The 69,110-nt window shown below is 53.1% G+C and overlaps 3 protein-coding genes across 4 annotated transcripts; 1 reads left to right on the top strand and 2 right to left on the bottom strand.

The window, feature by feature from the left end:
- The first annotated feature begins 5,979 nt into the window (after window positions 1–5,979).
- On the top strand, window positions 5,980–26,893 carry STRA6 (signaling receptor and transporter of retinol STRA6). Its single transcript, XM_059371844.1, has 19 exons — window positions 5,980–6,139; window positions 6,390–6,527; window positions 9,875–9,941; window positions 10,275–10,438; window positions 11,534–11,673; window positions 12,261–12,284; window positions 12,415–12,581; window positions 13,884–14,006; window positions 16,753–16,820; window positions 16,982–17,058; window positions 17,333–17,394; window positions 18,178–18,340; window positions 21,333–21,408; window positions 22,494–22,627; window positions 23,770–23,887; window positions 23,971–24,072; window positions 24,813–24,976; window positions 25,243–25,392; window positions 26,001–26,893. Exons 1-19 carry the CDS (start codon window positions 6,024–6,026, stop codon window positions 26,147–26,149), a joined length of 2,202 nt encoding a protein of 733 aa, XP_059227827.1. The 5' UTR covers window positions 5,980–6,023; the 3' UTR covers window positions 26,150–26,893.
- A 2,474-nt stretch (window positions 26,894–29,367) lies between these two features.
- On the bottom strand, window positions 29,368–32,288 carry ISLR (immunoglobulin superfamily containing leucine rich repeat). Of its 2 annotated transcripts, none has more exons than XM_059371846.1 (2): window positions 32,200–32,288; window positions 29,368–31,392 (listed from the first exon to the last, which is right to left on the bottom strand). In XM_059371846.1, exon 2 carries the CDS (start codon window positions 31,382–31,384, stop codon window positions 30,098–30,100), a length of 1,287 nt encoding a protein of 428 aa, XP_059227829.1. In that variant the 5' UTR covers window positions 31,385–31,392; window positions 32,200–32,288; the 3' UTR covers window positions 29,368–30,097. The 2 variants fall into 2 exon arrangements, with proteins under 2 accessions (XP_059227829.1, XP_059227828.1); XM_059371845.1 differs by lacking the exon at window positions 32,200–32,288 and adding an exon at window positions 31,592–31,696.
- A 31,070-nt stretch (window positions 32,289–63,358) lies between these two features.
- Window positions 63,359–68,388, bottom strand: ISLR2 (immunoglobulin superfamily containing leucine rich repeat 2). The gene is made up of 2 exons (XM_059418502.1): window positions 68,240–68,388; window positions 63,359–66,859 (listed from the first exon to the last, which is right to left on the bottom strand). Exon 2 carries the CDS (start codon window positions 66,836–66,838, stop codon window positions 64,592–64,594), a length of 2,247 nt encoding a protein of 748 aa, XP_059274485.1. The 5' UTR covers window positions 66,839–66,859; window positions 68,240–68,388; the 3' UTR covers window positions 63,359–64,591.
- Between the last annotated feature and the right edge of the window lie 722 nt (window positions 68,389–69,110).

Consider the following 69,110-nt stretch of genomic DNA (forward strand, 5'->3'; position numbering starts at 1 on the left):
CTTGGGGGCCTTCTGCTGAGACTGAGCAAGCAGCCAGCCCTCCGGGATCCTAGCCAGAGCTGGGGCTGGCACTCAGAGGAGGAGGCCTCAGTTGTTGGGGAGTACTCTGTGGCTGGAGCCAAGCCTCGTGGGCCAGGTAGGACCAGAAGAGGTGGGGGAAGAGAGACAAGGCACTTCAGTGGGCACAGAGCCCCAACAAGGGCCTTGGAGGCAGGAAGGTGGCTGGATTGGTAGGGGGAAGCAATTCTGAGGGATGAAATTGGAGACCTGGAGATGGCTGTGCTGGGGGGGTTCTGGGGGCCAATGTCGACTCCAAAGACAGGGAGATGTCAGAAGTATTGTGTCTGAGTATGGTTTTCTGGGAGAGGTGGTTGGAGACCCCTAGCCTGCAGCCAGCAGGGAACAAGAAGAGAGAACTCAGAGAGAGAGAGAATCCAGGGGATCTGCCTAACAGTCAGTTCCTCAGTGAGGAGGGAGGGCAGCACGAAGTCTACATCTCAAGGCCAGACCATGGTGATAAAATGCCAGGAAGGCCGTGCCAGGAAGGAGAATCAGGGGGTCCTATAGCTGGGGGAATCTTCATGGCCTTCTGGCCAGTCCTTCTTTGAAGGCCGGAAACCCTCTGAAGCATCTTGATGCTACCACCCTCTTCTTGATTACCTCCCCTGATTGGGGGCTCATTCCTCTGCATGAGCAAGAAAGCTACTTTTGTCCTGGGCTGAAATTGGCCTCCCTAACTTCCCTCCTCTGAGTCAGTTCTCCGGGAGGGGAGGAACACGCTGCTCCTGGGTCCAGACAGCTACCTTCCTCCTACTCCTCACTAGTGTCTACACTCACACCAGAGCAATCTGGCTGAGATCCCTCATGGTTGATGGTGTTGGTGGTGAGGGGGACAAGAGAATTCCAGGAAGGGTGTGTTGGGTGATGCTGCTGCTGCTTCTTCTTCTTCTTTTTTGTTTTAAGATTTTATTTATTTATTTGACAGACAGAGATCACAAGCAGGCAGAGAGGCAGGGAGAGAGAGAGAGAGAGACGGGGAAGCAGACTCCCTGCCGAGCAGCGAGCCTGATGTGGGGCTCAATCCCAGGACTCTGGGATTATAACCTGAGCCGAAGGCAGAACCTTTAACCCACTGAGCCACCCAGGCTCCCCTCGGGTGATGCTTCTGATCTACCCTCATGGCAAGGGAGGCAAGAGGTAGAGAGTGAAGGGGTAAAGAGCCATCCACTTCTGTCATGAGCTTAGTGGCCAGCGACATGCCTTCCAGCCACTGAGCGGGGCCAATCTGTGTCTGGGGACAGGTTAGGCATGGGTGTCAGTTTGATACTTGGATGCTGTGTCAATAAAGGCAGACCCGGAGCTCATTGGCCTGCATGAGGTTGAACCTGACTTGGCTGCCTCTCCACATGGGACCTCATGGGCAGGACCAAATTGCACAGGAGGCCATACCCCTTCTCCTGGACCAAACATCCCTTGGGCATTTCCTGCTGCAAAACCGGGGATCAGGGATGGTACTGAGGCTCCCTGAGGGGTCACTGAAGTTCAGGTGCTGTGCAACTTTTGCGGGGATCCAGCTCAAAGCAGAGAGCCTGGGGCTGGGATGGGAGGGTGGTGGGCAATGGGGTCTCTGGACCTTCTCCAACTTCTCACCGTAGTTCTGACCATCAGGCCCCAACTTGTGCTTGATTTGTCTGTGTCTGATGGTCCTTGGAATGTGACCAAAGTTTGATCAAGGTCCTGGTACAATACTGACGTTCTGGGGGCGACACCGAGGTTCCAGGAGTTTTCGCGGTGTTACTGTAATTCTGGGGATAGTGCTGGGATTCTGGAGGTGCTCTGGAGGATCGGGGAACCCCTGGGGATGTTTCTGAGATTTGGGGGATGCTGCTGGTCTTCCCCATTGCCTCTGGCCCACTGTTAGCTCCTTTTAAGCCTAGCACTTGGCTCTTTGAGGATTTTGATAACCACAGGCTGCTGAAGGCACACACGTGGGCCTCTGTTCCTGGACGCAGACATTCCTCAGATTTAATCAACTTGAACAAAAACATGGGGAGGAAGGAAGCCCTGTCCCAAGGACTTTATGGACCAGCTCCCAGCCCTAGGGTCAGAGCAGAGCAGCTTGGTGCCAAGCCCAGGTAGCAGATGGCCTTTGTCTTCTCGGAACCCAGAAGCTTTTTGTGACCCCTGTCTTATAGTGAGCAGGGCTTAGGCACCCCCCAATCTGTATCCCTTGTGTCCTGGCCTGCCCCTCAGGTATTGGCACCAGCCTCTTCTTCTGAATGTACCCATGTGGGCTTACGCAGGCTACAGCTAGGTGGCCCGGACCCCTGCCCAAACTTCTTGCCTTCCAGACTCCTCTTCTTAGCTCTCCTAAGGCACCTCATTCTTGCTACCATTGCTGACCCTGTCTGACTTTGGGGCTCTGCTCCAAGACACCTCCTCCAGGAAGCCTCCAAGACTGTCCAAGACATCTCCTTATTCCCCCTGCCACCTCTCTGCTGGGAGCTTCTGGAGTCTGTTTCTGAAGTCCCTCCACTCTCCAGCCCCTCCTTCCCTGATGGCAGGTACCAGTCTCTGACTCTTCTGGGCATGAGTCAACCTTTAAAGCCAACTCCCATGGATTGGTTGTGAACTCTGCTGCCAGGCAGAGGAATTCTTCAGGAGCAACTCATTACCATTCTTCTCTTGCCAGTACGTTTCCCGGCCTACCTATCATCTGGCCAGATGACACCTTTCCTGACACTTTGGCACCAGCTCTCCCATTTCACAGATGCAAGCACAGAGCCATTCCAGCTCCAAGCTGAGGAGGTGTTTTGGGGTCAAGAAGTGGGGTCCCTCTCCCAGCCTGAGCCATACAGCCACCCAATATCCATGGATCATGGATCTCTGACCAGGCTTCCCTCCCTCCCTGCCCCTACCAGGGTGGATTGGGGAGTGGGGGTGGGTAGAAGACAAAAGGGGACACCTGGGTAGTCACAGCCTCTGTGGCTTTGACCTTCTTACTAAAGCTAGTGCCTGGTGTGCTGGCTCCGCATTCTTGGGCCATTAAGTCATTGAGGGCAGGGAGCAGAGCCCACAGCCAAAGAATCTCCAGGCTGGAAGTCCCACCCCTGCTGGGACAGAGGAGGGGTTGAGACCCCAAGAGGCCTAGGGAATCCCTCACAGTCACACAGCCAGCGCCAGAATTCAAACCTAGGTAAGGCTGCATCTGCGACAGGGCCTTTCCCATTGCCTTATAGGAACAGTGTTCCTTCCTCCTGGGCCAGCTCCTGCCCATTGCCAGAAGGGGCCCCATCAAGGTGCTGCCTTCTGTCCACTGTGCCCACCCCCCAGCAGAGGAACAAAGCTCACAGTTTCCTCACATCTGGCTAGGGCCTCTCTGAAGGCAGCCCCTGCATCTCCCCAGTGAGGGGGGAGGTGATATCTTGGGCACTGGGGTATCCCTCGGGGGAAGCCGCTGGAAGGTAACCACTGGAAGTCCCTTTCGGCGAGGAGTGGGGTTTGGTTGGGGAGAGGTGTGTGGGGAAGGGACTGGGTCTGGGACTGGGTTTGAGCTCAGCTGCACCCCTCCCTGCCAAGCTGGCTGCAGCCTCTGAGGAGGAGGGAGGCTCCTTCAGGCAGCTGAATGTCTTTCCTCAGTGCCCAGCTGGGTACCCCTCTCTTCCTCCAGGTCTCTGCTCAAATGTCACCTCTTCTGAGGGGCCTTCCCTGACCATCCAGCCTAAAGCAGCCACCTCCTTTCTGTCTGTCTCTATTTTCCCTCTTGTCGCTCTGACACCTTTGTCTTCCCACTATGCCCCAGTGCCTGTTAAGAGTCGCTCTCTTGCTCATTGCAACATTCTCCACTTGTAGAACCTTCCCTGGGGTGCCATCGGGATGTGATGAACCTTTGTTGCATGAATGGATGCATGAAGGAATGAATGAACAACTCACATGGGGGAGGCTTCCTCCAGGCAAGGAAGAAGCTTCTGACAGAGTTGCCCAGTGATGACCATCTCTGCCTTGTATAGAGGGAGAGAGCTCCCCTTCACAGACTGGATTCCAACTGCTGGAGTTACCACCAGGCAGATCTAAGCAGATAGAAGTTAGTTGCCCTCTAGGCTGAGGGTCCAAAACTCCTGAGCAGAGAAGGGAATGCAGGCTCTGAATTGGAGCAGAGGCTACATACTGGCCTGCCTAGTGCAGGTCCATGGAGGAGTGACAGTCACTAGAATGAACAATGGCTGGGCAAAACCCAACTTGTAAAGTCCTCGTTGCCTGAGAGCCTGTACTGTACGTGCACTGGCAGAATAAGGGAGGAGGAAGAGAAGAGGCAGCGTTCTGCCCCCAGGTCCTCAGAGCCAGGCTTCGGAGGCTGGATTCACCCCAAGTTCCCGGGAACAGATGGGCAGTGTGGGCTCCTGCATTGCATCACAGAAAGTTTAGGCTCAGTTCTGAGTCTGCCTCGGACAACTCTGTGGGGTGGGGGAGGGGTGTCTGAACCCACTTCCTGGAAGAGGGTCACTGGGAAAGGAGTGGAGAACAGCCAAGGCCAATAGAGCATTCAGGTCCTAGTCCTGGAAGGTTTCATGGGCCTGGCTGCTAGGTCTGAATGGGAAGATTTTAGGATTTCAAACTTTGCCTCTGCTGAGCCCACACCCCCTCAGGGGGCTGTTCCCTCTTCCAGGAACACGCTTCCCTTTCCCCACACCCTCTACACATCTGACTTTTCCTTGTTCTCAGATCTCCGTGAATCAGGTTTCTTTTTTCGGGAATCCCCCATTTTTTTCGGACCAAATTCAGCTTCCTGTGGTATACCTCAGGCATTCTGTGCCTTCCCTTTGTAGACAGGAAGGCTCAGACTGGTGGTTATTTACCTACTTTTCTGTGTCCCCCCGGAAATGTCAACTTTCACATCCCAGGGTCCAGAATAATGCCTGCACTTAGTAGTTGTTCAATGAATTTATGCTAGAAGAATAAATGGATGAATGCCTTTAGAAAAAAAAAAAAACCCAAAACTTGTGGAATGAGTGCCTTAGCTGGGGAGGGCCAGGGCAACCTCCTGTTTAGGGGGCCCGACCCCTGCCTGGGGACAGGGCCTGAGAACAGTTCACTGTCTTTATCTGCATCTTGTCTCCCTTCTGGGGCCAGTTGGGGCAGGGGAGCCAGTCAGAGGTACAGCTTCTTGGGCCGGGGTTGGGGGGTGGTGGATGGAGAGGAAGGAGGAAGCCCCAGCTTCTGCCTGGGCCCAGCCTTCCTCACCCTCACCCTCACCCCGCAGCGTGGGAGGAGCCCAAGGCAGGAGGGGTTCTTCTTGCTTACTCCGCGGGTCTGGTTTGTGTTTAAAGGCCTAATCTCTGCCTCAAAAGGGTGAGTTATCTCCTTTTGAAATCAAGTGGAGAAACTAGAAGGTTTTACCAATGAGACACATGTTGCCTCCTTCATGGAACCCAGGGGAAGGAGTGGAAAGGCTCTCCCTCCCTGCCTCTCTCCCTGCCTCCAGCCCCAGCTGTCTCCTTGGGTTGCTGCATGCTGGACTGTGTGTGCGTAGGACCCTGCAGATGCAGAGGCCGGTGGACTAGGTGCTTTGGGTAGGCGCAGGAGGCAGGTATGTGAGCTGGGCCAGCTGCCTGGGACCCTCCTGGACACATCTGGGGCTCCAGCTACGGGTGGAGCTGAGGCCTCCTACCTGGGAGGGACACTTTGTCAGGACCATGATATGATTCCATCACTGAGGGCCAAAGGAGCCAGACAGGGGCAGGCTAAGGCTGGGGGGTGGGGGTGGGGAGGTGGTCTGAGCGGGGGAGCCAAACAAAGAGGGGGATGGGGCTGACCCCTGAGGGCAGGAGGGACCTGGAGCCCAGCTGGGAGGGTCCAGCTGGGCTGGGCCCGCCTGCTGCCCGCCCACCCTTTCATCTCTGTAGCTCCTTCCTCCCTGCCCTTCCTTGAGTGTGTGTCTGTGGGTCGTTTGGGTGGCTTTGGGGAGGGGGAAGGAAGGGGGGTGTCTATGCGGGCAGCTTGGATTGGACAAACTTTCTTTGAAAATGGTCCTTTGCACAGAGGCTGGTGGTCAGACGAACAGTCAGGCGTTCCAGCAAGAGCCCAAGGACCCCGAGGGGCACACTCGTCCCAAGGGGATAACTATCTCCTGCAGGAGCAGGCAAGACGGGGCGGGAAGGGACGGGAAGGGACTGGAGAAGCCCTTCCCCTTTTCCCGTGCTAGCCGGCCCAAGCCCTCTCTCCCAGACAGGCTTTTCCCAGAGAGCTAAAAGCAAGAAAGTAACCTTCAGGATTAAAGAGAAACGCTTCTTTGTTTGGTTTCTTTCTTTCTTTCTTTCTGTTTTTTTTTTTTTTTTTTCCCTCCCTAAGCCTCTTTTCACATCTGTAGTGGTTTTCCCCCACTTGTCCAGGGGAGGAGGGGCAGAGAAGAAAGGCCAGAGAATGTCGTCCCAGGCCGTGGGGAACCAGACCTCCTCCGGGGTCACAGAGGACTACTCCAGCTGGTACATCGACGAGCCCCAGGGGGACCAGGAGCTCCAGCCAGAGGGGTGAGTCTGTCTGCCTGCAGAGTGGGGTGTGGCAGATGATGGGGGGACGGGGAAGCCCCTTGGGCAAGGTCCTGGGCCAGGCTGTCACTTAAAAAGCACCTGTGTGGTTTGTTAAAATACAACCTCCTGGGCCTTCTCCTTGCAAATTCAGATCTAGCCCGTTTGGGGCGGCTTTGGCCAGTGGCTGGGAGGCAGAGTGCTGGCTGAGTGGATGAGAGAAGCTCCTCTTGCCTTCAAGGGGTTGCTTGTCCCTAGGGTGACCATTATCATTAGGGGTGCCTTGTTTTCCAGCTGTCAGGCTCTCTGCCCAGCCCAGGGCAGGGGGACACCTGAGGAAGAAAGCCTGTGGGGAGGGTCCTTAAGGAAAGATGGCGCCCCCATGCCTTTGGCGGGCTCTGAGTCTCCATGAAAATCAGGAGAGCCTTTCTCTTTAGCAGGAGTACTCAGGCGAGCCCAGGGGAGGGAGGCAGCCTCAGCCCAGTCCTGTGTGGCCAGAGGACACGCGGCTCCCTTTGCCAGGCCCTATCTTTGTTTAGTCTGGGCAGCCCCCTGGCAGAGGGGCTGGGCCTCCCTGGGCCCCACAGGCTGCCAAGGATGCCTGGTCTGTGTGGGCCCCAGAGCCCAGTTCTCCCCTTATTGTTCCCGGCCCTCGCCCCATCCCCCACCTCCCTGCTCTGTCTGAGGGTTTGGGGGAACTGGAAAGGTGAGGCTGGGGAGGGAGGGGGGTTGGCTGAGCCAGATGTGCACACACCTGCTTTCCATCAACGACCGAAACTAGAGAAGGAGAAAGGCTGGCGTGCTTCCCAGGGGGCTGGGGCTGCGGACTGGCCCGTCTTGAGTCACCCGGCAGGGTTCAGAGGCCTCATCTAGGCCTCAGGCTGGGAAGACTCAGGGTACTGGCCACCTGGTCAGTAGCTCTGTGTCAACAGGGGTGTTTCCTTCGCCCGTCCCTGGCTGATCTGGACAGCCTGCGGGCTCCTCTTGTCCCTGCTGCACATTTTTGGAGTGGGAGAAGCAGCAGAATGGGGAGGGGCCCCGGAAGCCAAGAGGATATGGCTCCTGATCTGGGGTAAGACTGAAGCTGCTGCTGTGTCCTTGCGAGCCTCAGGGCCTGGGCATTGGCTGGGGCCAGGCTCTTCAGCTCTGGCCTCAGAATGAAGTGGGGTACCTAGCAGGGCCTGGGTGATGGGGAGCACTAGCTCTGATGTGTGAAGCATCTGGGACCTGTAGCCACCTTCTCCCACCTCAGGGAAGGATGAGGTTTGTTTTTGACTCTACTTACTATAATCCCAGTGGTGCTGCTTGTCCCCCAAGCTCCACTTCCAAAAGTGGAAGCTCAAGGGGAATCCCAAGGAGATGAACTTGGGCCCACTTCTCCCTGAGTGAGTCAGACACCCAGGGAGATGATGCACCAAGGCTTCGAGGAGCTCCTAATGGTGGGCCCCTCTGTACCTCAGGGTGCCCTCGCAGGCTGGGGTTCGGGCTGGTAGGCGCTGGTGACAGTGGCTGGCCGGACTCAGTCTCCTGGTCACACTTGTCCAGGTGCCCTCCTGGTGGAAAGTCCTGGTTGAAAAGATTGGGAGGGGAGTGAGTTTGACGGGGTGGGATGTGTCCTCCGGGGTCTTCTGTGGGCACGGGACTGATTCGTGGCAGCCCAGCCGGCCCTTTCCTACCCCTGGAGCCCCCTGGAGCTTCCCCACCCCCGACCGGGTCATGTACCCAGCCTGACATCTGCCCACATGTTATCCACTTACCACTAATACTAAGTTTCTCAGCCAGAGCCTGGGGACATGAATGCCTGTGGCAGCTGTCCAGGATGACACTTACCTCCCCACCACTTCAAAGGGCTGCCTAGGGAATTGGAGGCTTCTCTCCTGGCCTGCCCTCCTGGCAGGAGGCCAACACCAGGGCGATCTGCAGGCCCTTCTGCTGTGGGGCATGGGTATCAGGGCTCTGCCTTCCCCTCTGAGGGCCCGTTGTAGGCTCCCTTTCAGAGACCGACTTCTGGAAACAGCTGTCTTGCTCCTTACCTCAGTGTCCTCACTACTCTGCAGTCCGGCCTCTGTCTCTGAGTGTCTGAGACCAAGCCTCACTTCCTGGGCTGCCTGTGATTCTGGTCCTCACTTCTCCTCTTGGAATAAGGCCTAGAAGTCTGCGATCATTCTGGAAAGCCCCCTTCCCCCTGCTCTTCCATCTCAGGCATGTACCTTCTTCCTCCTACACATCTCTGAGGGGCAGCCTGTTGTCTCCCTTCCCTAGTTGCTGCTGATGCTCAACTCCTTGACGATGTGGATTTTCAACTGTTTTTGCCATGTAGAAATGAGGCTTTCATATGGTTCAACTTAAAACTTCCTTCCATACTTCTTACCTCTCCCCTCCCGGTCAGATGGGGGTGCTGCAGCCAGAGGACCTCAGTTTGAATCCTTACTCTGATATTTTCCTACCTGTGTGACTTAGGCAAGATACTTAGCCTCTCTGAGCTTTGGTCTCCTTGTCTACGCAAGGGGGATAATAGTAACACTGACCTGGCCAGTAATACCCGAGTTAACACATGGAACAAAGAGCACATAGTCAATTCTTAGTGAATGCTAGTTACTGCTGTTGTTATTATTGAAAGTGGGGCACAGAAATCTCCCCAAATTCAGAGCACCAGCCTGCTCCAACATCCTCCATGGCTCCCTAGTGCCTCCCATGCCGGCTGTGACCTGCTCCCGGCCTGCCACAGCCCTAGAGCCTGCCTAAACGGAAAGCCTTGCCTGACCTCCCCGCACCATCTGCTCCCTGTCGCTTCCTGTCCTCATGTTCCTCCCTCTTCACGGAGCTCCCTTTCTGCTTCTTTGCCTCAAAAGATGCCAACCATCTTTTAAACTTAAATCAAATGCCACAAGGCAAAGCCTAGGACCAAACACTTGATTGCTCCACCTAGATGAGAGGCTCAGCCACAATTCTGAGAAGGAGAGGTCTGGGAGGCCTGAAGCAGTCAGAGGTTTCCCAGAGGAGGGGGGTTGAAGTGGCCTTGAAAGCCAGGAAGAATGGGTGAGAAAGAAGAGGGCCCCAGGTTGGGGTTGAGCTGGCTTGCTCTGTTTCTCCCATGCCTTCCCCTGGGAGGCCCTGTCTCCTTCAACCCTGTAACCTCAGAGCTTGGCCTGGGGCTGGGGCAACATGAGGGGCCTGCAACCCTGGAATGAGCCTGAGAAGGCTGAGCTGGGCCAGCTTGCAGAGGAGAGATCAGAGGCTGAGGGAGGTGGTGGGCGGAGCCCCAGGGTCAACAGCCTGGAAGCCCAAAAGGGCTGCACACCCAGGGGTGTCCCAATACAAGCCTGATCCAGCCTTGCCTTGCTCTGCAGAGTGGTGCCTGTTTGCCACCCCAGTGTGCTGTTGGGGCTCCTCCACGCCTGCCTGGCTGTGCTGTCGGTGAGTCTACCCCGAGGCTGACCTGTTCACCACCCATTGCCAGACTGGGTGGGGCGGTGGGGCAGGGGTTGGAAGGGGCTTGTGTTCCCTGCTGCGGTGGCCAAGGGGGACCCCAGGAGCCCCAGCTCTGGGAGTTTTCCCAGGGTGGGGACCCAAACCAGGATGCGGCCCAAAGTCCAACCTCTCTGTCACCGTTCTCTTGGCCAGTCCCCAATATGCCCTGTGATTGTGCCCTGGGGGGTAGGGGTGTCTGGGCGTGGAGGCCAAGCCCTCAGTCTCAGCCCCTTAGGGAAGGCCTGGACACCCATGGCCTGCTCTGTGCTCTCCTTTCAGATCCTTGTGCTGCTGCTGCTGGCTGTGCTCACGAGGGTGCGCCGGCCCTGGCCCTGCTGCGGGCTCGGCAGATCTGGAATGTTCCAGTTGGTGCCAAGGCCCGGGCACCCCCACTTGGGTGGCCCAGCTGATAGGGCCACTCTGGGCCAGTGGGGGTTTGTTAGGTACCTAGAAGTCTGCTCTGGCCTCAGTGCTGCTTTCAGCCCTGAGGGGCTCTTACTACCCTGACCTGGACCTCCAGGTTTAGGCAGGAGCCCCAGAGGGAAGGGGAGGGCCCCACTTAGGCCCACCTGCTCCGGTTCCAGACCCAAGGAGACACCAGCCCAACAGGGCCTGACTCCTAGATGCATTTCCTGCGGTGGCCCATGGTCTGGACAGGCGATGGTCATCCCATGCCATCTTGACCTTTGTTTCCCTTGAGGGCCTCACCCAGACCCTGATGTTAATGGTAGATTAAGAGGGACAGATCCCAGCCCAGTCCCATGGCTGGGACTTTCTTTCCCTGTCTCCTTCAGTCCTACAACCCCAGAGCCTGGGACAGGGATGACCTTGAGGTGGAACTGGGCAGGCTCATATGGGAGAGACCAAAGGGTTGGGGGAGGTGGCAGTTGGAGCCCCAGTATAGACAGCCTTGACCCTCGGGCCCAGGCCTCACACCAAAGTGAGTCCTGCCATGATGGTCTCGTGGAGAACTCACCTTGGCATCTGTCACGGGTGGGCCCAGGTAAGAGTTTGCCTTGCCTAGGGTGGAGAAGGAGGCGGTTGGCCTCGGGGCATGAGGTCAAGCTGGATGGCTTGCCCTGAGCCCAGAGGGCTGATGCCTGGGACAGCTGTGCCCGCTGTGTGCCCTCTGCCCCAGACCACACCCAGGCCAGGGTGGGGGCTGTTGCCTAAGGATGTTGTGACTCTCCGAGCTCTCTGAAGGTTTGCCAGCCCAGACAGACTGATTTGTGTGGAGGCAGCTGTTTCCTGGAGCTTCCAGGGTGGGCGGAGGGAGCCGCTCGGGCTTGTTCCCGCTGTGTGCCTGTGTATGGGGGTGGGGGACAGGGTAGTTCTTGAGTCACTTGACCACAGGGCCCAGAGCTTGGTGCACAGGAGGCCCCCCACTGATACATGAGGAGTAAATGGATGATGGGACCTCCAGTTTCCATCTGGAAAGTTTCCATCTCTACTCCCCTGACATATGAAACATGGCATGGGGGAATGGGGGTGCAGGGCCCAAGCGGCTTCCTCCTGTCCTGTCCCTGTCTCTGCACAAGCCCTGTGGATTTCCTGGCGGGGGACACGACCTGGACAGTGCCTGCGGCTGTCTTCATGGTCCTCTTCAGCTCCTTGTGTTTGCTGTTCCCTGCAGAGGACCCGCTGCCCTTCCTGACCTTGGCTTCAACCCCCAGCCAAGGTACCCAGCACAGCTGAGGCCCTGGGGCTGGGTTGGTGGGATGGGCTGACTGGGGATCAGGAGCATGGGGCGGGCTCTTCTGTAGTGAGTCAGGGAGCTCCCATCCCCAACTTGAGCCACTGCCGAGAAGATGCTATCGTGTGGACCTCCCAGCCGCAGTGCACGAAACCAGCCCTTCGTTGGTCCCAGCTGCTGGGTCGCTACTGCCCTCTCTACCTTCTGTTCTTGTGCCAACCCCTGCCCAGAACAGCGCAGGCCTCCGAGAATGAAGGAGGGTGGGAAGGAAGTAGGAGGGGTTAGGGACAATTGGGCTGGACTTGAGGAAGTGACTGCACAAGGACAGCTGCCACCAAGAGGGGCCACTGTCCTCAACATGACCTCTTGTGATCAGCCCGTGCTCACAGTGACTCTGCTCAGTGAGGATGGCAGCTCGTTTCACGCGGGAGGCTGCTGGGGGTCAGGGGAAGGAACAATAAGGAAGTCGTAGCTTAGTCTGTTGACAACTGACTAAGCGCTGTGCTAAGCACTGTGCATCTACTTTCTTGTTTTGTCTTGGGTAATATGCCGCTATTATTTCCATTTTACAGATGGAAAAATGGAGACTCCAAGAGGTAACTTGCTGGAGATCACCAATGCTGGTGACTGTCAGAACTTGAATTTGAATGCAGGGCTCAGAAGGGGGAGGAGGGAAGGGACCTGCCTCTCCACCACGCGTCTCCCTCGGCCCATCTTGCCTTCCAGGGCCTTGGAAGACTCTCGCCCTGCTCTATTACCCTGCCCTCTACTACCCTCTGGCCGCCTGTGCCACAGTCAGGCACAGAACCGCACACCTGCTCGGCAGCATGCTGTCCTGGGCTCACTTCGGGGTCCAGATCTGGCAGAGGGCAGAGTGTCCTCAGACACCCAAGGTAACCGCTGACTCACGACAGCCTGAGGCAGAGGGGCATGAAGGACCTGCATAAACCAGTGTGGCTCCTGTCCTCTTATTTACATGCTAGACTTCTCTGCTGCCTTCTGTGCACCGAATTCCACTCCTGTGAACACAGGCCCTCTGTGGAAGAGCAGGGGACAAGGGCACTGGGACTGCTTGCAGGAGCTTCCAGCCTGGGAGGGTGCGGGGAAGGGGGAAGGGCTGAGGGGGAGGAAGAGGGAGCCTGCAATCCCTCCATTGTTGATTCAACAGCCTTCCTTGGCCAGGCTGGCGCGTGAGAGAAGAGATGGAGGAAGCCGAGCCCTGAGTTGGGGGATGGTCTTGGAGGGCTGAAAAGAGAATTCTAGAACCTCACTGGCTGCTGGCTGGGAGCACCTGAAGGGTGGAGGCACAGGCCTCAGGCCAGACAACCTGAGTTTGAACCATCTTCTCCCTCCCTCCCTTCCTTCCACAAACATATTGGAAGCGCGTATTCCGTACCAGGGACACATCCCAGCAGTGGAATATAGCTGTGAACAGGACAGATGAAGTCCCTAGCGTCCCAAGAGTGGCCATTCTAGAAGGGCAGATACAAAAAATAAATAAATAAAACAATTGACGCCAGGTGATGCTAAGTGCTTTGAGGAAACCGTGTCACCATTCTGAGACTCAGTTTCCCTCCCTGTAAATGGAGTGGATAACACCATCCTCCAGGGTAGAGATGAGGATTGGTTGGTTTTCTTGAGAGGGGGGACTGGGTTGGTGTTTTTCGCCACCCAGAACTGGGCACATACTGAGCTCTCAGTAAAAACAGATTGAGTTAACAAATAACTGAGTGAAAACAGAAGGGGCCCAGCCCTAGGAAGGACTCAGTGCCCGGGGGGTAAGGCTTGAACTTCCCTGATGCCCAGGTTGCAACTCTACCCAGTCAAAATTAGGCCTTTGTCTAGTTTTCAGGGGCCTGTGCCCAAAGCCCAGGAACAAAGGAACATAGCAAATGGGTATCCCTGGTCTCAGGTCCCACAGCAGCCCCCTGGGACAGGGAGGAGGGAATTACATAAGTTCCTCTAAGGGCTGTAGGAGTCCAGGAGCCCGGGAGAGGGGGGAATACGTCCACAGGGCCTCAGAAGGGGAGTGGGAGTGTTTGTGCTGAGTAACTCGGGTGGGGGCGGGCATGAGAAGACCTCCGTCAGCCGTCAGCCGGGTGGGAGTGAAGTGGAAAGGGAAATGGATTCTGGTCTTCTGTTGAGGGAAGAAGGTAGAAGGTAGGCATGTCTGGGGGCTCTATCCGTCTGTCTAGATCTACAAGTACTACGCCCTGCTGGCTTCCTTGCCTCTGCTTCTGGGCCTCGGATTCCTGAGCCTTTGGTACCCGGTGCAGCTGGTGAGAAGTTTCCGGAACATGGCAGGAGCAGGCTCTGAGGTAAAGGGGGAGGGCTGGGCTAGGCTCCTATTAGCACTCAAGACACCCTGACCCCCTGCACCGCTGTTGGGTCCCTGTGAGTGGACCCAGGTGCTCAGAAAATATTTGCTGAGTCACCAAGTGATGGGTTAGTCCTTCCTCCTGGACCGAACTTTGGACCAGGCCCTTAGCTGGCACCTGGGATCCCTGGGGGCACCCAGCAGCAGACACAGTGGGGAGTCAACAGAGGAGGCATGGATCAGAGGACAGGGCATTCTGAGCTCTGCTTCCAAAACACAGAGGCTCTAGTTGGAGAAATGAGATAGGCCAGGAGACTTGTGCCTCCAAGGAGCTCTGCAGATGCCCACGAGCTCCAGGAAGCTCCCGGGGTACAGTCGCATTATGAATCAGTTCTAGGCTGGGTATGGTTGGATAAAGTCAGATAAAGGGGTGGGCAGGGAGAACTGAGGCAGGCTGGGGGGCTTCCTGGAGGAGGTAGACTTCAGTAGGTGTCCTGAGGGACAGGGAGGATATGGAGCAGGAAGAGAATAAGGAGAAGGCCTTGCAGGCGTAGGGAGGGGGGGTAAAGGGGCAGAGACAGATTGTGTCTGTTTTGTGCACGTGTAATTTGTAGCACTGGGCATGTCTTGGTGCATGGTAGATACTCAGCAGCTATTTCAGAAGTTTTAGATGGATCAGTGGGTAAATCATAGTGAGAGAGAATACTTTTTTTTTTTTTTTTTAGATTTTATTTATTTATTTGCCAGAGAGTGAGATCACAAGTAGGCAGAGAGGCAGGCAGACAGAGAGGAAGGGAAGCGGGCTCCCCACTGAGCAGAAATCCCGATGCGATGCCGCTCCATCCCAAGACCCCGGGATCATGACCTGAGCCGAAGGCAGAGGCATTAACCCACTGAGCCACTCAGGAGCCCCATGAGAGAGAATTCTTACAAGACAAGGCGATCTTACTAAGAAGCCTTCTAAGTGCCCACCAAGTGTCAGGCCCTGAGGGAGGGACTGCGAACTCAGAGCTGCAGACCTGTGTTTGACCCCCAGAGGCTCCCAGGGGCTGGGGAGATATGGGCACCAACAGATGGTCGGGTCACTGGTCACCGTGCCACGTGACAAGTGCACCAGGGCTCCGCCCAAGGCCACGGGTGTAGGCAGAGACAGGGTCAAGTGCTCTTCTCAGTAGGAGAGAAAGAAGAAAACCACCCCACAGAGACCCTCAAAGGGAGGGGGACAGCCTCAGAAGAGGCTGAGGACACAGATGCCAAGGGGCTCAGTCACTCTTCAGTCGGGAAAGGTGAAGGCAAGCTTGCAGGGTGGCAGAGAGGACAGAGCAGCGAGCCGCCGGGGGTCCAGCTGCTGAGGGATGAGCGCTGGGTGTGGGTAGGTGCATGGGGACTGACGCACGGGCATGGGGTTGGGGTGGGCAGCTAGACCGCAGGTCTGGAGCTTGGGAGAGGGGCTGGCACGGAAGTCAAAGAGGACCCCGAGGAGGGAAGGAGATGGGGGGAGAGAGGCCTGCCAGCTCAGGTCCTCCAGTGGCCACCCTGGGTCCTCCATGGGCCCACCAACTCTGGGGTGGGGAGCAGCATGGACCTCAAGGACAGTTGCAGCTGCCCTCCTGACGGTCACACTCTTCCGGGGGAGCCTGATGTCCCCTCACTTTTATAGCTGGCTCAGAAGAGGGGCGGCTCCCTTAGGGTACCCAGGGTGCCTGTCACATCTCTCCCCCCTGGGACCCTCTCCCTCTCCTCCAGGGATCTTTGATGCCTCACCTCTCCCTCCAGGCATGCCTGTCCTCCTGAGAAGTCCTAGGAGATAAAATCCTCTTCCGCCCTGCAGCAGAGAGGTTTAAGCCTCAGAGGTCCCAGTCAAGCTTTGAGCTGACCCACACCTACCCTGGTGGGGTGTGTGTGTGTGTGTGTGTGTGTGTGTGTTGAGTTACCATGAAAACAAGTGATAGGCTTGTGTTCTCCAACCGAGGGGGGCAGGGGCTCACCCCATCTTACCATGGGCCTCTGCACTTGACAGGGGATTAATGGCCTGGAATGTGTGTTTGGGTTTTTTTGTTTGTTTTTTAGATTTTATTTATTTATTTGACAGAGAGACAGTGAGAGAGGGAACACGAGCAGGGGGAGTGGGAGAGGGAGAAGCAGACTCCCTGCTGAGCAAGCAGCCAGATGCGGGGCTCCATCCTCGGACGCTGGGATCATGACCTAAGCTGAAGACAGATGCTCAATGACTGAGCCACCCAGATGCCCCATGGAAGGTGGTTTAGACAAATCCCATCACCCTTGTGATGTGATTTAGACAAAACCTGTTGCGCTTGTGATTTCCCCGGAGTAGCAGGAGAGGCCTGGGGTGTGTGACCTGGAACGACCCCGTCCTGTGTGGTCTGCTTGGGGATGTGTGCATGGAACCTAGGCTCCCTTTTGCCCCAGTCTCAGCCAGCAGAGGCCAGGGGGGAAGCAGTGAGCGGATGGGACTGAGTAAAGTAGGAGAGAGTTGGGAGATAGCCTTTAGGACGAACTGCTCGGTGCGGAGTGTTCTTAAGAGAATGGTTTGTCTCCTAGTTGTGGAGGAGAAAGGGCAGCTTTTGTGGGGCATGGACCTCATCCCCACAGGCTGGCCCTTCTCTGCACCCCGCCACAGCCAAGAGGTTTTTCTCAAGCCCCATGTGCCCACTGTGGCACCCTGAGCCAGGGTCCCCTGAATGGTTCCATGCAGGTCTCATCTGCTTGTCCGTCTGTCTCCACAGGGGCTGCCAAGCCGCTACTGTGAGGAATATCTGAGGGCCCTCCTTTGCCGGAAGAAGCTGCGAAGCAGGTGAGGTCCCAGGCACCCGCTTTGGGCCAGTGAGCAGGGCTGGCTGGCAGGCTAGTTTGGGGAGCAGGTGGGGCACAGTGAGGAAGAAACCAAACTCTGGGGCTCGGGCTCAGGGCTGGGGTTTCTCCTGAGGGCGCCTGGCTGCCTCTGTCTTTCTGCAGCTCCCACACCTCCAAGCAGGGCTTCCGATCCTGGGCCTGGATCTGTTACAGAAACTACATCTATACTCCACAGCGAGGTACGGAGTGGGGAGCTGAGGTTAAGAATGGCAGGTGACCTTGCCCATGCCTTGCATGGAACAGCTGCCGCAGATGTCCAGCTCCCATCCCCAGAACCTGGTCGGGAGGAACAGCCCCAGCTGGGGACAAAGGGAAGCCCCTGGACTGGCTTTGGTGGTCCAGGGTCCTGCAAGACCTAGCCCGTTACCTGGGCCCTTTGGGAGGGAAGAGGCCCCCAGGCCTGGGGGCAGGGGAGGCTGGGGCTTACCACATCCCTCCTTCTGGGGACTGCAGGATTCCGACTCCCTCTGAAGCTGGTGCTTTCAGCCACCTTGACAGGGACAGCCATCTACCAGGTAGGTCCTGGCCCTGTCATGCCATTTGTCTCTGGATCCCTGCCCCCAACTGCCAAGCCTGGGTCTAAACCCTTGCTCCGTTATTTACCTCCTGTGTGACCCTGGGCAAGTTACTCAACATCTCTGAACCCATTAGCTCAGCTGTGAAATAGAAGAAATAGAATTGCTTTCCTCTCTGAGCAGTTGGAGAAGATTTGGGCAGATTTGGGTAGTTTGTAAATAATACGTGTTTGAGAAATCCTCCCTTTCATTGCCGCCCCCAGAAAACCGGAAAGCCCAAATCCTGGGAGGTGGGTGTGATTTTCCTCCACTTTGCACATAGGGGAAACTGAGGCTCAGAGAGGTGACTTTGACTCAGGTAAGTTCCTCCAGCTAAGGTCTCAAGGTAGTCAAGATATGTCTGCCTAGCTTCAGCCCAGCTAGCTGTCTAGCTATAGAGATCATCTATAAAATACTTGGCTTTTGCCAATGTGGGAAATTGGAAATTTTATATTCTGCAGCTTCAATAAAGACAGGACTGATAGGTAGGCAGAGGTGTAGATAGAGATTTGTACCGTTTGGAAGCGCAGCTGTGGTCTGTTAGGACTGTTAGGCAACGTGCTGGTGAGACACAGCTTCGGGGCCAAGAACACTGATGGGTACAGGGCATGGGGGTACGGCCCATGTGGGGCTGGAGTTTCTGCCCTGAAGTCTCCCTGTGAGCTGAGGAAACACTTCATCTGGGATGTGGACCCTGCGTGAGCACAGCCAGGCCCTGGCACCTTCCTTGTGGGGCTCTTCCAGGTGGTCCTGCTGCTGCTGGTGGGCGTGGTACCCACCATCCAGAAGGTGAGGGCGGGGATCGACACAGACGTCTCCTACCTACTGGCCGGCTTTGGGCTCGTGCTCTCAGAGGACAGGCAGGAGGTGGTGGGGCTCGTGAAGCATCACCTGTGGGCTCTGGAAGGTGAGGCCTCCCAGGAGTCTTGGATGGTGCCCAGTGGGAACAAACCTTCAAGGGACATGCGTCCTGGATATGGGTAGATCCCTTCCTTTCTCTCTGGGTCTCAGCTGCCTCCCTTCCAAAGGGGGGTGGTTGTGGCTTCCGGTTCCGGGTCTCTGAGACCTGAAGGATTCCTCTGAGCAGCCCCGCAGCCCATGTGGTGTCTCCCCCCACCCCCCCAGCTCCAGTGTCTTTGCTCTGCTCTCCCAGCTGGGAGACTTCGAGAGCTGAGGGGACGGCCCCTTGAATCTCGCTGAGGGGAGAGAAGGAGGAAGGAGGTAGTGATGTGGGACACTGGGCCAGATTCTGAGCTAATTGCCATGGCCGGTGGGTGGGGTTGAGTGTGGTGATGCTTCCTCTTCCTCCAATGCCTGTCCATTCTCCTTCCCTCCCTTGACAATGAGCCCTCTGCCCCCTGGCCAGGGGACCATACCAGCCTTCCCTTCCGGGGTCTGATGTCTCTTTCAGCCCTTAGTCTGGCTAAGCCTACACCACCTCCCAGGCCTTCCCAATGGCCCCTGTAGAAGAGGCTGAGAAGTGTCCACACCTGACCCATGGGGAAAGGATTGGCTTGGGGTCATTGAGCAGGGCAGAGTGGAGCAAAGGGAGGAACGCGGCCTCCTGACCACCTTGCTGGGTCTCTCTCTACCACCTTCAGACAAAGCCAGGATTCCTGGGGCCGGCGGCCTCTGCTGACTTGGGAGCCCCTAGGAGATTTCTTGAAGTTGGCCACAAGACGGACCACAGGCAGGAGCCCACATGGCTCACCTTAGCCCGAATCCAGGGTGGGCTGGCTGCTCACAGCAGCCGGCCCTGTTAGGTCTGCCTCATCTCATCATCAGACCTCATCTTCCAGAACAGGAAATGGAGGCTTAGAGGCAGGAAACGACCTGTCTGGGATGCTGGGCTTTGCTTCTATCCCTTACCCCGACATTTAACACCGCAGGCTGGTTTCCAAGCCTCAAGGCCTCTGCTTCGGATCTTCTCGGTTTGGGGGGGGTGGTGGCAAACAGAGCAGTGTTTACTCTCCTAGTCCACAGATGAGGAAAACTGAGGCCCAGGAGGGTTAGAGCTATAAAGCTGCTCAGCAAACCACGGTTGGAACTGAGATTACATCTGGGCCCAGGGGCCCTTGGTGAGTCCTTGGCTTAAGGAGTAATGTCTTCTGAACTCCGAGAGCCTGTTTCAGGCTACCTGCAGGGCACCTGGACCACAAGCCTGGCATCACTCATAGAGGGCAGACTAGGTTAGAACTAGATGAAAACTCCTGCTCCATCACTTATAAGCTGTGTGACCTTGGGCAAGTCACTCACTTCTCTGGACTTCAGTCTCTCTACCGCAAAACAGGTGTTGAAGTTGCAAAGGCAGCCTTGTCCCTGAGGCCCATAAAATGTTTGGTTAGACCCAATTTTGGAATCAATTAGGGAGAGGAGCAGGAGGTAGATGGATGAAGATCAAAAGCCTGGCTGGCCTGAGGGGGCTTGCTCTCCCTCCACGCTGTGTTAACCCGTTCTCTCACCTGTGCAGGCTCAGCAGGCGGGCACCTCACCTGGCAGGAAATGACCAGAACACCCTCCTCCTGGCGCTGAGTGGGGGCTCCCAAAGGGCAGGCGGGGCTGAGCAGAGCTGCACACGTCCAGTGCTCTCTTCTGTAGCATTGTTCTCCACCCTGGCTGCACCTGAGAAGGCCCTGGTAACCTCTTTAAAATCCAGAGGCTCGAGCTGCACTGGACTCCAGAAATGCCGAGGGTGGGGCCCTGTCCCTATGATGGAACAAGCCAGCCTGGGGATCCTCATGCGAGCCTAGCTCTGAGAACTGCTGTAGCAGGCCCTCCAGACCTGCGGGTGGGTTGGTTGATTTCAGTCAATTGCTGATTGAAATGAATCATGAAGGCTCCGCCTTTGGAAAGCCGCCCCTCCCACCCCCCAACAATGGCCTTTAACCCTAAGGCTGCACACAAAACTACAAAAGCCAGGGACTGGGTTCTACACACAGAAAATCTGATTGAATTGGCCTAGGATGCTCCTGGGGTCTCTCCGGCACCCAGGCTACGTGGGACTCCATGGGGGTTTGCACCCACTCCTGAGTCTCTGCATGGGACACCGGCCCCGGCAGCACCCCCCTGGCATGACTGATGAGATCAGGAGGCAGGCACCCGGGGCTGAGTCTGGGTCGGTTTGGAAGTAGTCACAGGTCTCAGCCCTTCACGTGCCAGCAATGTGACTGGCGGGTTAGGCTCTCTCGCTGAGCCTCGGCTTCCTGGTGGGCCTAGTGCCTCTTCTTTAATGAGGTTGTTGTAAGTGAATGGACTGAGGCGGGATGTGGATGGAGGATGGAGGGCAGGCGAGCGGCAGCCTGAAATCCCCGCTGGGCCTTTCTGCCTTGGCTGCTCACCACTCCCTGTGCATTGTGAGCAAATTCTTAAGTGTGGGCATGGCTGGGGGGATGGGGGCAGGAAGGAGTTGGGCAGGAGGGGCCCAGCCAGAGGAGATGGGCAGCAGTGGTCACCTCCCTCCTTCTGATGGACACAGGGCACACTGATGTGCACTCACAACCCATGGGGTTTTATGGCCCATGTCATGCTGGGGGATGGGCAGCCCGCATGAGCAAGTTGAGACTGGAAAACCAAGGGGGCCCCTGAAAGGCCTTATGGCCAGGAAGGCGAGGAGACAGAGGCGGTTGCCAGGTTGGATTGCGTCTCTCTCTGGGGATCACACAGCCATGGGAGCAGCAGACAAGGGAGGAGACCAGGTCTGCAGATCTCAGTTGTCCTCTCCCTGTCCCCGGCCACCGTGTCACTGGGCAGGAGGGGAGGGTTGAGATGGTTGAGTTATAGGGCAGCTGAGAACAAGGCAGGCAGGGGGAGGTGGCAGGGGTAACTCCCAACCGGGCACCCGTCCTGGGGGCTAGTTCAGGGGCTCCCACCTCCCACTTTGCTCCCTCTCCCCCCTCCAGTTTGCTACATCTTGGCCTTGGTCCTGTCCTTCTCACTCACCTCTCTCATGCTGATCCGCTCGCTGGTGACGCACAGGTCAGTGGCAGGGTCTGATGCCCGGTGCAGGTGTGGGGGAGAGGTGTGGGGGCCCGGAGCCAGGAGGCCTGTGGAGGCCGGGCCTGGGGCTGGACTGAGGGAGAGTCACTGCGGACCAGATTGTCCCTATGCCCCCCTCCGGCCCCCCGCCCACAGTGGCCCTGTGGTGGGTGGAGAAGGTGGGACCTTCCTGTCTGGTGGGAGTATTACAGGGCTCGGCTGACCAGGGCGGGGGTGTGGACTTGGACCTCTGAGAAGGGACTACCTGGGTGGACTGATTTAATGGGGAAGGCAGCCTGGAAAGCCAGCCCTCCACCTGGGGTCGGAAGAAGAGGCAAGAAGAGCTGAGGGTGGGGGAGGGTGCTATGGATGGGAGGGAGGGACCGTGTAAGGAGCAGCAGCGAGGGGCGAGGCTGCCACAAGCCAGGGTGGCTGTGGAGGTGACCCAGCCGGGGCTGGGGCGTTGAAGGGGCTGTGATGGGCCAATGAAGGCCAGACAGCCCCGTTTGCCCTTTTGTGGGGAGTGAGACAGAGCTGAGTTGGAAGTGAAGAGGGAGAGAAGGTTCTAGTTGTGCTCAGGGTGCGTGGGAAGGGGAGCAATGTCAGGGTGGGCCTCAGGGTTTTTGCGCAGGGATCTCTTCCCACAGGGTTGGTCCTTCTTTGGCTGGCACTCAGGCCCCCAGGCCTCTGCCTGCCTGGAACCTTGCTTCTTGCTCTGGTGGCCAATCTGTGAGTCCTTTCCATTCCTACTGTTATTTCCTTGCTTTTCTGACTTGGCTCAGGTCAGAGCCTTCTGCCTGAACTTGTCTCCCTTGATCTCGGCCTTGCCCCTTGCTTTGCTCTGAAACTTCCTCTTATTCATCCCTTAAGATGCTACACAGATCCCACCTCCTCCAGGAAGCCCTACCTGACTTCCCAGTCTGGGTTAGTAACCTCTGCAGGGCCCCCACAGTCCTTGGCTTTCCTGTCCATGGCCACATGTTGTGAGCAGACAGGGGGTTCCAGCAGAGGAGGAACCTGCGGAGTATGTGTGGTCCCTGAGATCTCTGCCTTCTTCCCCACCCCACCCCCAAATCCCCAACCAGGGCCAACCTGCAAGCTCTGCACCGAGGGGCTGCCCTGGACCTGGGCCCCCTACCCCAGGGTCCCCACCTCTCCCGCCAGGCCATATTCTGTTGGATGAGCTTCAGCGCCTACCAGACTGCCTTTACCTGCCTTGGTGAGCCCCCCTTGTCACCCCACCTGGCTTCAGCTGGCCCCAGAAACTGGCCCCAGTCGGGGAGGAGAGAGCACTCAGCAGGTCGTGGCTGCCCCTGGGTGTCCGCTTGTGCTGGGGCAAACTCTGGGGTGGGAGTAAGAAGAGGGACCCACCTTGCCTTCTCTGCCTTCAGGAGGCTTGCTCAGGTTCAGGGAGGAGGGGTAGTGCAGAAGCCCCTGGGGAAAGGATACCCCTCCAATGAGGATAGCCCCTAAGGGCCACCAGCCATTTACACAGAGGGTGGACCCAGGGTTGCAAGGTGGAAAGTTTAAGGAGGCATATTCCTGCTTATATAAGAGAGCCTTATATTTAAAGCCAATGGACTGCCTTTAAATTAGTGAGATCTCTTTCACCAGGGGTACATCTGTGGTCATTGTTGGGGCTGCAAAGGGGGTCCTGCCCTGAGGGAGTTAGGTTAGATTAATTTCCACAACCCCTCCTACCTCCAAGTTTCTGAGCCTTCCCAGGGGTGGTACAGTGAATAAAGCCTTCTGAGATGTGAGGGGGCTGGGGTCAGGTTCCTCTTCCTCATGGTTCCTTCAGTCCTCACTCCCTGGGCGAGGAGGACAAGAATGATAACGGAGAAGAGGAATGACCAGCCCCAAAAGTTGTAATTCTTCACCTTGGTAGATTTTATACCTCCCAAGCTCTTTTGTACGCATTACACCATGTAAACAACTAGCCAGTTGTTTCAATAGATGGCTTTCTGGTGATAACTGTGTGCCAGGCTCTGGCCAGTAGGAAGGCAAACATTAATTTAAAATGCAATCTTGTCTCCAAGGATTCAGGGGCAACTGGGGGGAAATCACATGTACAGAGCACTTTGTTTTCAAAGAGTTGCTGCAGACAGAAACTGGTCCCAGAATTGGGGATCATCCCAGAAATCCTGTATTGGATTGTCCCAAAAAGCCTTCTGAGGTAGAGGAAGAATGGGAGTTCAGGGAGGTAGAGTAACTTGCTCCAGCTGGCACAGCTAGGCAGTGGCAGAGCAGGGATCTCTACCAGGTTTGCGTCATTCCTAAGCCCTTGGGTTCCTGAGTGCCAGGGGTGGCTGGGTCCCGTGGAGCCTGATGTCCATCCCTCTTTTCCTTCCCAACCTGCAGGACTCTTGGTGCAGCAGATCGTCTTCTTCCTGGGGACCACGACCCTTGCCTTCCTGGTGTTCATGCCTGTGCTCCACGGCAGGAACCTCTTGCTCCTCCGATCCCTGGAGTCCTCGTGGTGAGAGAGGCAAGGAGCTGAGGGCTCTGGGACCACTTCCCAGAGAGCTACTAAGAGTGACAACCTCCCCGCCCCACCTGCAGGCCCTTCTGGCTGACCTTGGCCCTGGCTGTGGTCCTACAGAAAATGGCAGCCCACTGGGTCTTCCTGGAGACTCACCATGGATATCCAGAGCTTACTAACCGGTGAGGATCATGGGTTTGTGGTCCCCTTAGGACTTCAGCCTCTTCCTTTGGTGTCTTTCTTGTGTCCTTCTCCCTCCACTGTCATCTGTCCCTTTTCTCTCTTGGGAAGCCCAGTGGGGAGTGGGAGAGTTTGCCTTACCCAAACGGAAAGGGAACAGTGGCCCAGCTTACTCCAGAATCTCTCTCTTCACCTGTCACAGTGCCAGAAATACTCTATGAGCCTTTCCTGCTTTGGGGGTCAGCCCTGCTCTCCTCTGGATCATCTGTGCCCCACAAAACCATGTGCCTCCCCCTTTGCAGGAAGGAGGTCAATAGAAACATTATTTCCATATTAGGTGGAAGGGTGGTGGGAGGACCCCAGTGCCAGGAGGGACTCAGAGTCAGTGGACAAGGGACCTAGAGGAGGGAGGTGGGAGACAGAAAGATCCAGACCATAAGCCCCAGCTCTGCCGTTGACTAGCTGGATGGCCTTAGCTAAGCCACCTGACCTCTCTGGGCCCTGGTTTCCCTACTATAGAGGGAGCACCACACCCATGTTCCAGGGTGGTTCGGGGAAGCTGGCTTGAGAGAGCAGGCCCAGCACAGGGCAGGGTGCTTAGAAGGTGCACTCGACAAATGGTAGGTAGTCGATAAGCATACAGCAGCTCTGCTCATCCAGGTCTGACCCTAACTTGAGGAAGTGGGTCTGCATGTGGCAGGGGGAGGGGGCCAGCCTCAGCCTTTCCTCTCCTCACCCCCAGGCGAGTGCTCTATGCAGCCACCTTCTTTCTCTTTCTCATCAACGTGCTGGTGGGCGCCATGGTGGCTGCCTGGCGTGTGCTTCTCTCTGCTGTCTACAATGCTGTCCACCTTGGTCAGATGGATCTCAGCCTGCTGCCACCTCGGGCAGCCACTCTCGACCCCGGTAAGGTTGCTGGGCAGGGGCCGGGAGCCACAACGGCTTGGGCTGTACAAAGAGTGAGGGAGGGTCTGGCCCTGACCTTGGCCAAGTGGGACTGTGCCCCGGAGCCTGTCTGACCACACAGGGCAGGCATGGGCAGCAGGCCCATGTGTCTTGCATGTGCCGCCTGCTCTGGTGCCAGGAGGCACCCCTGTGCATGTGTTAGCGGCTGGTGGGGCAGGCCCTCCTCTCCCCAGCTCTGCTGTCCTCCACCCTTCTTCCCCACCCAGGCTATCACACATACTGTGGCTTCCTGAAGATCGAGGCCAGCCAGTCGCACCCGGCTACCACGGCTTTCTGTGCCCTGCTTCTGCAGACCCAGCGGCCTCAGCTTCCCCGGGCCCCCCAGGATGGCCTCAGACAGGGGCAGGAAGAAGAAGGTGCACCTTCCCACGGGGGAGGGCAGGAACGTAGACCACCCTCTTCTCTGAGGGACGAGGCGCACCTCTTCCCAGCACATAGGACGCCTGTCCGACCTACTGTGGTGTGAGGGCCAGGAAAATGCTTACTTCCCCTCTCCCTCCACCTGTGGGAGAAAGGAACTGAGAAGTTTCCTGGTCCTTCTCAGGGTAATTTTTGTCCACGATACACATGTACATACTCTGTCTCCCTCTCCCCATTCCACAAGTGAGCACACAGCCCCCCTTCTCACACACAGAATGAGAAGTCTTACCCCTTCCTCACTGCCAGGAAAGTGTGCAGCAGGGAGGGGGGGTACTGAGCTAGCTGTCCCAGCCCTTCCTCCGGCCCTCTCCCCAGAGCTGTCCCCTCCTTCTGTCCCTACCTGCAGGATGACATCTTGCACCTTCACAGACACCCCTCTACAGCCCACATGTCTCTCCACCTCCTGCTCAGTGAGCAGGCCCCTGGGGCCCCAGGCTCCCCAGCCTCCCCAGCCTCCCCAGTCCTACCTCTGGGATTTTCAGACTGCTCATGGGGCGTGGCCTCGTGTTTGCTGAGTGACTTACAGAAAGTCTCTCTCTTTCAGGGATGCAGCTGCTGCAGACCAAGGACGCCATGGCCAGGGGAGCAGGGCCCAGGGCCCGCCAAGGCAGAGCCCGCTGGGGGCTGGCCTACACACTTCTGCACAATCCTGCCCTGCAGGCCTTCCGGAAGAGGGCCCTGTCAGGGGCCTAGGTCAATGGAGTCCAGCCCTGAGAGTGGGGAAGCCGCTGTGTCCTTGTCAGGGCTCAAGTTCTCCCCCTCCTCCCAGCCCACTCCCTCCCAGCTTCCCCAGCATCCTGCCAGCCTCCCTGGCCTCTCTCTGTCACTGTGGCTCCCCACGACGAGTCCCCGGGCTCATCATTGGCCACCAGCCCCAGACGCCGGGGGCGCTGTGGTTGAGTGCAGTTCTGTTCCCAGCCTGAGCTCTGACCTAACTCTCAGGAGGACTCTAGTAGGGCCCCTTGGTCTTGGGAAGCTGGTGAGGGCTCTGGGGGAAGTAATCTGAGGTTTAGGCCCTTGGTCTAGGGCGTCATTAGAACTGGAGCGGCCACCTCCTGTCCCCTCTCCGTGCTGGCTCTGCCACTGACCTTTGCTCATGGAACCGTCTCCTCACTGGGATGGGTGAGTCAGGCCAGTCCAGCCTCATGATCCGGCTCAGCCCCACCTAAGCCTTGGAGTCACCACCATGGAACTGGACACAGAGCCTCCTCTCTCCACCAGTTTCCCCCTCTCCTCTGGGGGTGGGGGGGCTTGTGCCTCCTGCCAGGCAGCCGAGGAGGAAGCCATGGGCTCCTGCCGGGCAGCAACGTCATAGCTCCAGCCAGACCCCACACAGAGCTGGCCACACTTGAGAGCCTGGTATTTTTGCTATTGCTATGCCTTTAGATATTATGAAAGAGGTTAGTGTACTCTCTGTAATAAACTTGTCCCTGAGAAGCAGTCCTCCTCGGGGGATGGGGTACGTGGGGGAAAACTGCCCCAACTACTGGTAAATCACTGCATTCATGGGGCTTGGTGGGGTGGGGTATTCTGGTCCCATGGGGGGCTGGCTACACAGTGCGGGGCAGAAGGGGACCAGTAGCCGAATCCCTTTGGGGCATAGAGGGACTGGGGACCCTATGACTTCACCCCTGAGCTATGTGGACTTTGGTTTTGGAGGTAGAACTTCTTCTGGGTTGACAAGAATGGGCAGGACTTGAGGAGGAGAACTTTTAGGAAAATGGGGAGCATTCTGAATAAAGGTGTGGAGGCAGTAGGGAGGCATAGGGCAGAGCTATCCTAAAGGGAATAGACCAGTCATGTCGTGGGGAAAGACAGCTGTGTGTGGGGGGGGGGTCCCTTCTCTTGCTGGGGACTCGCGGAGGTGGGGGACGCATGACTGAAGGTGTGGGCTCCACTGTGGGCCTGGGAGCAGGTGGGTAAAACGTGGCCACCTCACAGATCTGGGTCCATGGGGCCTTGATGTCTACACAATTAGTGGAGACCAGCCTTTCTCCTTGCTCCTCCTCCTGCATCACCACTCCAGCCTCAGACACACATAAAGTGAGGGGTGGGGCCGGGGAGCTCACACCCACCTTTGAGGCTGCCCACAACGATGGCAAAGAGGGCAGGCTCTGATTCTACTGCAGTCCATTGAAAAATATCTTCCTGGCCCCATGTTGGTGACTGGCAGGGTCACAGGGATGAGAAGGTAGACCAGGTCTCTGCCCTTAACAAGGAAGCAGACACAGTAGAGTATGATAAGGCTGTGACCCTGGACACACAGGGCTATGTGAGTCAGAGGAGGGGACCTCATCCACACTGGGAGGTAGAGGATACAGCATCCAGGAAGGCTTTCTGGAGGAGGTGGCGCTTGAGCTGACTTAGCCAAGTGAAAAAGAGGGGAAGGGTGTCCAGACCAAAGGAATAACATACATAAAGGTGTGGAGGGTAACACATCACAGATGATTGAAGGAAAATTAGTTAACAGGTCCAAGAGAGGCACGGAAGAATTATGCAGAGGGGTGATGCATGGCTCGCTGGGGAACTTGAGCTTCACCCTGAGGGCTGGGGGAGTCATGGATGACTTTCAAGCTGGGGAGTTGCTAGTTCATTCAGAACACAGCTGTTCCCCAGCTGCCTCTGACTCAGGTCCCACTTCCAGAAGATAAGCCTGCTCCGCTCTGAATGGAGCCAGAGAAGTCAGGGGTCCAAGCTGAGTTTGAATACCCAGCCTTAGATAATCAGAGTGGATGGGATCCTTAAGCATCCTACCCATCCCTTGTTTTCTGAGGAAACCCAAGTTCAGAGATGGACAGTGATTTGCCCAAGGCAGCTCAGCACAGGAGACTTGGCTCCATCCTGCTCTTTCCACCAGATGCACAGATACCCTTGATATGTGCTGCTGGTGACATCAGCTCAGCCAGAGTCTGGAGCTGCTGAGGGGGTTGGGGGAGGTGCTGCCTGGGGACAAGGAGGAGGGGGAAGGGGGAGCCGGCCAGCCTCCAAGGCTCACAGCTGCAACCCCAGTCTACTTGGCCTCCCTGCCTCCATTTTGGTGGGCTCAACACTCCTGAGCACAGAGCATGGGAGGCCACAGAACCTGTCCAGTGGATGGGAGTGTGCGGGGGCAGTTCTTGTCCCTGTGGGTGGCACCCTTCAGTCTGGAAAGGGGTAGGGATGGAGACACATCTCTGGCTGGGCACAGATACTGGGATCAGTCTCCAGGTTCTGACTCCATGTACTTGCTCCCCACACTAAGAGACCCGCAGGTTGCTGCCAAGACCTGACCCCCCTACACCCCCAAGTCAGCCACTGGTCCACCTGCTATGTGGGGAAGACCCAAGTGCAGACTTTCCTCCAGGAATACCATTTCCTCTTCCTAGAAAGCTTTGTTCATCTCCTCTGGCTTCCCCCTTAAAGACGCTCTCTTATTCTCTATCTCTGTGTCTTTCTCTCTCCCTTGCCCTGTGCCCCTGTTTCCTCCTCTCTCTTCCCTCTCCATCTTGTCTTATCAGTCCCCCCATTTCCTCTCCATTTCCTACCATCTTTTCCGGGAGCGGGACCTAGAAGAGGGGCCACAGTATGGGTATTCCCATTCCCTATTCCCTTTCACAATGCCTCCTCAGGCCACTGCTGGCAGGAAGCACGGCTCAGGGCCACCAGGACCCTAGGGAAGCTTCTGTAATGGTTATCAGGCCCACACCCCCATTTGTCCTGAAGAGAGGGTACAACTGCCATTCAGCCCAGCCCCTGGCCCACGGGCCCACCCCTCTTGTGTTGCCTGCTACCCAGTCTGTGTGTGTCTCGTGGGCCCCGTCACTGGTGGACCGGCAGCCTGGGCATCCTGACTCTCCAGCTCTCTATCCTCTCCCCATCGGGGTGGTAGGGAGGGGTCCTAGATGCAGACAAAATGCCAGGCAGACACAAGAGAGCATCAGAAATGCTGTTTATTTCTCAGTCACCCCCTGGGATGGCTAGCCTCTCTGGAGGGACAGGCTACAGACGCATACTTGGAGAGAAAGGCAGGATGGGTGTCTGGGGTGGAGGGGTACAGGGCGGGAAAAGAGGAAGGCCATCCTGGATCCTCTAGCCCTGTCTGAGATGAGGGCACAGATTCCTGAGCCCCCAAAACATGAGAGAATGCCAAAAGGCAGCAAGAGCTTAAGCAGGACACCAAGAGCCCAGAGCCATGCCAGCCACTACCCCAAGACCTTCTTCCTTTCTCCTGTGCCCTGTCTGCTTCAGGGTATCTCCCTGCCAAGCTCCCAGCCCCAACAGCGTGCCCCAGCCTTTGCCAGCTCGTTGGTCCCAGTGCCTGGAATGCCATCGCTGAGGCTTCCTCGGGTGGTTAGGGCATCGCCCTGTAGGGGAGCGTGGGCAGTGTGGTTAGCAGCATTTAGCACCAAAGTTGGTGAGTAAGGAATCGGATTCTGTTCTAGTCACTAGCTTCCAGAGAGTTTAGAAGCTGGGGTGGTGAGTGTTCCAGAAGAGATGAGAAGGGAGGTAGGAAGATGTGAAGTCCCCCATGCAGACCTTGGGAGTTGCCCCCCTCAAGCCCCCTGTGCCACTTCCAGGGGACATCAGCCGGGGCGTGGGGGCGGAGTCAGGGAAGCCCTGGCGGTGCTCCAGCCCTGCCCAGGGAGGGGACATGGGGGAAGCCTAGAAGGAGGTGAGGAAGGCCAGGAGGAAGCTCTGGCCCAGCAGGAGCAGGCCGGGGGACTGCTGCCCGGAGACCCCTTCCCCTGCTGCTGCAGCCTCGGGCCCTCCAGCACGGCTGAGGTAGATGATGACCACGTTGTCCTCTGGACCTGAGGGCTGCACCTCATTATCCACTGTGTAGCACCCCTTCCCTTCAGCCGCTTTGCCATGGAACCTGCGCCCCAGCGCGTCCTCGCTGCCCTCGCCGGGCGTGGCCAGCGCCACATTCACTGAGCTCTCGGCACTGCCCAGCTCGTTGGTGGCCAGGCAGCTATAGGTGCCTTCCTCCAGCTTGCCAAAGTCGGGGATGAGCAGGCTGCCGTTGGCGAAGGCCTGGAAGCGCGGCCGGCTGCCGGGTACCGGGGCGCTCGGCGGGGAACGCCCATCAGCAGCCACGTTGGGGCTGGCGATCTCCACGGTGCCGCCGGGCGTCTGGATGTGCCAGTGAAGCTGGGGTGCCGGCTGGCCGTCCACGTCGCAGTGGAGGGCCAGCACGAAGCCCGGCCGCAGCTCGGCGCCGTCCTGGCTGGGCTGGTAGGTGAGCTGCACGGAAGGTGCTGAGCAGGGCAGTGGCAGCAGGCGGCTCAGCGGGGTGCCCTTGAGCACGCGGGGCGACATGCACGTGATGTTGTCCTGCTCTGGGATGGACACGGCTGTGCTCAGGGCCCACGTCTTGAACCACATGATGCTGCAGGTGCAGTCGAACGGGTTGTCATTGATCTGCAGGTGGGACAGCGCGGTGAGCGGGGCGAAGGTTCCCTCAGCCAGCGTGTGCAGGCGGTTGTGGTTGAGCTGCAGTGAGCGCAGGGCGCGGAGACTGCGGAAGGCGTCTCGGGGGATGAAGGTCAGCTCGTTGCTGTCCATCTTGAGCAACTGGAGGGCGCTGAGGTTGTGTAGGTCGCTCCAGGCAAAGTCAGAGATGAGGTTGTGGCTGAGGTCTAGGCTCTTGAGGTGGCCCAGAGAGGCCAGAGCCCCGGCGGCCACCGCCCGGATCTCATTGTGCGCCAGCCACAGCGACTGCAGCAGGGGCACCTCCCGGAAGGCCCCCTCTGGCAAGCTCGGCAGCCGGTTGGCGGACAGGCTCAGCGTGGTCACGTTGGCCGGGAAACCCGGTGGCACGGCCTCCAGGTCACGGTAGGCGCAGTCGGCGATCTGGAAGCCGTACTTCTCCCCGCAGTCGCAGGGCTCAGGACAGGCATGTGCTAGGCCCAGGAGGACCGCCCAGCACAGCAGATGTAGCTCCCGCATCCTACCTCCTGCAGAGAAGGGCATGCCGCCAGAGTGACCCTGAGGACCCACGCAAGGCACTCGTCCCTCTTAGGTCCTCAGCCAGACAGGGCTCTTCCCTATCAGAAGGTCCTGCCCCACAGAATCCAGCTAATACCCAGCACCACCTAGCCCGCAGCCCATTCTACAGAAAGGGAAACTGAGGCCCAACGAAGGGCCAGGACTTGCCCGAGCTCATGCAGCCAGAAGAGGCGAAGTCGGGATGGAAGAGGCCCCCAGCTTCTCCTCCAAGCAGAGAGCTCTCCCTGCCTCGGCCAGCTCCGAGCTGACTTTAAGACTTGAAATCTGTTTTCAGCCACCCCCTCCCCCAGCACTCCGCAGAACCTCCCTCCTGCCCTCCCACATCCTGGCCACAGTCCCTCCCACCGGAGCCCCCCATAGGCATGCTTTGCCCCAGCCCAGACAAGGCCCCTTGTGCAGTAGTGCACACCACGCATCCACCCCAACCGCCCCCCTGCTGCTCCTACAGGCTCTGACCACAGCGGATTCTGAACTCTTTCTACAGGATCACACTCGTGGCCTGTTCTGTTCAAACTGAGCCAGGCAGCTGCCTAAATAAACCCCCGCCACCCAGACCTCTCAGCTGGCTTGGGCGAGGCCAGTGGCTCAGCCCAAATGCTGCTGGGATTTCCGGGGATGTGGTTGCTGGCGGGGCAGACTCCCCGTGCACAGATCCAAACAAGGGATTGTCCCAAGCACCCTGAACAGACAGGAAAGTACCAGGCAGTCCAGTCCCTGTGCCCAGCAGGCCTCCCCCTGCTTTCCCGCTGGCTTACCTTCAAACTACTCTTTCTTAGCCAAGTGGATCCTCTTCTGAGATGGAACTAGAGGGCAACGAAGGACAGAGTCAGCCCAGGGCAGGCTGCAGGGCCAAGGGTGCCCAAGGGAGGACGAGGAGGCTGGAGGAAGGGGCAGCCTGGTTCCTGCCCCACTTTGAAGCTGCTCGCCCTTGCCCGCTGTTCCCTGGACAGGATGCCTGGGGCCTTGCTGAGAGGAGGCTTAGGAAGGGAGCCCAGGCAGCCTGGACACTCCCTCCTTTTAGCAAAACAACTACTTCTCTGCAGCAAGGACCCGTGTTTCATAAGTGACACCAGAAACTTGAGGGGGAAAAGATGCCAATTTTTTTTTCTTTTTTTTTTTTTTCCCTCTCTCTCACTCACTTTTAGCAGCTTCAACTTCCTTAAAGACACAGCACTAGCTGGACAGGACCCAACAGAAGATGGGGCTAGAAGGATTTTTATGGAGCAAAGACTAAGAATCGGATCTCATGGAAGGTGGGAAACTTCTGACAGCACCTCAAACAAAAGAAAAAGGGAGGGGGGATCTTCTCCAAGCTGGGGCCATGTGAGTGCTCATGTATGCACATGTGTGTGACTTTTCTGTGTGTGGGTAAGTTTGTGTGTTTGTGTGGATGTAGATGTGAGACCGTGTGTGTGAATTTCTGTGTTGGTGGAAGTTTGAGTTATGTTTGTGTGGGCGTGAGACTGTGTCTTTGTGTGTTATCTCTGCATTTGTCCGGGTATGAGACTGTGTGTGTATTTGGGGAGGAGGTGTGTCTCTGTGTAGAAGTGTGTGTCTTTGTGTCCATGTGTCTGTGTGGGTGATGGTGTGTTTCAGTGAAAAGCTGACAAGGCCAAAGTGTGTGAAAAGCCCGCCAGGCTCCAACCCCTCAGAAAGAAGTCAAGATGTTTGTCTTGTTTTTGTAAGAAAACACATCTTCTTCGTCTGTGTCAGGCCTGCCTGCTGGCTCTGAGGCCAGGCTGCTCTAAACACATGTCCAGAGAGGTCCCAAGGCTCCCAGGCGCCAGACTTGGCTCCTTGCCATGCCAGGTGGGGTGGGGTCAGGGAAGCAGGCAGAGGGGGGACAAGGCTCTGAACCCCATAGCAGAAAGATCAGGACAGGAACCGGGTTGGGCTTCAGTTCCCCTGGCTGGGATTCTGAAATACCCAGGCTCACAGAGATAGTTCCATTACCCAAGACTGCCCACCCGACAGGCAGGGGATGAGGTTGAGGGCCCCACTCCTTCCAGAATATTCTGTGTCCTCCCACAGTTCCTGAAATCCCAGCACTGGTGCTGCATGTCTGGGGTGGGTGGGTGAGACACTTCCCTCTGGGCTCCACTGTCCCCATGCTAACTGTGTGGAAGGGACATATGCCTCCAGGGTGAGGGTATCTGACCTTTCTTCCCTCATAGGAGGGCCCAGAGGAGTGGGGATGGGGAGGAGAAAGAGGCCCAAAATCAGAGAGCCAAAACAAGGGGAAACCAAAAGATAGGAGACCCCCCGAAAAGCACTTCATAGACGAAAATTTTGCCCTCCACACCATAAGCCTATTTATAATCCCTCAGTCCCTCTCCTGCAACCTTCCTTCTCCTCCTGTCTGTGTACCTGGCTGAATTCTGCTCAGGACTCAACTTACACTCGGGCCGGGCCAAGACAAAACAGTACTGTCTTTGGCTGAAAACATCCCTGGGGAGCCCTCATTACAGCTCATCACACCCCGTTTCCCCGGTCACCAAGGGAGGCTGCAGAAGTCCTGGTGAGGGGCACTTGTGTGGCTCAGTGGGTTAGGGCCTCTGCCTTTGGCTCAGGTCATGATCTCAGGGTCCTAGGATTGAGACCCGCATCGGGCTCTATGCTCAGCAGGGAGCCTGCTTCCTCCTCTCTCTCTGCCTGCTTCTCTGCCTACTTGTGATCTCTGTCTGTCAAATAAATAAAATAAAATAAATCTTTAAAAAAAAGAAGAAGAAAAAGTCCTGGTGAGCATAGTGTGCCCCCTGCAAAACACCCCAGTCTGATACCCAACTCAGAGAATGTTCTCGAAGTCTGAGTTCTGTCCCATTGCAGGCAAAGCCTTGTCTGGCACTGTCATTGTGCTGGAGAATCTGAGGGAAAATCCTGAATGTGGTGGGTCCACTAGAGAGGCTGGATGCACACACATTCAGAGTTCAGTACACCAGAGGAGAGAATCAGCGCCCTCAGTGTCAGTCACAGAAGGCTTCCTGGTGGAAGAGGCTTCATTGTGTTTCTGTAGAGCCCTTGCACCACCTCACTCACACAAGGGCAGCGCCACTTCTGAGATGCTCCAGGGAGCTCACAGTCTCCACCTGGCCTAGAGTGTGAAGATCTTTCCTACCTTCACCCTCAGACCCTCCTGCTGTGGTTGGAACCTTCTAGCATTTCAGGCTTCCATTAAACATCACTTCATTGGAGCAGCCCCTTCTAAGACCACTAAAGCTAGAGAAGTTTCACCCATTAGTTGTCCTCATAGACCTCCTTGGTTTTTATGAAGAGCTCTTACTGTCTTTTTTGACAATTCTTATTTTCTCTGGAGTTAATTGTCTTTATTTGGGTATGGGAGAGGGGGCTTGGTTTTTTGTGTTTTATGCTTATTATCAATTCAGTTCCCCACTCCCTAAGTTGGGTAAATGTCCTCTCAATGTAAGTAAACACATGAAGTACTGTGTCAGTCTTATCTTGGAGAATCTCTCCCTGAGCCTTCACACCTGCTCCCACCTGGTTTATTTGGACAGTGGCCGGGATGCGGGCATAGAGGATGGCCCACCTCCATTGCTTGGGGTTCCGTTACTGAGCTCTCAGGGCTGGGACCTCTTGCTTCCTGGATCCCACATCTTCCCCTTCTTAGTTTCCACTTTTCCTTTGGCAGAACCAGCCCTCCAACACCTTCCAGAGAAGGTTCGTGGGAGGGGTATCTGGAGAACTGCCTGTCTGAAGACTCTGGTGCCGACCCTCCCTGTGACAGTCGGGCTGGGTATAGAACTCCAGAGGGAGATCTCATCCCCACAACGTTAACAGGGGACCTCCCTTTGAAGCCGTTGCTTTGCTGTTGCTTCCAGGGCTGGTGTGGGGGGGCTCCCTGGCCGGTGGGACATCGATCTTGTGCCCGCCAGCTGGGACGTGTCCTTCTGGAAGCCTGTAGGACCTGCTCTGTCCCCTTGTGCTGATAATCCATGGTGCTGTGCCTTGCTGAGGGCCTGCCCTTTTGAATTGGGAATTTATGTTCTCCAGCTCCGGACAAGCTTTTGATGGACTCCTTTACGATTTCCTGACCTCCATTTTCTCTGTTCTCTTTCTTGGAGCCCCAGTTAACCTGATGTGGTGCTTCCCGGAGGGACCCCTCACTTCCTGGTCCTTCCGCTCCTTTGTCACATCTCCGTGCCTACCTGTGCCTGTTTCAAGGAGGTCTGCTCTCTGTTACCATTCTACGCTTCTCATAGAGTGTTTGGTGCATACATGCTAAATTTCAAGGATTCCTTTTTATTTGCTGAAAGTTCTCTTTAAAACATGCTGTACCCCCTCTTGCTTCAGGGATACTATATTTGATTTCTGTGAAGATAGTAATAGCTCTCCCGTTTATCTCTTTAGGCTTCCTTCTGTCTGCATGGCCTGTTCCCTTGCTGGCTGGCGTGTTTGGGACTCTGTCTTTCCTATTAGCGCTTTCCTTAGTTAATTCCCTTGAAAGAAATCTATTCTGGGGCACCTGGGTGGCTCAGTGGGTTAAAGCCTCTGCCTTCAGCTCAGGTCGTTATCCCAAGGTTCTGGGATCGAGCCCTGTATCAGGCTCTCTGCTCAGCAGTGAGCCTGCTTCCCCCCTCTCTCTTTCTGTCTGCCTCTCTGCCTACTTGTGATCTGTCTGTCTATTAAATAAATAAAATCTTAAAAAAAAAAAAAAAGAAATCTATTCCTCCATGTTTAATGGGAGATCCTTTCGCTAGAGAGGAAGCCCACTGAAGGCAGACGTCTTGCCCTCCCATTTGCTGTTAAGCCCCGGCACAGAAAAGATGTTCAATAAATATTCCTTGACTTGATAAATGGGCAAATTGGGGGCCATCATATGCCAGAAATAAAATACTGTAGAGGTTACTTTCTCTGCCCCTCCATTTTACAGATAGGTACCCAGGGTCCAGACTGGGACAGCAATGTGTCCAGAGCCATTCGGTGCCTTAGAAGAGGACATTCCAAGAGTATTCCACACAATGTGGGAGAGCCACATTCTGTTAGGTGGTTGAGTGTGTTCCCAGCCTTCCTGAAGGAGGGGAGTCCTTTTATCCCCATTCCCCATCATCAAAGGCCTTAGCGACAGCTGAACCTGAACAACTGTCTGCCCTCGGAACCCCACTGTGGCATGACCATGGGGGGCAGAGGGCAGAAAAAGTGACAGGGACCAGGCCACCCAGGCATAACTGAGTCTACACACATTGGTCACTGACAATCCTTACCCACTCTTCAAGGGGTGGCCATGCCCCACCTCCACCAGAAAGGACAATAGGACCATAGAACAAGGGCCACCATGGCCAAGGTCTTAGCCAAAACCCATCTGGTCCTCCAAGGTGCTTCACAGTGGGCCACACAAGACCACCCCTGTAGACCCGAGGAGTGATTGTGCACAGCTCCCAGATGTTCATATACCTTCAAGTTTGTGAGCTTATTACTTCCTAGGCAGCCCCTTTGATCTCCCCACAGCTGTCAGAGGCTGAAAGTTCTTCCTGAAAAGCTCATCCCACAAGAGATGATGTGATCAGGCAGGAGACAAGCCTGAGGTGTGCCCCCCTACCTCCTCCCTGCTCTGGAGCTCTCTGGGGGCTCCTGGGTCACCATCTTCCCTGTCCTGGCCTCCTCTGAGCTGGGTTCAAGGCCCCAGGACTGGAGAGCCCTTCTCAGACCTTCAAATTCCCCCACCATCCTCTTGTCCTCAGCAGCCCCCTAACAGCGGAAGGTAGAATTGGAGGGGTGAGGAGGGGGAGAAAAGGGGCCAGGTTTGAGAGTCTTTCCTTCCTGTCCCAGCCCTGGCTCCTGTGGGCCACAGTAGTTCACCCTAGGGTGACCCACTGTCCCAGCTCATCTAGATCGAGGGGTGTTCTGGAAAGACAACGTTTTTTTGCCACTAAAATCCTGACAGTCCCAGGTGTGACTGGGCATCCCAGCAGGGGAGGTGCTCACTTCTTCCCACAGAGATTTTCTTTCCTGTTCCCCCTTCTGCACCCCTGCCCCTGGCAGAGGCCAACCCCTTTCTCCTCTCATTCCTCCGCCCACCCCCAGGGGGCTGCCAACTCTCCCTGACAGAGGCTGCTCTCAGCTGTGACTCCTGTACCCCCCTCTCTGGCCCCCCAAGAGGCCTTGCAAGGCCCTGTCAGCTTTTCCTGGAAGGCTAAAACAGATCCCAAAGAGAGGGAGAAAATAGAAGGAGAGGGACAGAGGTTTGCAGAGAGAGGCCTGGAGAGAAACTGGGACAGACACGGGAGTGAGAGAAAGCAGAGCTACCCCAACAACCAGGGCTAGACCCCAGGTAGAGAAAGGATGCAAGACATAGGCAGGGGGAGAGGCAAAGAGGTTCTGATGGGCCCTAATGTTGTGGCTGTCAGGCTGCCCTGGGTGTCTCCATCCCACCCTGTCTTCCTCCTAAGCTCGAGGGGTTAATTGTGAGGAAGCTCAGCAGCTCCTAGAAGTTTCCTGGGGGGTTTTCTGAGAGGGAGAGGCCCGCCTGGGCCCTTGAGAAGACAACACCTTGGAGGGAACTCTGTGTAGGTGCTTGTGGAAGGGATGGAGATCTGCCCACACCAGCCGATTATGGGATTCGAGAAAGTCTCTTCTTTTTCTGGGCCTCAGTTTCTCTGTCCTGTGTGGAAGGACCTAATGTCCCAGAGCCCTGATATTCCGATGAGTGAGGGGTCCACGTGCATGCGTTTGTTGACATGCTGTCAGTTCTATCCGTATGCATGAGAGCCTTGCTGGGTTTGGGTGTGTGACCATGGGTGCGGGCACACGGGTGGGCCCAGGGGCAGTGCGTGCATAAGCTCACGGGTGCACCTGAGGTGTGGGTGACAGGGCAGGGCAGGTCCCCTCCCCTGTGTCAGCTGCCATCCAGAGGCCCAGCCCAGACAGAGGTGGCCTGGCCCCAGGCTGAGCCCCAGCACACGCCTCACTCTTATTCCCTTTCTCACTCTCCACCTTCTCCACATGCCCTCCGGGACACACAGGTGTGAGGGTCTCAATTCCTCCCACTTGGAAACCAGGATGTGTTTCAGGGATCTGCCCCTGGCTCTGTCTCAGGCCTCATCTCCACCTGGTTTACGGGGCCCAGTCCCCTCCTTCAGCTGCTTGCTCCTCGGGGCCACCCCTATCGCTCTTTTCTCAAATAAGGCTCTGTCCCCTAGTATTTGTGAGACTCACTCCCTCTTGTCTTTGGAGACTTTGTTCAAAGGCCAGCTCCCCAGAAGGGCTTTCCCAGACCAGCTTATATTAAAAAAAAAAAAAAAAAAAAGGCTGGTCACTATCTGCTCACATGGCTGTAGCTGTCCCTAGACCCAGCCCTGCCATATCTGGGAGTGTCTCTCGTCCATCTTTCCAATCTGAAAGTGAGCTCCATACGGCGGGTGGTTGGTTCTGAGTGAGGGCTCAGTAAGTTGTTGAACAGATGGATGAAGAATGACCTTTGTGGGTCCAGCAGGAAGTCTCTGTCCCCAACCCTCCTCCCCCTGCCCCCAGCGCGCCCCTCTCACTGGCTACCCTCCAGTCTGTATTTCTGATCAGCCTCCCGGTGCCATCCCGCCTGCCCTCTCCCGACCTTCCCCTTAGTCTGCCGGGCCATTTTTAGCAGCAGCGCTAACTGGGGCCTATTTCACGAGAATTATTTTTGTTCTTCCCTAGGCCGATCCCACAATTTCCAGGAATCCAGACCTTGGCCACAGCCCAGGGCACATAGCAGATTCCCTTTTTCCACCCCCGCCCCTCCCAAAGGCTAGGGCCAGGATGGGGAGTGTTATGAATGAGAGTGTTGGAATTCAGGTTCTATTCAGACGGGGCCAGAGATGCCGGCTTAGGATTCCAGTCCCTAGGTAGCTGTGGGGCGCTCCGCATGAGCCAAGGTCCACTTGCTGGCTGGAAAGAACAGGACTCGATGTCGATGTCGGTGCAGGTGAACCAAGATGGGAGGGCGGGTAGTGCAACCCTGTGGGTGAAGCAGGGTTCTGGGGTGTGGGATGGGAGAGTAGCCCCTGTGTCTTATAGCAGAAGTGGAAATGAGGCAGTAGGGAGAGGACGAGAGGGTGACTGTGAAGAGAGCTGAGCGGAGAAGCGGGGAGACAGGGCAGGGAGAGAGCAGCAGGCAGAGACTGAGCCATGAAGAGAACAGGGCTGGGAGAGGCCGTGGACAGCCAGGGGCAAGGCTGAGCTTCTGGCCGACAGCAGAGTCATTTGGTCCACCGGTCACTGTTTCTCATCAACAGGTCAGGCTGCGGTGAGGTTTCCCTGCCACGCTCCCCCGCTGCCACAAACCAGAAAGAGGCTGCAGACAGGGCCCTGGGCTTCTCCCAGCCCTGAGGGTCTCACTCAGGGGTGCAAGTGGGAGGTGCATCTAGAGACAGAGGGAGGGGAAGAGCCCCAACCCGGAGCTGCTGACCACAGGGAGGGCAGGCAACAGGACATTGCTGACCTCAGTCCAAGACCACCTCTCAGGGGAGACAAGAAGGAGACAGGCGGCCAGTCTGCCGGGGAGGTGACATCGGCTGCTGAGGCCTCTGGGTCCAGGCTGCGCAAGTCAATGAGGGTTTTAGAAACTCCTAGAAGAGAGGTGAGCCTTGGGGTCAAGAAGACTCAGGGAGGGGTTTAGAACTTGAATAATTTTCAAAACAAAGTAAAGAATGCAAATGTTAACACAGGAAATCAAACGCCCCCTCTCTCCTTTCCACCTCTCCCCCTCATCCATCCCCCAGAGGCAACAATTTGGGATGGTTTCTGTTTTTAGTTCTGCTGTGGTTACACACCAGCCCAGCCCATAACATTTGCAGGGCCTGGGGCAAAGGACATTTGGAGGCACACATACCATATGTCTAGTTAAAAGTTATAAATCTTACAAACTGCGTAATACATTTTATTCTCTTACCTTGAGAAATGTTCTTCATCACCACTTGAAGGCCAAGTTCAACTAAGAGTTCTTGGATTTCTCAGAGGCCCTCAGCAGAGCTAGGCAGGCAGCCCGAAGCCCCAGCCCCCAACCTGCAGCTGTCCCGTTTCTCTTCCCACACCTGGCTCCATCCTATACCATGCAGGGCCCTAAGCATGCCAGGAAGGAAGGTGGGTAGGTAGACACCCGTCCTCCACGCCTGAGCTCTGTCCACATCCCTAGCCTCCCTCAGACTGACACACACCTTGGTATATTCCTCCCTGGGAACGAGGGGTCAGGGTGAAAGGCTTACAAAGGTCCTGGAAGCAGGCTCAGGCCATTTCATTTAGGGAGAGAATTCTAGGGTCCCCCAGATCCTCCAAGACTGGTATGGAAGGAAGGATGTAAGCTCTAGGCAGAAAAGTCCCCTTGGAAAAGCAATACCGGAGTAGGCTTGCCAGAGAAAAAGTCAGAACACCCAGTTAAATTTGAAATTCAGATAAAGAAAAATAAATTTTTAGTATAAGTATGTCCCAAATATTACATGGGACATATTCATGCTAAAAACAAACAAATTAACAGAAAACCCTATTCATCATTTATCTAAAATTCTACTACATCTGGTAACTCTATGCTAAAGGAGGGCCAGAGCAGAGCCCTCTGAATTACGGGGCTCCCTGCATAGACTGACACTGACCTACGTAAGTCTAAATGACAAGCACAGACTACCAGGTTTCAGTGTAGAAACCTTAGGCAATATCTAGTGATCCCCGTTATACATTGAATTGCATTCCTTTCAGAAAGGTAAAGGTACGTTGAAGTCTAAACCCCAGTCCCTCTGAATGTGACCTTACTTGGAAACGGGGTCTTTAAAAGAGGAATCAGTTTTTGTTAAGTCACCCAGTTTGGGGTACAGTGTTTTGGCAGACCTAGGAAACCAATACATACATCAATAAGCTAAGTTTTTAGCTCACTTACATGCTCACATTCTCCCCTCCCTTTGTCAATCTAGTTTTTGCTAGTTAAAATATTCTTGGGGGGCGCCTGGGTGGCTCAGTGGGTTAAGGCCTCTGCCTTCGGCTCGGGTCATGATCCCAGGGTCCTGGGATCGAGCCCCACATCAGGCTCTCTGCTCAGCTGGGAGCCTGCTTCCCCCCCTCACTCTGCCTGCCTCTCTGCCTACATGTAATCTCTCTCTGTCAAATAAATAAATAAAATCTTAAAAAAAATATATTCTTCGTTCGTCTATTGGCAACATCTATGCCTTAAACAATGCCTCTTACTTCCTGCTCTGTGGTGTGTAGATGCTTTCTAGTGATTTCCCACCGTAGAACTTGAAAAACCTTCCCCTCCCCTCTTTCCTCTTCCCCCAACTCTTCTACCTCTCAGCCTGTCTGTAAGAGTCTTACCTTTACCTTTACATTTTAAAAGATGATAATGTTTAAGCAAGTTTTGAAGTCAAAATCACAACAGCTGTGTTTTGTCCATATATTGATTTTAAAAGTAAACAACAACAACAACAATAAGTCGATATTACGCTCTTACGCCCGTGTGAGTACTGAGCCAAGGAGTATGTACCTCAGCATTACATTTCCTGTCCTTCTGATCATTACATTTCCTCCTCCTTCTGATGTCGTGCTGCTCAGGCTCCTTGAAGGGTGACTAAGAACACATCAAGGTCAAATGTATGCTCCTTCAATAACTCAAAGGCATACTGCATATTGTTCGCATGCCATGGCTTTTTCTGCAGCTTTTGATTTTCCTGGAGTTTCTAATTGCTTTCTTTATTGTTATTATCAAAAGAATAATATGCTTTCACCAAATACTAAAAATGACCCAGCTTTGAACACATCTCCTTACGTACCACATTGTCTGGGATTTATAGCCCCTGCTTTCCTTAATTACTTGTTATTGATGTGTGAGACCTTCTGTTTACTTTGCTTTTCAAGCAGCTAAAAGGCTTTGAAACCCCAAAGCTTTCTTAGTTGTAGGACTCAAAATGAAGCTGGGTTCGCAAGAGCATCTAATCAAAGAGCCCATTTGAAGCTTCATGGTCCCCCCAGTAGCTGATCACAATATTCCTTCTAGAATACTATCAATGCTGGGGACCTTCTACTCCAAGGAGGCCCATTGTTTTGGAAATGTTTTGAGGTCCCCTTCTTGGAAGATCTATAACCGTCATATGTCTTTTCTGGTCCCCCGTCTGACCATTCCTGGCTCAGCAACCGCCCTCAGGGAGCTCCTAATCAGGACCACGTTCTGTTGACTTATCTTTTTTTTTAAAGATTTTATTTGTCTGGGGGATAGAGAGAAGGAGGGAGAGGGAGAAAAGAAGAGAGAGAGCAGGGGGAGCAGCAGGCGGAGGGAGATCCCAGAACCCTGACCTGAGCCAAAGGCAGACGCTTGACCGACTGAGCCACCCAGGCATCCCGTGTTGCTTGTCTTTATCTTCCTTCTTGGCGAGGCTCACACCTGAGATGATGCCTATTGCTCACATTGGAGAATGAGAGTTCTCCTCCCCTGGCTGGTCTTCCTGTTCTTTCCATTGTGCACTTGGACCCTGAGCTCACCTCTTTCTCACGGAGGAAGGCTGGCCAGTGGGTAGGAAGGGAGTAGAAGAAGGGAGCATCTTGACCGGCTAGCTTCTGAGATATGGTAGCTGGGTGTGGTTAGGCTGGGTGTGGGGGACCTCAAATGCCAGGGTGAGGGCACTTTTCTGAGCGTCCGCAGCAGCCACACCAAACGAAAACCCCATCTCTTCCAGGTAGTTCCTCTCTTGTTTTTCCAGCCAAAATCCTGGAAGAGGATTATGGGGGAAAATAAGAAAAACTAATTATCCCTGGTTTTAGCCCTTTTTCTTACTTGAGGCAGAAATTCCCCCAAATATTATTTACCATTCTGTAAATACCTACTATGTGCCAGACCCCTGATACATCGTATCTCCTTACAACCACGAAAAAGGTAGGTATTTTCCTTGCCCATTCCAGAGAAGAGAACCCTGAGGCTTAGGCTAAGGAATCTGTGAACGTCCCCCTGGTTAGGACATCAGGGGAGCGAGTGCACAGCAACGTCTGTCTGATTCTCCAGCTTGAGTTCTTTTGTTCCACTGAGAGGCCTCACAGGCTGGATAGGAAGTGGCTCCAGCAGAAGAAGGCAGGATGGAAGACATGAAGGTGACATCTGACCCAAATCCCCAGCCCTACAGAGGGCCAGTGAGAGCTGGGACACAGGAAGGGAGCCAAGATTTTCTCCTGTGGGCACTGAGGAGCCAGTGGGGCTGCATGGATGGGAGGCCACTGGGGAGGGCTGGGAATGATGAATTCGGCCCTGGTGCAGATAAGAAAGGATAGAAAGTAGGGGGGGCTGGGGGGGGGTTGATAGGCAGCTTGGTGGTGGCGCCAGAGGAGGAGCAATGGGGCGGATAGGTGTGAGGGGGTGAGGGAGTGACCAGATGGGCCACAAACTGGGCCTAGGATGAGCAGAGGGCACTTCCCCCCAGGCTGGCAGGAAGCCTAGTCAAGGCTCCAGGACCGTGTCTGCAAAGGGCAGCGGGGGAGGTAGTAAGCCTGGCGGTCTAGGGACTCTCCTTCATTCATTCTGCTCTTTCTCTTGGGCTCCTGTCAGGAGGCAGGCAGAGAGCCAGGTTCTGGGGACAGAGGAGGGGACAAGATTGACAGCAGATGGATGGGCAGCTCGTGGATGTCCCCTCACTCTGAGAATAAACTTTTGAGCGAGCATCCCCCCTCCCCTCCTCCATTCCTTCCTTCCTCTTGGGAACTTTCTGGGCTGTGATGGGAGCTTCTGGGGGAGGGGAGAGTCTGGGTGACCCTCCCCCTACTCTTACACTCAGCCAGAACCAGATTCCTTACCCTGAATATGCTCAGTGTCACACACATTCCCAGGCCCCTCACTCCACCTGTCCTATTCTCCAGCTCCACAGGAAGAATTCGCTTTCTGTTTTCTTTCATGCTCCATTCCATTTGAGACAGTTGTGACTGTCCATCAGAGCAGCTGCAGTGGAATTTTTAAATAACGAAATACCCCTGAGCATCTATTAGAATGGCTGAAAAAGGAAAAACATTTAAACTCGAATTATCCAATGCTATAACTCATCTCGCTGGTGCAAGGAACGCAAAATGGCACAGCCACCTTGGGAAACAATTTGAGAGTTTCGCACGGAATGAAGCATACCTTTACCATCCAACATACCAATTTCTGCCTAGGTAGTTACTCGGGAAAAAAGAAAAAAACATACGTTCATACAGAACTCTACATGCACATAATCACCGAAAAATGAACGTAGCAAGAATGTCCATCAGCTAGTGAATGGGTTTAAGAAAAAAATAACAGCGGTAGATCCATCCTACAAAATACTCCTTAGGGTAATAAAAAGAATAGATCTATTGAGAAGCACAACTCGAACGACTCTCAGCATAATACTGAGTGACAAACAGGATGACCGGCTTTTAGAAAGACAACCCAAGGGGCGCCTGGGTGGCTTAGCTGTTAGGCGTTTGTCTTCGGCTCAGGTCATGATCCCAGGGTCCTGGGATTGAGTCTGCATCGGGCTCCCTGCTCCACGGGAAGCCTGCTTCTCCCTCTCCTGCTTCCCCTGCTCGTGTTCCCTCTCTTGCTCTGTCTCCCTCTGTCAGATAGATAAATAAAATCTTAAAAAAGGAAAGAAAGAAAGACAACGCAAGGGGCACCTGTGTAGCTCAGTTGGTTAAAGCGACCCACCCTTGATTTTGGCTTGGGTCATGTGATCTTGGACTCTGCTTGTCTCCCTCTTTCTCTGCCCCTCCCCCTGCCCTTTCTATCTATCTCAAATAAATAAATAAATCTTTTAAAAAAAGGAAAGTAGGGGCTCCTGGGTGGCTCAGTGGGTTAAAGCTGCTGCCTTTGGCTCAGGTCATGACATCAGGGTCCTGGGATCGAGCCCCACATTGGGCTCTTTGCTCAGAGGGGAGCCTGTTTCCTCCTCTCTCTCTCTCTGCCTGCCTCTCTGCCTACTTGTGAAATGTCTGTCAAATGAATAAATAAAATCTTAAAAAAATAATAATAATAAAAATAAAAAAAGGAAAGTAAAAAAAAAAAAAAAGATAACCCAAGACACAGCCATGCCATGCCAGACCACAAAAACCCCTATTATAATATATAATAAATAGTTATACATTTATGTGCTACTGTTTTAATATATATTTTAAACAGATATGAAAACAGGTATTTCTTTGAAATTACATATTATTCTGTATTTTTGCTTTCTGTTGCATAAATGCTATTAATTAAACAAAACAACAATTAATAGTGGCAATTGATGCCAATTAGTAGCAGAACTAACTAACATGTAATATGTGCGAGAATAATATAACAATACTTATATACTATTTCTATCCTCCAATACTGTAATGTATTTTAACTTTTAACGCTGTTGGATATTTATATTTTACAGACTAATAATGTATATTCTTAAGATATGTAGATGTAAGACTTCTAAAAAGGAAAATGTAAATGTTGTAGTATTCATTATAGAGACATTACCTATATTTAATAAGAAATAACAATGGAGGCGCGCCTGGGTGGCTCAGTGGGTTAAAGCCTCTGCCTTCGGCTCAGGTCATGATCCCAGGGTCCTGGGATCGAGCCCCACATCGGGCTCTCTGCTTTGCGGGGAGCCTGCTTCCTCCTCCTCTCTCTCTGTCTCTGCCGACCTCTCTGCCTACTTGTGATCTCTGTCTGTCAAATAAATAAAAAAAATCTTAAAAAAAAAAAATCTGTTTAAAAAAAAAAAAAAAAGAAAGAAAGAAATAACAATGGAGAGGGTTCTTGGGTGGCTCAGTTGTCTAAGCATTGACTCTTGACTGGAGCTCAGGTCATGATCTCGGTGTTGTGAGAGCCAGCCCCATGTCAGGCTCGGCCCTGGATGTGGAACCTGCTTAAGATTCTCTCCCTCCATGGCACCTGGGTGGCTCCACTGGTTAAACAACTGCCTTTGGCTCAGGTCATGATCCCGGAGTCCTAGGATTGAGTCCTACATCGGGCTCCCCATGCGGTGAGTCTGCTTCTCCCTCTAACCCTCTCCCCTCTCATGCTGTCTCTCTCACTCTCTCTCTCAAATAAATAAATAAAATCTTAAAGAAAAAATATCTCTCCCTCCCTCTGCCCCTCCCCCTGCTCACTTGTGCACTCTCTCTCTCAAGTAAATAAATCTAAAAAAAAAAAAAGAAAGAAATGACAATGACGTGTTTTCTTCCAATGAGGTGGGTATTTTTATTCTCTCAGCTTCCTCATTCAGTAACACTTCCTTGAATCTCCTGCAGCCTTTAGAATATCCTCGTCTTTCGTGTCGTGGTAAACCCAAATAGAGACAAATGGAAAATTCACGCTGCTTTTCTGGAGCCCACACCACACGTGCTCCTCGTGTCAGTTCAATGTGACGACACCAGGCTAAGTATGCTCTCAACCGAGGGCTTTGATTGTGGGATGTTTAAGATTTTGCTTCGGCAGTAACAGCCTTTTAGACCTGTCGGGATTAAATTCCACCTCGCCAAGAATGTCCGTCCTCTCTCTGCGCCGATGGGCTTGTTTTAATAGACCAACAGTTTTTGCATCAGGTCCTTGGATCCATAAATTCTTCAGAGAAGCTCCCCATGTCTAAAACGGTCCTCATTTTGAATTCGAAGCACGTCAAATGTCTTCCGAGGCTTAACATCTTTTCTCAGGAAAAATGGTTTTAAAACACAGAGGTAATTCGAACTTGTGAAATTGAAGTTGGATTTCAGGTAGATTATAGTTTCAGTAAAGAAACAGAAAGTTCCGTTAACTTGGCTGTCCTTTACTGGTGATAATTTTTTGAGTTCTGAAGCAGTCTTATTTCCAAGAAATGACTCATATTTTTTCCCCCTCACTGGGTGGGGTGTTGTCACACCTAAAACAAAATGGAATTAGTCAGGTGCACTTGGTTCACCCTTTTGCCGGGCCTCTCCAAAGGTCATCAAACAGTTTTGGAGAAATAGCATGTAAATTTCCATTTTTACAGTAACCCTCTTCTCCAGTCTCATCGCCAGTATATTTCCAAATTAGAGAAATTTCCACACTTTGAAAATACCATTTACAGCAGGCCAACGTTTTCACGTCTTTTCTACAAGACATCTTGTAGGCATATGTCTAAGGAGGCTATCTCCTTCCACTTCTATAATAAGAAATCTCATTAAGTGCTTCTGCAAGCTTTGAAGAAGCTGAAAAATGACCAAAAATTATGTTATGAAAGTCAATATCACAGGTAAACAAATCACAGCTTTTTTCCTCCCATGTTCTATAAAAGGTAAGCAGGACCTTCAGCTGTAAGATTTGTAAAAAAATGTTTTTGATAAGTTCACAGACTGAATAGAATTCTCTAGAACTTATTTTTGCACCATTTGCCGCATATGCCGATAGATGAGCAAAGTCTAGGTTGCATTTGGAAAAGATAGCAACAATCTTTGATTTCATATATGCTGTGATTTCCTTAAGATCTTCCTAAAAGTCAGGAAAACAATTTGAAGCTCCATTTTTCAGATCAAAATACCCAAGAGTTAGGAGGAACATGTTTTTGTTGCCATGTTCAACGCATTGCTTGCAATGCTTGAGAATGTCTGCTTGCTGGAGCAGCTCACGGAATCAGCTCTGCGTTGTGAAGGGCTAGAGCAGCCATTCGCAGAACTGCCCCTTCTGGGGCGCCTGGGGGCTCCATCAGTTAAGTGTCTACCTCGTTGGTTGGGGCTCAGGTTGTGATCTCATGGGTTGTGAGATCGAGCCCTGCGTTGGGAATCTGTGGTCAGCCGGGAGTCAGCTTGAAGATTCTCCCCTTCTCCCCTTCCCCCAACTCTCACACATTCTCTCTCTCTCAAATAAATAAATCAATTAAAAAAAATTAACGTCCTGTTTCCCTATAGGACATTTTATTTGCAACACCCGAATCAGGAGATATACCTTTACTTATGTTGCATAAAGCAATCAAGGACACAACGCAGTAGAGTCTGGGTGATATGCCCCAGGGTTAATTCAGTTCCGCAGAGCATTTGTGTTTTGGGGCAGGAGATGAAAAATCTCGATTGATTTAGAGACAACTGTCTCACCTGGATTTGTGAGAGATTCAGCCTCCATCAGTGGTAACCAGATCTCGAGCCAGGCTGCTGCACACAACCCAGGAGGCCTGCGCCCCCTCCCCCCCATTGCAAAGAGAGCAGAAGAACATCTCTTGGAACAAAAAAGAGTGTGTCATCTCTCCACACCAGAGCTGGTTTTCACGGTGACTCTTCTAGACCAGCACACAGCTCTTCTACTGTAGCTGGAGAGGCTGGAGGTGAAGCTGGAATCCTCACGCTTCCTTCTAGGCCTTCTAGGGACTGAGAGATGTGGGGGAGGGGCAAGCGTTGGGCACTGTGAGCCAGGGAGGATTTCACTAACATAATATCCTCCCTTCTCTGCACTGGGGTGGGGCGGGGAGATTGAGCAGATGCCAGTTTCAGGGATGCAGCTGAATCATGGCAGAGGGAGCATGCTGGGGGCATGGATCAGACAGAGCTTTGTCATCAGTTCCCCCACGGGGTGGGACCTGCTCCATTCAGCAACCCACTCCCCGGGAAGAAGCTGGTGCTCTGTCACACTGGGATGGACCAGGCAGAGGTCAGCTGGTTGGAAAAGATTCCTGGGGAAGTCAGGGCCAGGCCACCAGACTGCAGGGTAGCTACAGGCAAGGCCGGAGGGAGGAGATAAGTAAGACTTGGCCTGCAGACTGGAGCCCCAGAGAGCACACACCACCAGGTCCAGGTGGAATGTCTCTCACTGTCCCATAATTACATTGTTGCTGAGCTCGGGGCTCAGAGAAGGAGTCATCAGCTAAAAATGGACTTAAGTGATTTTTTTTTTTTTTAAGTAAAGGGAAGAAAGAGATGAAGCCATCGAAATTAAAATCAGACCATAAAAATGCTTAAAGAGGGACCTCTTGCCATGGGGAAAACCAGGGCTGTTCAGCGACTGGGGACATTCATGTGTGCCCAAATCGCTTTTGACAAGTCTATTTTTGCCACAGTGGGATGCTGGTTCTGTTGGACAATGTCGTTTTTCCATGCCTCTCAGAGTTAAAGACACCAGGAAGCTGGCAGAGATGTGGGATTTGTCAGAGGACAGACAGAGGATCCAGAAATAATCCAGAGCTGGTCAAGAGTGATGAAAATCTAAACAAGGCTGACAAAGCCACCAGGGGACAGGGATAGGCCTTAGCAACACCTTCAGGGGAAGGGTGAACAGATGTTAGTCACTCGGCTTTGCAGGAGCAGCTGAGCTGAACAGATCGACTTCCTGCTTCAGTCACGTGTGTGTGTGGGGGGGGGTGAGGCTGCTGCTGAGACACGTGTAGATATCCAGTTGCAGAAAGCTGGAGAAGGAAACCTGGGGGAAGGTAAGGCAAGGGTCGGCAGGGAGCTCGAGTCACTGCAAAACGTTTTGTCTTTCCGACCAGCTGTTAGAGCTGCACGTGAGGCTGTCACAGGTAACTATGTGAACTCCATTATTGCCACCCAGTCACGGACTCCTGCAGGAGCAAGGCCGTCTAGTAATCAGGTTCTAAATGAGGTAGCTCTTTTAGAGAAGTAGCACAAAGCTTCCTGCTTTCGACTGAACATATTTCCAAGGCAGAAGGATGTGTTTCCAGAATCCTTGGTAACTGGGACTATAAATGGGAAGAACTTAGATGCTGGGGCAAAGAGGGGCCAGGCATCAAGTCTCCCAGCTTCCTTCTCCATCTCCTGAGCTGAACGACTTTCTGTTCACCCACTCATTCATTCATTCATTCATTCATTCCTGAAACACACAGTAGCGGTTATGTTTCGAGTGCAGCCTGTGTTCCAGCAAAGAGCTGAGTAAGACCCTCTTGCCTGTAAGGAGTCTACTGTTTCTGCTGTTATCCAATTTTTCAATCCCAGCAAATGAGGATTATGTAAAATAAACGCAAATCCTGGCTTAGACAGAGATAGATTTTATTAGAAACAAAGACTTTTGCAATAGGGAGGAAGAATACTCCCGTCTCAGAACCATGCAAGCATTTTAAAATCAAACGGAGGGCGGGGCGTGCCTGGGTGGCTCAGTAGGCTAAGGGGCCTTGGTTTCCACCCAGGTCATGATCTCAAGGTCCTGGTGTCCATCCGTGTATCAGGCTCTGTGTTCGGCAGGGAGTCTGCTTGTGGATTCTCTTTCTCTCTCTTTCTGCCTCTGCCCTTCCCCTTGCTCATCCTCTCTGTCTCTCTCTCTCAAATAAATAAATTAATAAATCTTTAAAAATAAATAAACAAAGCAAACGGAAAGAAGTGTTTTTCTTTCATAGGGTAGAGGGAAGACAAGCAAAGAGAAGCAGAAACTTTAGAGGGGAAGCTGAACAGCAAGGGTAAATGCCAGTGAGATCTGACCAGAAAAGTGTCCCACTGTGGTCAGCCAGTTCCCAGGAGAGGCTAGTAAGGGGGTACGTTCCCTTTTTCTTGTGTTTGCTCAGGCTTGGGGTAAAGCAGAGTTCAGGTCTGTAAGAAAGGGGGAAGTCTGCCTAAAATGTGGTTGAGACCAAGCAGACAGTAAGCAATGGGCATTTGCAGACAGTTTGTCAAGCTCTCGAAACTGACACTTTTGATAAGTGTCAGAGTGGTGAGCAGGAGGCCACTGCTGGTGAATGGCATCCCTCAACTATTTCCCAGCCACACACACACCCACGCACACACAGACCATGGGGTTCCTATCCTGTGGTGATTCTGATTGCTTTACTCTATATTTTATATTTTTCCAGGCCACAAACAGTAGCTTCCTTTCTGTTGGGTAAAATTCAATGTAATTACACCCAGAGCACACCCTATAGTCAACGAAAAATGAATAGACAGGTTCAGATATATTCTTTTGTTTCCTCAATGGAAAAGCCAGGAGAATAGAAATAGAATTTGTACCTTCCAGACCCTGAGAGGAAAACCACAATAAACAAAACTTGATCTATCTAACAAAAGGCAAGACACAGGAGGAAAAAAAGAAACCCAAAAGCCTGGCAGATAAGAAACTCAAAATAAGGTGATAGGAAGAGATCCAAACATATCATTCAGTACAATAAATTGTGAATACATTGTTATCCGTGGAAAGAAAGGTGTTTGGACTGGGTTTCTGAAAATCCAGTTATATGTGATTTACAAGTGTAAGTATTTACTGCACCATGACAATGCACCCCAAAGCTTAGTGGTTAAAGACAAAAATGATTTCTCATTTTTCACAGTCTTGTGGGCTAGTGATCTGACCAGTTCTTCTGTTAGTCCTCCCTGGGATCACTCATGTGGCTGCTGTCAGCTGGCGGCTGGACTGGGGCTAGAGGGTCCAGGATGTCCTCAGTGTGTGTATGGCAGCTGATGATGGCTGTTGGCTGGGACTCCTCTGTTCACTTCAATGTGGCGGCTCCTCCTGCAGGAAATTAGTTAGGGTTTCTTTAAAGCATGGTAATCAGGGTGAGAGGGAGAAAGACGGAGCTACAGGCCTCCTAAGATCCAGTCTCTACAGTCCCGTGGCCCTTCTGCTACATTCTGTTGGGTGAGGCTAAGGCAGTCACAATAATCCATACAGTGTGGTATTGGTGGAGAGATAGATACATAGATCAATAGAGAATAGACAACCCAGAAATAGACCCACACCAATATGCCCAGCTGATTTTCAACAAAAGTGCAAAGCAATTCAATGGAATAAGAATAGCCTTTGCCACAATGAATCGTTGAACACTACATCAAAAACTAATGATGTATTATATGTTGGCTAATTGAAATTTTTTTAAAAAGTGTCAGAGCAACTGAACATCTGTAGGCAAATGTGCTTTCAACCTAAACTTCAAGCCTTTCACAAACATGAACACCAAAGTGATCACAGATGCAAGTGTAAAACCTTTAACTATAAAACTTCTAGAAAAACATAGAAGAAAATCTTCAGGATCAAGGGCTAAGCAAAGAGTTCTTCAACCTGACACCAAAAGCATGATCCATAAAAGGGAAATCTGAAAACTGGACTTCATCAAACGTGAAACCTGCTCTGTGGCAGACCTGTTGAGAGGTTGAGAAGACAAGCCACAGAGTGGGAGAAAATACTCACAAACCCTGTATCCAGCAAAGGACTAGTATCTAGGATATATAAAGAACTTAAAAACTCAACAGTAAGGAAAAAATCCAATGAGAAAACGGGCAAACGACATGAAGAACCATTTTGCTGAAAAGGATATTCAGGTGGGCTATAAACATGAAAAGATGCTTGATGTCATTAGCCACCAGGGAAATGCAAAGGAAAATCAGTGAGATATTACCACGCACTCTCAGAACGACTAAAATAAAAAATAGTAATGCCGCCAAATGCTAGTGAGGATTCTTAAAAACTGGATCAGTCATTGTGGCAGGAAGATTAATAGCCTTCCAAAAATATATATGCCCTTATCCCCAGACCCTGTAACAATGTTAGGTTGCATGGCAGAGGGGGATTAAAGTTACAGACAGGATTCAAATTGTTAAATGGTTGACTTTAAAATGGGGAGATTATCTGGGTGGCCTCAGTGTGATTGCAAGGATCTTTAAAAGTAGAATAGGGATACAGAAAAGTCACAGAAGGAATCATGATGACAGAAGCAGTGCCAGAGAGTCCAGGAAAAAAAAAAAACCACATATATGGTCATCTAACTAATGACAAATGTGCCAAGGCTTTATAGCAGGGGACAGGATCATCTTTTCAAGGAAAGGTGTACGGTCAACTGGATAGTCACATGGAAAAAAATTGAATCTTGATCCCACCTTACTCCATACACAAAAATAATGTCCAGATGGCTTGCAGACTAAGTGTAAAAGGTAAAATAATTATGTTTTTAAAAGAAAACATAAGATAATATTCTCATAGTCTTGGGATAGGCAAAAATTTCTTTTTCTTTCTTTTTTTTTTTTTTAAGATTTTTATTTATTTATTTGACAGACAGAGATCACAAGTAGGCAGAGAGGCAGGCAGAGAGAGAGAGAGAGGAGGAAGCAGGCTCCCTGCCGAGCAGAGAGAGCCTGATGCAGGGCTTGATCCTAAGACCCTGAGATCATGACCTGAGCGGAAGGCAGATGCTTAACTCACTGAGCCATGGAGGGGCCCCTAGGCAAAAATTTCTTAAACATGGTTCAAAAAGGTTCTAACCATAGAGAAAAAAAAAATCAATAAATTGAAATGTGTTAAAATTAGGAACAGCTTTTTATTTAAACACACACACACACACACACACACACACACACACCATTAAAAGTGTGAAAATAGGGGCACCTGAGTGGTTCAGTAGGTTGAGCATCAGACTTATTATTTCAGCTCAGGTCATGATCCCAGAGTAGTGAGAGAGAGCCCAGGGGTCATCGGGCTCTGTGCACAGCCGGGAATCTGCTTAAGATTCTCTCTCTCCTCTCTCTGCACCCTCCCCTGTTTGTGAACTGGCTCTCTCTCTCAAATAAATAGATCTTTTTTTTTTTGAAAGAGTAAAAATAGGGGCACCTGGGTGGCTCAGTCATTAGGCATCTGCCTTCAGCTCGGGTCATGATCCCCGGGTCCTGGGATCAATCCCCGCATCAGGCTTCCTGCTCCATGGGAGACCTGCTTCTCCCTCTCCCATTCCCCCTGCTTGTGTTCCCTCTCTTGCTTTGTCTCTCTCTGTCAAATAAATAAATAAAATCTTAAAAAAAAAAAAAGTGAAAATAGAAGCAAGCCATAGCAAGGGAAAAGACATTTTATTTACAAAGGACTCATATTGCAGAAATATAAAGAACTCTTATGAATCAATAAGAAAAGGATTCTTGGGTGCCTGGGTGGCTCAGTGGGTTAAAGCCGCTGCCTTCGGCTCAGGTCATGATGTCAGGGTCCTAGGATCGAGCCCCGCACTGGGCTCTCTGCTTGGCAGCCTGCTTCCCCCTCTCTCTCTGCCTGCCTCTCTGCCTACTTGTGATCTCTCTCTCTGTGTCAAATAAATAAAAATCTTAAAAAAAAAAAAGAAAAAGAAAAAGATTCTTATTTCCAATGGAAGAATGAGTAAAATACCCTACATGAGAGGCTATCCAGATGGACAGTAAACAACAGTATTCAATGTATTAATCAGCAAAATGTCAAATATAATCATAGTGCAACACTGTTCCACACCCAACAGAATGTCTACAACCCAAAGCAGACAACGTCTGAGTGTTGATGAGGATTCTTACTGCTGGTGCAAGGGTCACATGGTACACACTGCAAGACTGTTTGGCAGTATCTGTCAAAGCTATCCATGTGTACTGTACACCTTGTGGTTCTAGTCCCTCAAAAATGTATCAGTTCCCCAAAAGACAAATACAGAAACATTTACAACAGCATTATTTATTTTTTTTAAAAAGATTTTATTCACTTATTTGAGAGAGCATGAGAGAGGGCATGTGTAAGCACAGGTAGGGAGGGGCAGAGGGAGAGGGAGAAGCAGACTCCCTCTGAATAGGGAGCCTGACTTGGGGCTTGGTCCCAGGACCCTGGGATCATGACCTGAACCGAAGGCAGATGCTTAACCAGCTGAGCCACCCAGGTGCCCCAACAGTACGATTGCTGATAGCCCCGAATGGGAAACAGCATAAATGTCCAAAAACAGTAGTATGAATAAATGAAATCTGTGTATTCCCACAGTGGAACATCATACAATAGTGAGAAGGAACAACAGAGGCAAGAACATAATGCAATGGGCCATGTACAATCACACAACTGAATCTCACAAGCAGAATGTTAGTGCAGGCAAAACGAATCCATGCTGTTAGAAGGCAGGAGCGTGGAGGCAGAGGAGTGAGGGGAGAGAACACAGGGAGGCTGCTAGGTGCTCCTTTTGTTGATCTGAGGGCCGGTTGTACATGTTTTCTCTTTGTGAAAATACTTCCCTGTATGCATGTTAATTCCAATAAAAATTTAGTGGGAAAAGAATACACCTTAGGACATTGCCTCAAAAATATACAGAGCAGGGACCCCCCTTGGTGGCTCAGTGGGTTAAGGGCTCTGCCTTCGGCTCAGGTCATGATCCCAGAGTCCTGGGACTGAGCCCCGCATCAGGCTCCCTGCTCAGCAGGAGGCCTGCTTCTCCTTCTCCCCCTCTCCCTGCTTGCGTTCCTTCTCTTACTGTCTCTTGCGCTGTCAAATAAATAAACAAATTTTTTAAAAAACATATGCAGAGCAAAGTGAACAACATGACAGAAAAAGAGACAAATCCATAATCATGGGAAGGAGATTTGGACACACGTTCCTCAGAAATTAATAGAGCAAGTGGAAAAAAACATTGATGAGGAAACAGACGATAAAAACAATAAAATTAGCAGACTTGACCTAATGACCACATAATCACAAACCCAATCCAAGAATGAACATTTTTTTCAAACATACATAAACCTTCACAAAAATTCACTACATACTATTCCTCAGAGCAAGATTTAATAACTCATAACCAATATCATACAGTCCAAATTCTCTGACAATACAAATGAATCAGTATCAAAAAACAAAAGTGGCAGGAAGAAACCACACACACACATTTGGATATTTAAAAGCATGTTTCTAAATAATTTATGAATCAAAGAACAAATCTCACGAAATAAAATATTTAAAACTAAATGACAATGCAAACACTACCTATCAAAACTTGGGGCCTGCTGTTAAAATGGCACTTAGAGGGACATTAATAGCTCTAAAGGCATACATTAAAATGAATAAAGTTTAAAAATTAATGAATTAAGAACTGAACTCCAAAAGTAAACACGGAGAGTTGTGTCGGTCTGAGTCAGAGGGAGCCTGTGCCAGAAGCCGTTGCGGTGTTACCCAGAGAGAAAATTATCATGTTGGGACCAGCAGGATTCTGGGCAACCTTGCAGAAGAGTTACGGGCTCCATTGTGGTGTGAAGGCAATGCAAGACCTTTGTGATAGTTTCCAGTGGGAGCTGAGTCATGCATGCAGACCTCCCAGGCTTCCCCGTAGCAAGTATCACCAGCAGGCTGGCCCTGGGCCACAGGCTAGTTCTCCATTCCGGCAGTATGGAGTAAACGCTCCACTTAAGTCCCGGTCAGCACCAAGCTCCAGGAACACCCAGCAGGTGTCTGACATACCCCAGGTGACATCAGTTCTTTCTTTCTTTCTTCTTCTTCTTTTTTTTTTTTTTTGCAGTTTTCATAATCTTTTATTGACATTGTTCTCATACTATCCCAGGACCACCATTGGTCAAGAAGAAGGGGAGTAGAGTCCTAGATCCCGGTGGGGTGTGGATGGTGGAGATAACAGCCTACACATCCCCTTGGGGACACTGAGCCGAACCAGATGGGAAAGCTCCCTGAATGGGGGTGGTGTTAATGACACTGCTTATATTTCCATACAGATATGTGCGTTGTTAGAAACACCTGCAAAAATGGTCCGAAAAGATCCCGGTTACCCCTCACCCCTCGTAAGAGTGATGACCCCTGGGGAGAGCTCTGGGATTGCAGGTGGAGGGAAGTTTCAGTGAATCCGTTATTCAATGACCTTAGGACAAGAATGTGATACTTATGTAATTTAAGAACAATTCTGCAGAAAGAGACTGGAAAGAATGTTAAAAGGTTAACTCTGCTCTCCATGGGATGGGGTTTATATAGATAATAAATTCTTTTTTCTTTTTTAAAAAGAGTTTATTTATTTATTTTATTTTAGAGAGAGAGAGAGAGAGCGCATGTGCAAGCCGGCAGAGTGGCAGGGGGAGAGGGAGAGAATCTGAGCTGAGCGCGAAGCTCGAGGCAGGGCTCGATCTCACGACCCTGAGATGATGCCATGAGCCACAACCAAGAGCTGGACGCTCAACAGACTGAGCCATCTGAGTGCTCCAATAATAACTTATTTTTTCGATACACTTCTGGATTTTTCATTTTTCTGTAACAACACCACTGATAGAACTTTCTGTGATGATAAAAATGTTCTGTCATCTCTGCTGCCCAATCAATATATAGTAGCCACTAGCCACGTGGGGTTATTGAGCACCTGAAATGAGGCTAATGTGACCGGGAACTGAATTTTGAATCTTATTTAATGTTAATTAATTAAATTTTAAATTTAAATAACCACATTGGCCAGTAGCTACTGTATCGGACAGTGCAGTTCTGTACGGAGTACACATTACGTGGTGGCTGTATTTCCAAGGGTTATTTTTCCATTTTTAAAAATCGAGGTATAACAAATACAATAAAGCGTACAACTCTTAAATATACGGCTTGGTGAATTTTTACATGCATAAACACTCCTGAAATCACCCCCCAGAATAAGATGGAGAACATTTCCAGCACCTCAAAACATTCTTTCGAATACCCTCTCAGTCCTGGTCAGTACTTTCCAACACTATTCTGACTTCTTTCTCCCCAAATTAGTTTTGCCTGCCTTGAACTTCATATGAATGAAATAACACCTTACGCATTCTTTTGTGCCTGGCTTTTCTCCCCTCAACATTATGGCGTGCATGCTGCTGTGTGTTGAAACTTGTTGAAACAAGTTGAAACTTGTTTGCTTGTTTGTTTTTCACTGCTGTGTCCTATTCTATTATATGAATATACCACAGTTTTTTTTCCCCATTCTACCCTTGGTGGCTATGTGGGTTATTTTCAATTTGGGGTATTACATATAAAGCCATGACAAACGTTCTCGCACTTGTGTCCACCAAAAGACCTGTTTGTCTTTTGATAGGCTTACGTGCTCACTTCTATCAGGGAGATGCCAGGAGTGAAATTGCTGAGTCATAAGCTATAATGTATCTTTCACCTTTGTATACTGCCAAATATTTTTCCTAAGGGGCTCTACCCATTTACATTTAATCTCGCATAACTTTTTTTAGCTTTTTTTTTAATTTTTAAGATTTTATATATTTACTTGACAGATAGAGATCACAAGCAGGCAGAGAGGCAGGCAGAGAGAGAGGAGGGGAAGCAGGCTACCGGCTGAGCAGAGAGCCTGATGTGGGGCTCAATCCCAGGACCCTGGGAGCATGACCTGAGCCAAAGGCAGAGCTTTTAACCCACTGAGACACCCAGGCGCCTCATGCATAACTTTTATAACTGGGGATAAAATGGCTATTTTGAGAAATAAGAGAGACTGCAAGAGAAACTCTTTTTCTAGACAAACTTGATAATCAGCAACAAAATTAGCAATATATAAAATATATTATCCTTCACTTAATCTGATTTATAGAGGTATCAGAAGGATGTTTGGTTTTATGGCTAAGAGCTCTGTTGCAAAATACAAACCTCAATCCTGCAAATCACCAGCTATATGACCTTTGGCAAATGACTAACCTTTCTGCTTTTGATTTTCTTTGCCTAAGTTGGGATAATAATATTATCACCACACAAGATTATCAAAAAGATGAATAAAGTAATGATTATAAATTCTATAGTATGTGTGTCCCTGAAATATGGTAGGAGTTCAATAAATGTTATTAATAAGTCATTTTAACTTAATTTAATTAATTTTAATTACTCATTGTTAATATTTACTAGGTGACCATTAACATTTTTAGCCTGTCTAAATACACAAAAGTCACTTTTACTAAAAAAAAGCATTGATAATTAATTCTCCACTCCCATTCTTTCCCTATTTAAACACTGATCAATTCTTACCAAGTTCCTCTCTGATGTTTATGATTGTAGCAGTTTTTCTCTCAAATGGCTGGATGCCTCGAATGGCTTTTAGACTCAATTTAAGGACCAGTTTGCTAGAGTGTTGCTAAGAGAAAGTGCATCTAATTTACCAAAACCAAATTAACTCTTAATACACAAGGGGACATGTTTAAGCCATAAACAGTTGATAAAAATATAAACATTTATTTTCCTTATTCCATGTGGACCAAAACTTAATTATTAAACTTACGTTCACATGTCCAGACAAAGCATGAGCAATTAGCACAATTTAAAAAATCATATCATCTTCAAATTACCTAAATTACTTGCTCAACCAAGGAATGGTACAAAGTCTTTCCAACTGATTTAACCCAACGAGTTGGTTTTATTTTCTGCTCATCATGGGGTCTCTGGATGGTTTTTTAAAAAATCCATATCAAGTCTCATTAGGAAAACTGGCCATATTTAGAATTAAATGCTAATACTGCAAGACATTTTCTAATTCAATCTCTTTTATATGCCAGTCACAGCAGACCTTCCATTTTCAGTGCATAATTCTCTACCAAGTCCTAAGGCAAAATCTTGTCATTGAACACATATGTGTAGGTGGGTGTGTTACAAATGCAATCAATTAATTGACACATCACAGCTGAAATGGCTCTGCTTGCCCCATCCCCTATCTTCCAACAGAATTGCTCTTGTCAATATCTTCATGTGGGCAATTTACAAGGTAAAGGTATTTGTTAGGTCAGATTTCACAATTTAGGGTCTCTACTTGGGGCCTTTCTTAGGTCCTAGTCCCTGAGGTTGGGTTTTTCTGTAGAAAATGCACCTCATGCCTGAAAGGTAAAGGCCCTCCAGTTTCTCTGTTTCTCAGACATCATCATTCTTTCTCTGCGGATGATGTCTCTGTTGGGCAGAGGCTCCTTCTTTCCCCGTGGAGTATACCATAACTGGGGCTCTGATATGAATGAATCTGGGGCAAGAACCTTGTAGCAAGACGCCATCCCCTTTCCTTTCCCTACCAAAATGTTCTGCCCTGAGATCAAGGAGGGAAAATCAAGATTAGCCTCACCTCCAGGGATTAGCTGTCCAAACATTTACTGATTTGAGTAATCTTTAGAAATGTTAGCTTTACTTGTGGTTGTTATTCCAGTGTCATGGGTGGGGGGCTTCATTCCAAACACAAGATCAGGAAGCATGGGGTGGCTGGGGGGGGGGGGGGGTGTCTGTTCCAGATGCTTCTTTCTCAAAGAAGCCCTGTGTCCCTTTGTATAATGGACTTTCCCTAATGATCTTCATGATGGTTCTCATTCCTGCTGATCTTTAGGAGACACTTGGGGGGGGCGGGGGCACTCCTTTCAAATCACCTTCCTGCAGACAGGTTTCCAATCTGATTCAAGGCCACATCCTGGGCATCTGGTTTCTGTAGCTCAGAGAATTACTGCTCCTGATAAATTGCTCTGAGTTCCAAGGTTACCGCTGTCATATTGCATTCTCTGAGCATTTTCCAGGTCCCCTCCATAGGCGCATACAACATACAACACACACACACACACACACACACACACACACACGCACACACACACGCGCACACACGCACACACGCACACGCGCATTGAATGGAAAGCTTTACAGCCCTGGAGTGAGGGATGGAGGTGGTATTCACCAGCAGACCTCTGCGGGATCTCCCGGAGATGTGACCTTTATACTGCTCAACAGTCTGTTACTTGGGGGGAGAGAGCAGGAGTGGGCTCCCCATTGTGCAGGAAAATAGCCTTGAACAATGGAATATAGAAAGGGCCCACAGAGACCCCCTGGCTGAATATAGGGGACCCAACTCAAAATATCCAGAGGCCCTCCCTGAACAATGGGCTGCTTACAACCAGGCCCAGATACCAAAAAAGGCAAATTCCATAGTTACCATACCTGCTCACCTTCCCCCTCTTAAAGACAGCCCCCGCCCACTGCCTAAGTTGCAGATAGCTGCTCCTCTGGGGTCTGCCCTCCGCTCCATTGGGTGGATTCAATAAGCTTCTGTCTCCTTTGTTCTGCCTCAGGTGAATTCTTTCCCTCCCGTCCTGGCACTGGCTTCCACCCAATCCTTACCGCATGTTTGAGGACCCTCATCTGATCTGGACAAACACCCCATCTAGACACCACACCCAGCACTGGGTAAGCACGATGGAGCTCCTAAAACACCTGAGGAAGGAATGACGTCTCCGCTGGGCAAGGCTTCAGGGTTCCTTCCAACCCTGGACCTTTAAGAGATTCTTCAATGAATAAATAAGGCAGATGCAGAAAGAAAAAGAAAAGAGAGAGAAGAGAAGGGGAGGAAATGAAAGAATAAAATTAAGAGATAGGAAGGAAGGCCAGAGGCTGGAGAACATTCTGGGTACGTGCCAATCCTCCATTTGCACAGAAGCTGGTAAGGGCCAGAGGGGACTGGTATCCCAGTGGACAGTCAACAGTGTGTCATGGCACCCTGGTCCTCCACCTCCAGCACCCGCCTAGTCCCGTCCCGGGACCTGAGCCTTTGGGCCTGGCTTTGCCCTGACAGCACTAGGCTAGCTCGGCTGTGGGTGTCCGTCCATTAGGAAGACTGGCCCAGGACAAAGGAGGGGAAGAACTCTCAGAACTCTGCCTATCCGCCTGGGGCACTCAGGGTTCTAGGGGGTCTCCAGCAAAACCCCTAATCCTTAGGGAGGACAGGAAGGATACCTTCATTCCCTCTATACCCATGACCAGAGAACTGGGTTAGGCCCGAACTGCTAAGCACTCACCCGCCCAGCCAGGCCTCTGCCCAATGCAGTCATGTGGGTGGATTCCTGAACCAGTTACAAAAATTGAGCCAGTCCCTGCCCCCTGCTCAAAGGCAGCATTTTCAAGGAAAACAAAGCTTTTATAATACAAGATGATATTTCTGAGCTGTGTCCCCAACAGTGAGGTGAGCTGCAGGGGCAAAATGGAACTGTGACTCTCAGAAGGGACTTTTTCTTGGACACAGGTTTGCTGGTCTGAGCAGGGAACCGAGGCTCCAGCCCTGGGAAGAATCCCAGCTGCCGTCTTTGCCAGGAGACAGGCTAGGATAGGAGGCTGGGTGTTTGGACATGGGCCCAGTCCCCAACCTGCACTGGTCCCATTAGGAAGTCTTAATACTCACTGTCCGGGTGAGGAAGAAGAAACTGGAAGCTGAAGAGTAGGGACGAAATCTTGACCTGCTCCCCTATTTTTATGCCTTTTCTTACACCTCCCTTCCTGGCCACTCCCTATTCTGCAGGGGGATTCAGCTGGAACTCACAGCCAGCCCAACCCAAGCACCAGAGGCTGGTCAGGACCACAGCTCCCGCTCTGGCTCCTGCCATTTCTTTCTCCTGTTCTCCTCAACACAAGAAGCCTCAATTCTAGGAGGATTCAATCAACCAGATTCTACTCACCTCCACTCACCCCAAGAGACTCACAGACCTTGTCAGTTGTCCATCATTCACTGAGCACCTTCCAAACATAAACACACACACACACACACACACACACACACACACACACACAGGCACACGCTTGGGCATGCGCACATGCCCCTGTGAATTCCCCCACTGGCTTCTCAGAGAACAGAGGGACTGGAGTTGAAACAGAAACGAGGCAGTCTACACACACACACACACACACACACACAGCGTCACACCCCATCATAGCGACTATGTCAACCCAAGGAGTATTTGGCAGCTACACAACACACTCAGGCGCACCCCCCCCACACACACACGCACCCCTGAATTGTCGTTCCGTCTGTGGGGACCACCCCCACCCTCCCTGAAACCTCTCCCACTCATTTCCAACCTCCTCAAGCCCACGTGGTTTCGCCCCCTGCCGCTCGGAGTTGGAGGCACTAAGAAGGAGCGGGTGCCGGGTGTAAACACCTGGCAAAATTACAGGACAGTCCAAGCAACACGAACTCACACAAAGGATCCCAATGGGAGGATCCTGGGGGCTCCCTCCTACTGCGGTTTCCTCCAGCATCCCCCAGGCTTCCTTCCTCTGCCCCCCCCCCCCCACAAAGAGTCACCAAGCCCAGATCAAATCAATTGTTTTATTGACTGTTTACATACAGACGCCTTTAGAAAAGGGCGCGGGCTCCGGGGTGGGGGAGCTACTCCGCCCCGGGCCGCACTTGTGCTGCGCTTCGCGAAGGACTGGCAGGTCCCGACGACCGAATCCACCCCCCCATCACAATCCCGACGTTCACCTCCAAGAATAAAAAAAGGACCCCGCCCCAGTCGCCGCGCCGCGTCCACCCTCCCGCCCCCTCCCTCCCCGCCCACCTGCCTGCCCGCCCACCCCCCTACACTACACGATTACACTTTATAGAATACAGACTTCTCCTACAGAGCACGCTCGTCTAGGACTACACGCCAGGCAAATACTGTTCTCGTGGAAGGAGGGGCGGGGCGGGAAGACGCGAGGACCCAGGGGCTTTTCTCCATCCGGATCCCGAGGCACCGTCACGCGCAGGCTTTGTGCGAACCAGGGCGCAAGCCCTTGCACAAAACCCGGCCCGGGAAGACCGCACTTGGCTTCCTTTGCCCCCAGCGCACCTCGAACGGAGGTCTGGGCCACGTGCAGCAGCGGAACCCCAGCTGTGGAGTGCTTGAACTCCGGAAACCCCAAGTCACCCACAACGAAATTCACCCAGGACCAAGCCCACGCTCTCTGCGTTAAAAGGGAGCGCCGTTCCTCGGCGCTTTAAGTTAGGAGAGCCGGAGAGAGAAAACGGATTCCCTGCTCTACCCCCTCACACACATCCAATTTTCCTAGAGGCTGGGAAGGGGGTGTTAGCACCGGACCCGGAGCGTCGCTGTCTTTGAGAAAACAAAACAAACAAACAAAAAAACCCCTACGAAAATATGAAAATCGGAGCGCGGAGCTGAAAGGCGCCCCAGGCACCGGGCTTGGCTCCAGCTGATTAGAAGCGGATTGGGGGTGGGGGGACAGAAGGGTTTGTTTCCCAGCCGCAAGGGGACTTTGAAACTAAAACTAGGGAGTTGCCACGGATTCCTGGCTTCTGGGACGTGCACCCCAGAAATGTTGGAGTAGGGGTCCAGGTGGGACCCTACAGCACTCCACGCAAGGGACATCTGCTACGGATCGCTGGCTGACCCCACGCCACGGCATTACCACCAGATATTTCCGTGGTCTCCTCTGTTTGCTCTGGTTCCAGAGCCTACCGTGGGGCAGGCTGCAGAGCAGATATCGCAGATAACAATTAGGGTGGGAATGGAGAGGCGTGGATTCCGCTTCCCGGTCAGCGGGTGGTGCATTATAGGGAGAGAGGAGAGTGAGTAACTGTGCTTGCCGTGGAGGGGAATTGAGCCCTCAAAGACAATGATGATAATGGGTGGCTGGGAACTGGTGCAGTCATCCCACTCCCCTCTCCAAGTCCCCAGTAATGAAGGTCGGGGCTGGTAAAGGGGCGGAGTAAGCAAAGGTTGCGGGTGGGGTGGTGGGCGTACATCCTGCCAGCCCTAGGCTTCTTCTCCCAGGCACCCAAGGTGGGGGATGGGAATGGGCAGGCCGGTGGGGCTGGGGATTCAGCCTGCCGTCTGCCTGTAATTGCCATTAATTTCCTGGGCGATGTTGACTGCCTCGGCGCCCAGGGGCAGCCGATCACTGTACTCAGAGCCCGCCTCGAACTCCTCTTGGTTGGCCTTGGACTGGGACTCCACCAAAGAGCAGGCCGCCAGACTCTCCTCCCTCTGCAGGTCCCCACCTGGGTCCCCTTGCTCCGCGTCTTCGTCGAGGCCCTCCCCGGGAGCCTCTTCTGGCTCCACGACGTCTGCCTCGCCGCCTGCCGGGTAGCTTTTCTCGGACTCGAGGTAGGAGGCACGTGGGTCGAAGTCGGCGGCGATGCGTTTCTCCATGGGGTCTGGGGCTTGTGGCCGCAGTATAAGACGATAGGGCTTACCGGGGTGTTTGGCCAAAAGGTGGCAGCAGGCGGCGCCCAGCAGGGGCACGGTGGCCAGCACCAGGAGGAATACGCTCACCGCCACGATAACCAGCAGCGAGGGCAATTCTTTCTTAGTGGCAAACACCACTTGCACGTGGCAAGCCTCCCCGGCTAGCGCCAAACACACTGAGTAGTTAGTACCAGGCCGCAGGCCGCGGAACCAATAGGCGTTGACGCCCTCCTCCACGCGCGACCACTGCACTGCTGCGCCACCCCCAGCTGGGCACAGGTAGAGCAGGCGCAGCGGCCGCCGCCCCGGCCGCCCCGCTGCCCCAGTCCCGCCAGGCCCAGATCCCCAGCGCGCCGCCAGCGGCGTCAGCTGCACCCGAGCCTCGCGCTCCGCCACGTCCAGCGCGATGACGCCCAGCTCAAAGACGTGCTGCTTGAGCTCTGCGCTCTGGTTAAATGCGTGGTTGGACACGTACCGCGAGGCGTCCCCGTGGCCACAGCGTTGCTCCTCCGCCGGATCCGCAGAGATCGGGTCTTCTGCTTCCTCTCCCTCACCTGCCTCCTCCTCCTCCTGCTCCGGCCCCGCCTCCGTTTCCCCGAGGATGCTAACCCGGGCTAGGCCTTGGCCTTTGATTTTGCCCTCGGGTTTGGAGGGTAGAACGCTGTTGCCCCGGCCTTTGGCTGTGGACTTGCGTTCAGAAGTAGGGGCCTGCCCTACAGAGTCTCCCCCGGCGCCAGGAGCGTGCTTTGGGGGCCCGGCAGCCGCCACTGCCACGCGTAGTGAGGTGGAGTTGGCCCCCAGCTCATTGTGGGCTCGGCAGGTATAGATGCCTGCTTCCTTGGCACTCAGGAGGGGCACCAACAGGGAACCGTTTGTGAGGGCCAGGAAACGTGGGTTGGCTGGGGGCGCGGGCCAAGCGGGTGCTGGAGTCGGGGTTGGGGCCTCCGTCTGCGTGGGCCCATCCCCATCTCCTTCCTCCTCCCCGTCATCGGCCCCATCTGCGTTGTCCTCCCGGCTCAGGACGGGAGGCTCTAAGACTATGGTGCCACCCGGGATCTGAAGTTGCCACTGCAGGCGGGGTGTGGGGTGTCCTTCAGCGACGCAGTGTAGCATGAGCGCCAGGCCGGCGGGCAAGGGGCTGCCCGGTGCCTCGAGCGGGGGCTCAGCACTCAGACGCACGCTGGGTGGTACACAGGATAGGGCGGGAAGGCGGTGCACAGGCACCCCCTGCAGCGCGGGAGGCGAGGCACACGCAATGGAATCGGGCTCTGGTAAGGAGACCCTGGTGCTTGCGGCCCAGGCTTGCAGCCACACAAGGCTGCAACCGCAGTGGAAGGGGTTGTGATAGAGTTGGAGATGGGACAGTGCGCTTAACGCGTCGAAGGTACCAGGAGCCAGGGTACGCAGCCGGTTGTTGTTGATGCGCAGGGAGCGCAGGTCGGGCAGCGCACCGAGCGCATCCCGGGGCAGCGAGCCCAAACGATTGTGGTTCATTTTAAGCAGCTGCAGCGCACTCAGATTACGAAGGTCGCTCCACGGGAAGCTGGATATGAGGTTGTGGCTTAGGTCGAGGTTCTTGAGCTGGCTCAGCACTGCCAGGGAGCCGGGCTCCACCGTGCGCACCTCATTGTGCGCTAGCCACAACGACGTGACTTGCGTGACGTCGGCGAAGGCCCCGCGCCGCAGCACGGTGATCTTGTTGGCCGACAGACTCAGCGTGGTCACGTTGGCCGGCAGTCCTTCCGGCACCTCATGCAACTCCTTGTAGGCGCAGTCTGCGAACTGGTGCGCGTACTTGTCCACGCAGGCGCACGGCTCTGGGCACGCTCCGGCCACTCCTAGCAGAGCCCAGGCCAGCCACGGAGCCCACAAGGGCACCATCGCGGATCCTGTGGATGGAAGCTGGAGAAAGAGGGGAGAAGGTGACTTTTGAGATCCAGCCTCCCTCTCTCTATTAAGCTCTGCCTCCGCAAAAGCCCCTCTGGGGCAGACCCTGGGGCCCCAGGCCTTCTCTGTGCCCAAGAGTCTCTCTTGGACACGAGTTGGGGCGCAATAAAAGTCTTGGGATTCAATGCATGCTCTCTCTCGGGACCTGACTTCCATTTCTAGCGGACTTGTGCCTCGACCCCTACCCCCCACCCCCACCTACCCATTCAGTCTGGCACTCCAGAGACTCAGCCGCTCCCCTGTCTGCTCTGGGCTCTGCCCTGACCCGCAGGTATGTTTCTAAGCCTTCGTTTAACTCCGTGACAAAGGTACACAGAAAAAGTATTTCTGTCTGTGGCCTGTTGTCTTTCCTCAAGCTCTTTGTCCCACTCACCGCGTTCACACACGCGCCCATACATTCACACAACACCACAAACACAGCCTGGGCACGCCACCAAACGTGCAACTTCTGCAGGGGTTTAGAGGTTCACAGCACATTTTCTAGCACACAAACACAACGACACCCAGACATGGACACACTATACCCTGGAGACCTCATTGTTCTTTCAGCTGAACCTAGCATCCGGACAGGGTTCTCCGTCGCGGTGCTTTCCTGTTCATTGTGTGAGCTGACAGACACAAGGACACAAGTCCTCACACGAACCCACCCGCTCACAGGCAGCACAGGCGTTCGCTTGCGCATGCACAAAAGCCCTCCACTGAGACAGAAATCCCAGCGGATAGAGAACTTGAGGTGGGAGGGAGGCAGGCGGGACTGGGGCAGTAGGTTCCTAGCCACCCATCCCCCTATACTGAAGCAGCCTGCCCTGGGCTGCAACTCCCTCGAGGGGAGGACCAAGGTTGCTGTGTCAACTTCTGTCTGAGGAAGGAGGTCCTTCCCCATGCATGAACCTGGAGCATTGAGGAGGATGTCACTAAAGATTCAAAGAATCCCCCCTCCCATCACGGAGGAGCCCAGGCAGCTCCCAGAGGGTACAGGAGTCCCCAACGGACAGGTCATCGTGCAGGATTCTGTCCCTTTTCTACGGCTCCACGAAGCTAGCACACCTCAACCCCGCCCCGCCCCCTCACTGCCCCATAAAACCTTATACCCAGCCACACAAACGCGCTTTCGGGGAGACTTCCCGCTCCCACCTAGAACTCCCAGCAGGTTGGGCAGAGCCCCTCCCACAAGCCCATCTTTGGGAACCCGGGTTCCCTCACGCTGCCTTTGCTCCTGGGGGAGGGACCCTCCCCACCCCTCCGTATCCCCCCCCCATAGCTCCAGGGGGTTATGGTAACCCAGGTGGGTACCATAACCCTGGGTTGAGGTTGTGGGGCGGTCCCGCGGCTTACCCGCTGCTCGCTGACTCTCCGCGCACTGCCCTCGGGCTGCAGCCCCTACTCCAGACTTGAGGTCTCGGAGCCAGGACACTGCCCAAGGGCGCTTTCCACATCTGTTGCTGGCTGTGGAAAAGACAGGGAGGGGCAGAGAAAGGGACAGGTAAGTATGGAGACCTCCCTAGCCCTTAGGTCCCGCTTCAGCTTTTCCTTCCGCGTCTGTTCCCCCCACGTCTGGCTGGCTGCAGACTGAAGAGAGTCCGCGCGCGCTCCCGGCGCGGCAGGGACGCGCACAGCCTCTCCCACCTCCCGCATCATCCACATTTGTTAAAGCCGTAGAGGCTCTCCCCGAGGCTGAGACACGTTGGGCTCAAGGGGCGCCCCCCACACTCACCGCCCTCATCTGGGCTCTTCCCAGTTCAACGCACACCCATACCCCACGTCCCTCCGTATTTACACATCTGTAGACGTTGTCACTATGCCTAATCACATCGCCATCCTCCCCCCACCACGTTCAAACACACATTGATACAGAAACACACAGACCTTCACACCGTCCGCACAGTTGACCTTCACATGGTAGAATTATCCATCATCATGTAATAATAACCGAGTCAATGTGTTGAGGCCTCCTGACGTTCACACACATTTTCAAAGGCACACCTTCACTCGGGACACTCACCATTTTCTCCCTCCTGTGCACGCACACACTTTCACGCTCACTCACCCTCACGCGCGAGTCCCGCCGGGGCCGGGGAGCTTCGCTGCTAATAGAACGAGAGCCGCTTTTACGCCCCGCAGCACGTGAGACAAACCATCTTTGAGGAATTTGGGGGAAGGCAAAGCGGACGACTGAAGGGGGGGGGCGTGTCTTTGCCTTTAAACT

Source organism: Mustela nigripes, chromosome 13 (genome assembly GCF_022355385.1).
Source record: "Mustela nigripes isolate SB6536 chromosome 13, MUSNIG.SB6536, whole genome shotgun sequence".
Taxonomy (NCBI): domain Eukaryota; kingdom Metazoa; phylum Chordata; class Mammalia; order Carnivora; family Mustelidae; genus Mustela; species Mustela nigripes.

What these genes read in the sequence shown, in the direction of transcription:
- STRA6 (XM_059371844.1), top strand. Translation starts at nt 6,024, where the DNA reads ATGGTCCTTTGCACAGAGGCTGGTGGTCAGACGAACAGTCAGGCGTTC. An exon ending in AAAAATGGAGACTCCAAGAG is followed by an intron (nt 12,285 to 12,414) that starts GTAACTTGCTGG and finishes CTTGCCTTCCAG; the next exon opens with GGCCTTGGAAGACTCTCGCC. An exon ending in CATCTATACTCCACAGCGAG is followed by an intron (nt 17,059 to 17,332) that starts GTACGGAGTGGG and finishes TGGGGACTGCAG; the next exon opens with GATTCCGACTCCCTCTGAAG.
- ISLR2 (XM_059418502.1), bottom strand. Translation starts at nt 66,838, where the DNA reads ATGGTGCCCTTGTGGGCTCCGTGGCTGGCCTGGGCTCTGCTAGGAGTG.